Source organism: Peromyscus leucopus, chromosome 1 (assembly GCF_004664715.2).
Source record: "Peromyscus leucopus breed LL Stock chromosome 1, UCI_PerLeu_2.1, whole genome shotgun sequence".
NCBI classification, from domain to species: domain Eukaryota; kingdom Metazoa; phylum Chordata; class Mammalia; order Rodentia; family Cricetidae; genus Peromyscus; species Peromyscus leucopus.
The window spans coordinates 101,188,090-101,260,178 of record NC_051063.1 but is presented as its reverse complement, the minus strand read 5'-3'; the positions used below and the strand labels follow the sequence as shown (position 1 = coordinate 101,260,178).

The 72,089-nt window shown below is 35.9% G+C and overlaps 7 protein-coding genes and 1 pseudogene across 7 annotated transcripts; 5 read left to right on the top strand and 3 right to left on the bottom strand.

The window, feature by feature from the left end:
* The first annotated feature begins 8,843 nt into the window (after positions 1-8,843).
* LOC114706633 (olfactory receptor 52E1-like) lies at positions 8,844-9,782 on the top strand. Its single transcript, XM_028889124.1, has one exon. It carries the CDS (start codon positions 8,844-8,846, stop codon positions 9,780-9,782), a length of 939 nt encoding a protein of 312 aa, XP_028744957.1.
* A 9,535-nt stretch (positions 9,783-19,317) lies between these two features.
* On the top strand, positions 19,318-20,256 carry LOC114706622 (olfactory receptor 52E4-like). The gene has a single exon (XM_028889099.1). It carries the CDS (start codon positions 19,318-19,320, stop codon positions 20,254-20,256), a length of 939 nt encoding a protein of 312 aa, XP_028744932.1.
* An 8,637-nt stretch (positions 20,257-28,893) lies between these two features.
* LOC114706649 (olfactory receptor 52A1-like) lies at positions 28,894-29,856 on the top strand. The gene has a single exon (XM_028889141.1). It carries the CDS (start codon positions 28,894-28,896, stop codon positions 29,854-29,856), a length of 963 nt encoding a protein of 320 aa, XP_028744974.1.
* Positions 29,857-38,093: 8,237 nt separating this feature from the next.
* Positions 38,094-39,124, top strand: LOC114706682 (olfactory receptor 52A1-like). The gene has a single exon (XM_028889173.1). It carries the CDS (start codon positions 38,128-38,130, stop codon positions 39,073-39,075), a length of 948 nt encoding a protein of 315 aa, XP_028745006.1. The 5' UTR covers positions 38,094-38,127; the 3' UTR covers positions 39,076-39,124.
* A 3,570-nt stretch (positions 39,125-42,694) lies between these two features.
* On the bottom strand, positions 42,695-43,638 carry LOC114706600 (olfactory receptor 52K1-like). Its single transcript, XM_028889065.1, is given in 2 exon segments — positions 42,695-42,936; positions 42,939-43,638. Coding segments are annotated over 2 exon segments (942 nt in total).
* Positions 43,639-52,566: 8,928 nt separating this feature from the next.
* Positions 52,567-53,452, bottom strand: LOC114706578 (annotated as a pseudogene).
* A 7,886-nt stretch (positions 53,453-61,338) lies between these two features.
* On the top strand, positions 61,339-62,298 carry LOC114706592 (olfactory receptor 51G2-like). The gene has a single exon (XM_028889047.1). The coding sequence runs from the start codon at positions 61,339-61,341 to the stop codon at positions 62,296-62,298; it is 960 nt and encodes a 319-aa protein (XP_028744880.1).
* Positions 62,299-67,861: 5,563 nt separating this feature from the next.
* LOC114706647 (olfactory receptor 52Z1-like) lies at positions 67,862-71,028 on the bottom strand. Its single transcript, XM_028889140.1, has 2 exons — positions 71,016-71,028; positions 67,862-68,796 (listed from the first exon to the last, which is right to left on the bottom strand). Exons 1-2 carry the CDS (start codon positions 71,026-71,028, stop codon positions 67,862-67,864), a joined length of 948 nt encoding a protein of 315 aa, XP_028744973.1.
* Positions 71,029-72,089: the final 1,061 nt, after the last annotated feature.

Here is a 72,089-nt window from a genome sequence, read left to right as displayed (position 1 = left end):
CTCAACATAAAAATAGATACACTGAATCTGATAGAAGAGAAAGTGGGGAATAGCTTTGAACTCATTGGCACAGGAGAAAACATTAGGAACAGAACACTGTTAATGCAGGCACTAAGATCAACAATTAATGAATGGGACTTCGTAAAACTTAAAAGCTTCTATAAGGCAAAGGGCACTGTCTTTTGGACAAAGCAGCAGCCTACAGAATGGAAAAAGATTTTCACCAACTCCACATCTGCTAGATGGTTAATACCCAAAATATGTAATGGACTCAGGAATTTAGATATCAAGATAACAAAGAAACCAATTAAAAATGGGCACAGCTCAGTGATGATTTGAAAGAAAATTACCCTCAAAGGGAGTAGCACTATTAGGAAGTGTGGCTTTACTGGAGGAAGTGTGTTATGTTGGGGTGGGCTTTGATGTCTCTTTTTCTCAAGATTGCTTCAGTTTGACAATCAGTTGACTTTCTATTGCTTCTGAGTCAAGGTGTAAGAACTGTCAGCTCCAGCACCACATCTGCCTGCATGCTGTCATGTTCCACTTCATGATCATAATAGACTGAACTTCTGAAAATATAAGAGGGCCACCCTCAATTAAATGTTTTCTTTATCATAGTTGCTGTGGTCATGGTGTCTTTTCACAAAAATAGTAAACCTAACTTAGAAGCTGGTTCCATGTACTCAGGTATTGCTGTGATAGGCCAGACCATGTGTTTGGAGGAATTTAGATTTTGGTACTTTGGGTTATGAAAGCAGCAGAATACTTTAAGCATTGCTTAATGGGCCACACTAGTAGGATCATGAAAGACTAAGGTGCTAAAATTTATTTGAACTGCCAAGGGCTCACTCAAGAGGTTTCAGAAAAGAATTTTAGTATGTTGCTTAGAGATTATTCTTGTGATATGTTGGCAAAGAAAGTAGCTGCCTTTTACCCTTGTCCCAAGAGTCTGCTTGAGGCTAAAGTGAAGAATTTTGGATTAATTTCATTGGCAGAAGAAATCATAAAACAGACTAGCATAGTCTCTGTTGTGTGAATATTAGTGGTAACTCTAATGAAGATTTATAATGAAAAGTAGCAAGCTGAGCATGGTAAACTACAAAGTACATTTTGAGGAGAAAAAGAACACCAGGATGTGGAATGGAGCTAAATTATATGTTCAGGGAGATAAATGGATGAAGAAGTGGAATAAAGGAAGTAGTTACCTCAGGGAAAGATCCCACTCAGCTAAGTTTCTAACTTATGGAAAAGAATTAAAGAAAAGTCTAGAGCTGGTATGGTGGTGCACCCCTTTCATCCCAGCACTGGGAAGTCAGAGGCTTGTGGATCTCTGAGTTTGAGGCTAGCCTGGTCTAAAGATCAAGTTCAATTATAGCTAAGCTTAGGCAGTAAAAAAAATTAGAAAACTGGAAAAGATATAGTTAAACAAGGGGGCTATGTTCCAGCTCCACTAAGCAGCAGAACTTGGCAGCTTTGGCCATATAATTCTGGCTTTAGAGTTAAGGATAGAAGAAATGGGTTATAGAAGTTGCCTCCATGTCTATGGACAGCCACTGAGGCCAGACATGTGTCAGGGGTATTCCTGAATGGAGGACTATACAGAAGCTATTGTGTGAGGCTGTGGGGTTGTAACCTGGATTGCCTTGGAGAACTCAATATGTTAGAGATGCTAGAGTTGTGGGATACCTGCTGAGGAGAACTGCTAACAGGGAGTGGAAGCAGCCCAAGAGAAAGAAGTGTGTGGCAGTCAACAGAGCTGAACTGAATTGGAGATGTGGAGAATGTTTTGACATCAGACATGAAGATGCAGAGTTTGAAGTTTGCTGAGCTGGTTTTCAGTCTTGCTTTGGTCCAGTGTTTCCTCAATATGCTCCCTTCTCTGTGTTTTGGAATGGTAATGTATATCCTGTGCCACTATATGTTGGAAATATGTGATTTGCTTTTTGATTTTGATTTTTACAGGGGGATTATAGTTAAGAGATTGCCATGCAGCTCAGAAGAGACTTTGGACTTTTAAAAGTTGTTGAGACTGTGATAGACTATGGGGACTTTTGAAGTTGGACTGAATGCATTTTTTTTGCATTTTGCATTATTTTTGCATTATGATATTGCTATAAGCCTTAGAGTATTAGGAAATAGAATGTTGTGGTTTGAAAAAAAATGGCTCCCAAAGAGAGTGGCACTATTAGGGGGTGTGGCCTTGTTGGAGGAAGTATGTCACTATGGGGGTGGGCTTTGAGGTCTATTTTTTCAAACTTCCTTCAGTTTGGCAGTAAGTTGACTTCCTATTGCCTCAGAGCCAAGATGTAAGGATTGTCAGCTCCAGCACTACATCTGCCTGCATGCTGCCATGCTCCCCTTCATGATCATAATAGACTGAACCTCTGAAAATGTAAGTGAGCCACCCTCAATTAAATATTTTCTTTATAAGAGTTTCTATGGTCATGGTGTCTCTTCACAACAATAGTAGTAAACCCTAACTTAGAGAAGCTCTAAACAGAGAATTCTCAATAGAGGAAACTCAAATGGGTGAGAAACACTTAAAGAAGGTTCAACATCCTTAGCCATCAGGGAAATGCAAATCAAAACTACTCTGAGATTCTATCTTACCTGTCAGAATGGCTAAGATCAATAACAAAAGTGACAGCTCATGCTGGTGAAGATATGGAATTAGGGGAACATTCATACAGTGCAAACTTGTACAGCCACTATGGAAATCAGTGTAGTGGTTCCTCAGAATGATGGGAATTAATCTACCTTAAGATCCAGCTATCTGGGCTGGAGAGATGGCTCAGAGGTTAAGAGCACTGACTGCTCTTCCAGAGATCCTGAGTTCAATTCCCAGCAACCACATGGTGGCTCACAACCATCTGTAATGAGATCTGGTGCCCTCTTCTGGCCTGCAAACATATATGCAGGCAGAACATTGTATACATAATAAATAAATAAATCTTAAAAAAAAAAAAAAAGATAAAAAGATCCAGCTATCCTATTCTTGGGCATGTATCCAAAAGATGCTTCATCTTATATCAGAGACACTTGCTCAACCATGTTTGTTGCTGTTCTATTCACAATAGCCAGAAACTGAAAACAACCTATATGTCCTTCAATAAAAGAACGGATAAGGAAAATGTGGTACATTTACACAATGGAGTATTACTCAGATATTAAAAAAAAACACATAAAACAAACAAACAAAACAAAAACAAAAATGAAAAACATGGCATCATGAAATTTGCAAGCAAGTGGCTAAACTAGAAAAACACCATCCTCAATGAGGTATCTCAGACTCAGAAAGATGAAAATGGTGTGTATTTACTAATATGTGCATGGATTTTAGCTAGTAAGCCAATGACAATCAAGCTATAATCTACAGAATCACAGAGGGTAAGTATAGACTAAGGGACTAGAGATAATAAAATAGATAAATATATATGGAGGGGGATTGGAATGGGAGGATTTCACTGGAATGGGAATGGCAGAGTGTGTTGTGGGAGGGAATACAGGGAGAAATGGCTAAAATTAAGGGACATTTGAGGGGTAGTATGAAAACCTACTACAGTAGAAACTTCCTAAAATATACACAGTTTTTACATTGTGTTAAAACTGATATTACAGAAGCTGCTTATTTGATTCATGTGTCTCAATCACTACTCTCAATAAACGCATGGAAATAGCAGAATGTCATTAATATATAGCTACTGAGTTCTAAGAAACATGTCTATGGCAACTGAAATCTCTGTGAAATCCCATATCCTAGTTCAGATTATTATCAGCAAGCATTTACAAATTTAGAAATGTTTTGCTTATAGCATGAAATGCCTTGATGGAGAGTCACACATAATAATTAATTGAGATAAAGTTTAAATTTCTTGCCCCAATTCAGCTATGCATTAAGTAGGTAAGATGGGAATTAAACTTCTGTTCTCAATTTTTTACCTGTGCCTCATCATTCTTTCCCTAGGCATTTGTCCTTTCCAGAGTAAGTTTGCAAGCCCTGTATCACTGTTAATCAGAAACAGGAAAAAGTTGGGATTTGTGTGTGGAATACTTTGCCATTATTTTAATGTATAATCTTCTTCAACTTATTGAAAACTCCATGTGGGATTATAGCTAAGCCTCATTATTATCATGACTTTATCTAAAGTTGAATTTTGATTAGCACTGAGGTCAGAGAAAGATTAAAAATAAGCATTTTCAGAATTCAGCCAGACATTCCCTGTATTTGAGGCCAGGAGAGGGGATCTAGAAGTAGAAGCACCCTGCAGTGAGGGCATAGGAGGATGCATTTCTCATGGCCTGCCTTGCTTAGCGATAAGACAGTATGTCATTAGTTATCCTCTCCAAAAATCAGGACAGGCTCCTTTATTCCCAAGGATGTTATTTTCCATACAGATGAAACATCTCTCTCAATGCATCTGAGAGGTTTTGTCCTCAGGGAGTTCAGATGTTTGTATACTTCATTTTGAGGACAATATTTACAGTATAAAACTCCCACTTCATTTAGAGTTGGTGGAAATGGAACTATCCTGGGGCAGGTGAAGCAGCTCATCTTGAAAGTTTTGCTTACAGTCTGGCTTTGTCTTAGGGAGTTATTTTATTGTGCCTATTTACTGAGCTTTAGTTGGTTTGGGGGGATAAAATGCATGACAGGAAAGGAATGAAAAAGGAAAGGGAACTGACCATGGAAAGTATCTGTGAGACAGGAATGTAACAAGGTGAGCATTTATCCAGACTCAGATGTCTACTCTGATGAAGACTTTATTAAATCTTGTTATTAAATACTTGTGTAAGTGATGTGGGAGTATATGAAAATATCTTTACAACTGTCAGTGGTATTTCTGTGCATTTCACTCACTCACATTATCATTTTGCACATTGTAATATCTTTAGTAAATGTTTGAATATATATGTTAACACAGAGAATTATACATATTTCTGAGCTATAGTATATCAGTAAGTATAGACAATGTGTAATGATCAAATAGAAAAATTGATATATCACTTCACATGCTGATCGGTTTTTGTTGTTGAATATAATTAAAATCTTTGCTTATAACCATTGTGAAGTAATTAATTATTGTCAACCAAAGTTACCTCACTGTGGCATAAAATATTAAAATAGTTTCTGTAAGCATTATCACTCCCATATTCCCTTACCACCCGTGTATCAGCATCCTGAGCCACCTCCTTTCCAGCTGCCAGTGACTATTTGACTTAATTTCCAGTTCAGTTCTGCCATTGTCTATTAGACTCTGAGTCTTTAAATAAATAAGTAAAATGGAGCATAGCCATAAAAATGAGGGAAAAGGATGAGCAAAATGGCTACATTTGGTGTTGCATGGAAAATATTGTTTGCCTCTCCTTTTTGCAGCTTTGTGCTTCTAGTATTTCTAACTTCTCCTGTATTCTTTTACATTGATTTTTCTCTCTACAACTTAGCTTCAGCACACATTACACTAATGGTATTTTCATTGTGATTTCATAAATATCTCTTTGGATAAATTTGTACAATCTATAAGGAACAAAATGGCATATTAATGCAATCGTGGTCTTTGAACCCCTATTCTATTTTCTGATATTTCCTAAGTTAGAGAGAGTTGTGTGGTTCACGTGAGCCTCACCTTCCTTTTCACTAATTCCACAAATATCATCTTCATGATTATTGTGGAGATGAAATAGAACAAATATTATAAGCTTTCTGGTACAATCATTTAATTCATACTGGTGAAGATTTATAAAGCTGTTTAAACCTCAAAAGTATATCTGTTATGACTAAGAACAAGACCTAGAGTGTGTTTATCTTTATAGTTTACTATTTACATGTGTAATAAGTGCAGTTTACACATTTTGTATAAAGCAAAATCAATTAGTGACTTAAAATATTACATAAAAGATATTTATTTAATATATAATATAATTTTGCACATATTTGTCAGACTAATTTCCCAAATATAATGAGAACTCTCTATAAGTAAGGTCCCTACCATTTGATTTTCAAATACTTTAATAAATGTTTTTGTAAAGGAAATGAAATTGCGGCTAGAGGATGTGTTGCATAGTACTCAGCATCACTGACACTGGACAAAAACCAATCAAATTCAAAGTACTACTTCACTACCATTAAGAGGACTGTATAAAAAAAGAATAAGTATTAACATGAATGTAGATAAATTGGAACACTGGTACATATGTGAGGATGCAAAAATGGTGCAGGCAATTATGAAGGATCCTCAAAAATAAAACAGAACTAACGTATGACCAAGCATTCCTGAGCATTTACCCAAAAGAATTAAAAAAATGACCTGATAAAGAAAACACAATATAGAATTGTAATGAATAAACATTAACAAGCCTGTTAATACTGCAGTGATGTAGTAGCCAATAGCCAAGATGCTTAAGCATGGTGACTGCCCAAAAACAGGTACATATAAAAAGAAGTGTGATAGAATATTATTGTAAAATAGAATATTATTTCGATCTAAACAAGCAGAAATCCTAAATTGTCAAAACATGTGGCAAATATGGATGACTCAAATTTCATCATGTTAAGTGATATAAGCCACTCTAGGAGAGATGGATACTGCATGATTCATAGATATTGGGTTCTAAAACCACCAAGCATATATAAACAAACAATATAATGTCTTTGACCCAGGGCTAAAGAGGTAGAGAAAGGGAAAATTGCTGATCAAGATGCGTGCAACTTCAGTGATATAAACATAGTAAGTCTTAAAAATCTAATGTGCAACATTGTGTCTATAAATAATAATATCATGTTTTACACTTAAATTTCATTGCAGCAAATCTCTAGTAAGTGTTATTACACCCAAGAAAGTGACCATAGTATTTCTGGAATACTGAAAAGAAAAATGTTTAATAATTGTATATTATTTTAAGGGTACAAATAAAGTTATGGGAAATTATATTTAAGGTCTTTGGGAATGGGATGGGATGGATGCTGCTTGCCAAACAAATTCCTATTTCAAGTAGAAGCAGTTTATGTTGTTATAGCCCATTGTGTAAGTGGTGGGGAAGCAATACATTGAAATAATATGGACAAATTTTTTTAAGAATTTTGTTTTTGAATTAGAATAAGATTGGCCATAAAAAATGTTTGAGTGAGAAGGGGGCAGGGAGGGAGAGAGGAAGGCAAGGAGTGAGTGAGAGAGAATAAAGAGTGATATTTACATAATCAAAGGATTATGAGAAATATGTATAGTTTCAGGCTTAAATAGGAACCAAAATACAACTAAATAGAAGTGTGTAAAGGTCATTAATATTGCTTATTCTGTGTTGTAGAAAACAGAATGAAAAACTTAGGAAGGAAGTGTATAACTCAGGTATAACCCGAGAAACATGCAAATTTAGCCTGTCTACAAAGGAAGTCTAGAAAGAAACTACATGGTACAGGAATGACTCTCATAAAGTTTAGGTAGTTCCATAGAGAGACTTCAAGTGAGTTACATTGGTCACATTTCCTTAGAAATCAGAACATTTAGAAGAAGAGATGTTTGTGGAGTTTCTGAACCTGACAGAGAGGTAAGGGGATGTAGTCAATGACAAAAACAAAAACAAATAAACAAACAAAACAACAACAAAACAACCCAAAACTACAGTGATCAGATGAGGGATGAACCTATTTTAGAAAAAATGAAAGAGGTGGAGCTATTAGGAAATGCGTAGTTTTCTGAGAGCTGAGGATGCACACTGTGGAGTTTAACAGGACCTTATTATTCTAGAAGTGAAAGAAGAAAGCACTGAGTGGGCCAGGAAAATTTGGGGTGGGTTATGAGAGGCACCTAGAGTGTAAGAGTTCAAATGTGTGATGAGTGTATCAGCTAATAAAGAATAGGCAAAATTGAGCAAAACTGGTCAAGGTGAGGGGCTGAGCACAGAGGAGGTCCAAGACAGAACTTAATGTCAAATAATCTTGTCACAGAGCATCAAATAGACATGGTATTGATTGTATGTATATATGTATGTGTGTGTATACACACACACACACACACACACACACACACACACACACGAGTTCCCTTTCTTTGATTCAGCAAGGCACTCTCTTTACATCTTTACATAATTATTTCAAATCTTCTTGTGCATTAAAATATTCTGCTATACCTTCATAATGAAAACAGCACATAAAATGATTTAATTAATTTTTCACATATTCATCTGGAGTCAAGCTGGGACTATTCTACCTGTGATGAACCAAACTCCTAATTTCATTTTGATCTTTTTGGCTATTTTAAACATTCTATTACAAAATATAATGCTAACATCCCTTCAAACACATATCCAAAACAGGTGTGTATTTTCTAGTTGAAATATGAACTACCTTAATGCTGATTATAAAATGTTACATATTTATTACATAATATTACATATTAGTCAGGATGAAACTTTTTCCTAAGATTGAGGAAAAATAAAACATGTGTTAAATTCTCAGAGAGGTTGCACACTTGAACAAGTGTTACTTCTAAAGTTTCTTTGAAGTATAGAACTCCCCCCACGAAAAGTACAAATGCAAGACACATATTTGTGCATGAATATCTTACCTTTGTTTTCTTAGCCCTTTAGTCCTTGAACAAAGTTTTTAAATTTCTTTTATATGTAACTACTATCAGTATAATATATTTTTGAAGTAATATAAAAAGAGCATGGACTTAAGTATTTATGAGCCATACAGATATATTTTGATGGGCTTTGTTATTAGGAAAGATAAAACATTTTTATATAATTCTACAGGAAATCAGTGACCTTGGGTAAGAAGAGCTGCTGTGTGTTAGTGAGGGAGGCAGCTGGTGTATGGCATAAGCAGCTGTAAGAACACTAGAAGCATGGTCTCTCTCAATCACACACAATTCCATCCCTACTTTTTTCTTCTTCTGGGAATTCCAGGCCTGGAGGATGTACATATATGGATTGGATTTCCATTTTTTGTTGTGTATTTGACTGCTCTTCTGGGAAATATTACAATTCTTTCTGTGATTCAGACTGAACACAGTCTCCATCAGCCCATGTTCTACTTCCTGGCCATTCTGTCATCTATTGACCTGGGCCTGTCCACATCCACCATCCCCAAGATGCTTGGAATCTTTTGGCTTAACCTGAGAGAAATATTATTTGAGGGATGTCTCACCCAGATGTTCTTCATCCACCTGTGCACAGGCATGGAGTCAGCGGTGCTTGTGGCCATGGCCTATGATCGCTATGTGGCCATCTGTAACCCTCTTCGCTATACATTGGTGCTGACGAACAAGGTGGTGTTCATCATTGCTTGGACCATCCTCCTGAGACCGTTGGTTCTTGCCATACCCTTTGTCTTTCTCATCTTACGGTTACCATTTTGTGGGCACCAAATTATCCCGCATACATACTGTGAGCATATGGGCCTTGCTCGCCTGTCCTGTGCCAGCATCAAGGCCAACATCATCTATGGCTTGTGTGCCATCTCTAACCTGATATGTGACATTATAGCCATTGTCATTTCCTATGTCCAGATCCTTCGTGCTGTGTTTCGACTATCTACTCAGGATGCCAGGCTCAAGGCACTCAGTACCTGTGGTTCTCATGTTTGTGTTATGCTTTCGTTCTATACACCAGCATTTTTCTCTTTTATGACCCACCGATTTGGCAGAAATGTTCCCCGATACATCCATATTCTTCTTGCTAATTTTTATGTTGTTATCCCACCTGCTCTTAACCCTGTTATTTATGGTGTTAGAACTAAGCAAATCAAAGAGAGGGTAGTTATGGCCATCAGAAATAAGCTATAAACATTTAGATGTATGAGGTCAAGAGAGTTACATTTAAAAAACTAGACCTTACTTTTCACAATCTAATATAAGACTGTGATATCTGGAGGAAAAGATTATCAATGTGCAGATTTGGGAAACATTTTACTTCTAGTAATGAGAAAAGGCAAGCCCCAATTTTTAACATAGACAATAGCTCCAATCACATATCAAAGTTGTCAACCTTTGTATAATAAAGTATCATTTAAATGAAAAATCATATGAAGCTACTAGAAGTGACTAGCATAATAATAACAAGTATTTACAGAATACATGTGTGACATTGAGTTTTCAAATTTTGTGTTAATGTCCTTTCTTTTGCGTACACTATTTGTATATGTGTGGTTGTACATGTGTGTTCCTGTGGGTGTGTTCACATATGCATAGGTGCGTATTCACATTTGTTTGCACATAAATGTATAGAGGCCAAAAACTTGCCTGGTTTCCTTCTCCATCACCCTCAACCTTATTCTTCGAGACATGGTCTCTCTCTGAATCTGGTGTTCATTCATTTTGCTAGAGTGGCTGCCCAAGGAGCTCTGGGGATCTCACTGTCTCTGCCTGCTGCCCACCTACCAGTGTTGAGGTTGCAGCTATTCATCATCACAGCAAATTACATTCCTTTTTTTTTTTTTTGTTACATTCCTTTTTTTTGGTATTTTGAGACAGAGTTTCTCTGTGTAGCTCGCTTTGTAAACCAGACTGGCCTCAAACTCACAGAGATTTGCCTGCCTCTGCCTCCTGAGTGCTGGGATTAAAGGCATGCCCCACTACCGCCCAGCCGCAAGTTACATTCTTATTTCTGAAACATGGAGCAATCACTGCTTAGTAACACTTTATGAACCAAAGAAGTTCAGGTAGTGACCTGGTGTGGAATAGTGGAGAGGATGTAAGCTGTGGGAAGCAGAGAGATTAAGAGACACAGGAAAACTCTGCAATCCAAAGGGATATAGAAACTTTACATAAGGCCAGGAGGATAAAGAACACACAAAGTCCTTTTTTGAAGGGGTAAAGATATCTCTCTCTCTCTCTCTCTCTCTCTCTCTCTCTCTCTCTCTCTCCTCTCCCCCTCCCTCTCCCTCTCCCTCTCCCTCCCTCTCCCTCCTCCCTCACTCTCTCCCTCTCCTCCTCTCTCTCTCTCTGTGTATACCATGAACATTCAGATGCCTATATTAGCCAGAAAAGGGTGTTGGATCTCCTGGTTCTAAACTACACATGATATGGGTGCTAGAAACTGAATTCTGGGACTTTGAAAGCTCTCTTAAGCACTGAACCATCTCTCAGACCCATCAAGTATGTTTGTTTTTTCTAAAGATAGAAATACGATATTAATACAAGGTAACAGAAGTGGAGGTTAAGACCAAAGTATAAAGATAGGAGCTGTTTGTTTGTATTTTGTTCATGACAGCATCCTGTACCTGTGGGTTGACACGGTGTGAGTCACTGAGAGAGAGAATGGAAAGTGAATGAGAAGTCTAACAACCCCACAAAGTTAATCTCTATAGGAATGAAAGAGAAATAGGATGACATTGCTAAGTAAAATAAAACAAACCAAAACCACAAAAAACATCATGCAGATTTTTCTTCATTTTTTATGTATTTTTTATTTCTTCATGTATTTTTACCAAATTATTCACATATTTCTTCATGTATTTTTATCAGAATATCTAATTAATGTGTAAATGGTAAGTAAACATACTATGTAGCATGTCCATAAATTAATAGTATTGGTTTCTCAGTAAGTATTTTAATAATTATAATATAAAACACATGCCATTAATATTGCATATAATATCTATAATATATGAGATTAATTAGCATCTCATGACTGAATAGAAAACTATTCTTTATTTCAATGAGTTATTTAAAATATACAACTTGAACATATTAAAAATTTACAACAAAAATATGTGTGTCAACTTTATGTACAATAATAGACTCGAGTACTACTATTAAAAAATTGAGCTCCAAAGAGTAAGAAATAAAACAGCAATCCACAATACCATAAAATTAGGAAACACACAATACAAAACAAGCAATATTGTTAATGAGACAGCAAGTGATAGTTCCTGACCACTTATCTTTTCCAGAACTTTATGTGGTATTTTGGGTAGTTCACTTTTTTTTTTTTAGTCAAAATTGAGATTTTAAGCTATTACACACACACACACACACACACACACACACACACACACACACACACACAGCAGTAACAATTAAAGAAAAAGGCTATCAACATGGGAGAGGTGCCAGGGAGGGTAGCTGAATTTTGCTGGTGGACTGGGAGCCCGATGGGGATGGAAGCCAGAAGGATCAGGTATGGGAGCATAGAGGGAGAGAGTATAGGACAGACAACTGGAATTGGGGAGCACAGGGGGAGTGGTATGGAAACCCAGCGCAGTGGAAACTTACTAAAATCTATGAGGGTGACCCTAATGAGGACTCTCAGTAGTGGGGGATTCAGTCTGAGTTGGCCATCTTTTGTAGCCAGGCAAGATTTCCGACGGTGGAACTTAGTTGCATTTGGTTGAGTTGTTGGCCGAGGGGGCCCCATGGAGATAACTAAACAACCCTAGCAGAAGGTCACTCTCTGAAAACTGACAGTGGGGGCCCATTGCCAAGGACAACTTTTATAAAACTCATTCAAGGTAGAGAAATCGAGCTGGTGCCTGCTTGGAGCCTTCATTTCTACATTCTAGACTCTTTGGCATGAGAATGTACTCTGAAGACTACTGAATAAGAAACCTGGACACCAACCCAGCCACCCTTCCCCCAACACACACCTACAATCTGTTCTGGCTACACGTTGTGCTGGGGCAATTGAGGAACAGAACTTGTGGAAGTGCCCAATCAATGTTTGGTTTTACTTGAGGCCCAAGCCACCAGAGGGAGCCCGTGGCCCACACTGTCTGGATGGTCAGGAGCTAGAGACTGAACAGCCCAGAAACCTAGAGTAGAACCAAACAGGGCAATTGGCAAGATATGATATGTGTATATGTCTCATATGGGCTTACAGAGACTGAAGTGGCAATCACGGGGTCTGCATGGATCATCACTAGGTCCTCTGCTTATATGTGATGGCTGTTAGCTTGGTGATTTTGTGGGACTCCTAACAGTGGTAGTGGGTGAATTTCTAATTGTTTTGTCTGCTCTTCGCACTCTTTTCCTCCTATTGGGCCTTGTCCAGCCTCAACATGAGGGCTTTTGCCTTGTTTTGTATTGTATCTTGTTTTGTCTTGTTTGTCTCTTGGAGGCCTGCTTTTGTCTGAAGAGGAAACGGAGGAGTGGATCTGAGGAAGAGGGAAGGTTGGGGGCTGAGAGGAGTGGAGGAAGGGGAAACTCTGGTCAGGATTTATTGTATGAGAGAATAACCTATTTTCAATAAAAACAAAAATATTTTTAAATATTCTATAAATTAAAACAAAAATTGAAGATTTTGAAATGACTTAATTTCACCTGAATTTCCTTCATTCTCCAACATGACTTAATGTAGAAATAGAGCATACAATGAGCAATCAGGTGTTAAAAAAATTTTAGGAATGCACATGACATTATACAATTCAAAATGGAATTATAAAAGGCACTGTGCATTGCTTTGATGTAAGAAAAAAAAGGAATAAAAGTGACAAGGATGTAGCTAGAGTTTTCCTGCCTTGCCCATAGTCAGGACAAATCTTTGTCACCTGCCAGTCCCACAGACACTCAGACCCAACCAAGTAAACACAGAGACTTATTTTGCTTACAAACTGTATGGCTGTGGCAGGCTTCTTGCTAACTGTTCTTATATCTTAAATTAATCCATTTCCATAAATCTATACCTGCCACGTGGCTCGTGGCTTACAGGTACTTTACATCTTCCTTGTGCTGGTGGCTGCTGCAGGCAGTGACTCCTGCCTTCCTGTTCTTTTATTTCTCCTCTCTGTTAGTCCTGCCTATACTTCCTGCCTAGCCACGGCCAATCAGGTTTTATTTATTGACCAATCAGAGCAACTTGACATACAGACCATCCCCCAGCACAGCCAAGTGCAGACCATCTCAGACACCTGCACACAGGCCCATGGTCCTAATCATCCTCTATGCAGACCTGCTGTGTAAAGCCATGAGGAACCCAAGAATGGGCTCCCACAGGACATACAGAACATCCCACACAAGGATATATTTGAAAATATGATTTCAAATATAAGAGACTATGATTAAAATAATTACAGAAATTAAGAGGCATAAAAGCTAAAAATAAAAGTTAACTACATAGAAAATAGTGTTCCTTTGAAACAAAATTCAAAAGAGATTCCAGACTCCTCAGTTGGGTTTTGAACCCATAGGATTCTAATGGCGTGATCCAGCTCTCAGAGCCTCTCAGTCCCTGAACAGCCTGACCTCAGCTAGCTTCTCAGGGGAGCGCCCTTCTCTTCATAAAGTCTTCATCTGGAGAAGCCTGTAAATCAGAATGCTGCAGCAGCCTGCAGCTAGCTGTAGGACGAGGCAAAACTGTCCTTGATAAGGGAGCCCACGTCTTGTATATGCGTCATGCCTCTCACTAAAATGTTTCAAAATAAGTGAGTCAGTCTGGCACAGTGGACCCAGAGGAGTTACTGGAAGTTCTATCAGATGGTACTAGTTGCAGGTGCAGCACAGGTAAAAGTGTCACCTCACTTTATTGCAGCTGTCATTATGCATGGGAAGGCCCCAGACAAGGCAGGGTACAACCCTCTCTGATAAGGGTCTTGATAAGTGCTTGTTGTCTGGAACCATTGTCTGTACTTGACATGTCAATGTTGAGTCTTAGTCATCTCTTGGATACACTTGGCATGGCTTTAATGAAGACCCCTTAGATATGACCTTGTGTGTGGGCTCCAATATATGTGCTAATATATGTTAATAAGTCAGATTCTGAGTGGCTATTAGTGTTTTTCAATTTGAGGGTAGTTCAAGTGATAAAGTGTCAATTTGAGTCAGTCTTATTTTGTTCAAATAGAGCCAAGTCTTCCACACGTTACAGGTTTCACAGTGTAATTCAGGAGACTTATAAGTTTATCCTGAAAAGGTGTTTTTCCTAAAGAAGTGTCAGTAAAGGTTTCTTAATCGATTCTCCCATGTTACCTAAATAAATAGGTAATTTGTGCTTAGAATGATGATCTAACTGGCCATTTTTATTTTTAACTAAACTGAATGTTGCATACTCAGTTCATACTGTTCTTTCTAGAATAATTAATTTTTGTCTGTATGATTGGCATGATGTCTTTTATTTGCATTCTGATGTTAGAACCAGAACTGTCCCCATGCACAATAATAATGAAAATGTATTTCCTCCTAGTGTAAATAAAGCCTCACCATCAATGCATTTCACTCAGCCCTTCCTGTCAGCCACATTGATAATATTACTACAGTCACAACTTTTACAGATAAAAAAAGTAAAACTCATGAAACAGTTTTTCCAAAGCCATCACTGAGAGACAGAGTGAAGTTGTAAATGTGGGTTTTTCTAGAACCAGTATGGCCATCCATCACAAATGAATTGTTCTCTAATCATCAACAGTGGAGTGAAGAATTTATGTGATATAAGTCCGTAAGTGGATAAGACAGATTGGATCAGAAAGATCTAGTAAGAGGATACCTGAAAGCATGAGATCTTCAAGTAAGTGTATGTCTATACCACTGTTGATAAAGGTGTGTAATGGAGGAGTGTGGGGAGATGTTGCTTTAATTGTAGAGCCAACATCTATCACTGGGTAATGAATTCCAGTACTGGCAAGGCATTATGGTTCTTAAGCTATGGATGTTAAATTTTAAAAGTAATTAATGTACTATTGTTGTGTTTTAGAATTCAGATGTAGACTGTTATTAGATTTCATACGTAGTATATTATTGCTATAGATACCAAATATGTGCAATCCTATAATCAGAGTCAGTATAATGAATAGGTTGAAAGGGAAATTGTCCCTTAATGACAGCAGAGTAATAGATATTAAGAGCACTCAGTACAAATAATGACTGTATCAGAAATAATAGGCAGTTTACTCAAAACACAATGATGGCATAATATTTAATCTCCCAGGATATTTATTTTATACTCTAATAATGTGACTAAGAAATAAGGCAATCCAGTTTTAGGATATTTTTGTTTTATTATTTGAGTGAAAATAATTCCTTTTCAAGTAAATAATCTTATCTCTAAAATACACTGTGAAGTGTAAGAATTTGTGAAATCAAATCACAACCTACTGTATGCTATAAAGGGTGACACTTATTGTCATGAGATATAGACTTTATACCAATTTACTATGGAGAATTTGAAACAGATAATATTATATTGAGTTTTAATAATCATGTAAAAATAGATAATTGGTAGATAGATGATAGATTATGATAGATAGATGATAGGTAAATAGATAGATACCCTTCAAAAAGAAGGGAATGTTGTTTTCAACAATATGGGCAGATTTAGAGGGCATTATGTTAAGGCACAAAAAGATAATCACTTCATAATCTCATTTTCAGTTAGATTGTAAAAATTAAATCAGAGAAATAAAGAGTAAAATTGATTGAAAAAACTCATAAGCCTCCTACAATTTTCTCCTATTTGAATTTGACTTATTAAAATGATATTTACATATGTATAAGTATACACATACTCACATATTTTTGCCAGGTACATACACCTAAAGATTTTATGCTATTGTAAAGATACATTTTTTCATTAATGTAAATCTGGCACGTGTGCCCCTTCCTAGTCCACTCCTGACTCCTTCAAACCTTGACAGCTCAACTGATGTAAGCCAGTTTCAGTTTCCTGTTTAAAAAATTCATACATGTTGAGTAACATGTGGAATGTTAAGTAAGTTTTATAATAGTGATATGTTAATTAAATATGATTACTGAAGATTTATTTATTCATTTGCATTAGTAATTAATCCATACTAATTGTTGAATAGGTTCCCTTTATATCAAATGTTCCCTAATTGTTTGATATTTTGAGTTATTCCTACAGTGGAATAGCCATGAACAAAGCTGGCATGAGCATCCTTGTGCTACTCTTTAGATGGACATATCTCCTCTGTCTTGAGCAATGATTTTGGAGTTTAATTTCTTTGAGAAATAATGGATGTTGAACATTACTAAAATTAGAAGATGCCATATTTTCCAGCTCCAGATCTGCACTTCCCGTTTTACTGAATCTATCAGAGAGCCTATTGTTTCATCATTCCAAATCCTGCTGCTCTGATTTTCCACTTCAGGCATTATGTTCAGGCTTATTGTTCAATTACAGATGCCTAGTGATTTGGGTAATTTTAATGCATTTATATATCTCCTTTGCAAAATGTCAATGTAAGCCTCCTTACTTTCCCCCTTTACCTTTAAAATTATTTGAAGACATATTTATATGCTCTAAACAAAAATTGTCTTTTGTTGAGAAGTAGACATAGGGATTGTGACTATTTCTCCCCATTATACACCTTCTCCATTCACAGTTTTACTAGAAAACTTCTAAATTTGGTAAGATAAAGTAGATTACTTTTATAGTAGCTGTATCTTTGTCGTAAGAAAACATTATAGTACAGTGTATGGTAAAATATATTTTCCTATACTGAGTCTAAAAACAATAGTTTTTTTAAAGATTTATTTTAGTTATTTTAAAGACTATTTTTAACTTTAAAATATTGATATATTTCTTATATGAAAGTCATAAGTTTGGAAGAATTATATATTATACTTGAGGCTTTACTCTTTAAAATGTGATAAAAGTTGGTTTTGGAAGGTTATATGTTTATTGAATTAGTACATTAATATATTTATAAAAATTCCATTTGCATGTAACTGTGTTGCTCTTTTAAATATGATAAAATTGGTTTTGGAAGGTTATATGTTATTGAATTAGTATATTAATTTCTTTATAAAAATCCAGTTGTACATAACTCTATTTCTTTCTGACTTTTCTAGTCTCCTTGTTTGATCTTCATTGTGCAGGGGTCACTTTTTCCAGTCTTTATTCTTCTAGTAACCTAAAATATTTTAATGTATACCATTATATTCTGTGATTGTTTTAATGGTAAATTTAGAATATACCGATTAGTATTACAAAATAAATTTTGATTTTATTTGAAATTTTGGTTGTTACTGTTCTAAATTTATTAAAAATCTGGAATGCATTTGCAAGTTAACATAGTTTAGTCTACAAATTATGGCTACACACACACACACACACACACACACACACACACTTTTATGTTCTTTCTCATATTTCATAAATTTTAGTACTTACTGCTAAACAGTTTATGCTTTGGGTTTTATGAATGTTCAAATGTTAAGTAAAATTTTAATTATTGTTGTTTACTATGTAAAGTGCACATACTTATATCTTAATAATTTATGTTAAATTATGGCTAAAATTTTTCAATTAAAAGTTTATTACTTATCCTTCTTTTTCAGTACTGTTGATGGAGCCTAGAGTCTTGCAGATGCTTAGCGAACATTCTACCAATGAGTTCTATTCCTAGCTCAGATTTATTAACATTTTGTCTAATGTGCATGCATACATATAATCTATTTGGATCCAATCCAACCTGTATCTTCTCTCCAGTTCTTCCCCTATTCCACAATTTTCCTCCCATTTTCATGTTCTCACTCTCCCTTGCTCTTCTCTCTTTCAGTTTTAAATTTCATGCTCACTAAAATTCATTTAGTGTTGTCTCTGTGTAAAGATTATTTTTTTGTGACATATACACATCAAGTTGCTCAGCATGGCCTTGAACTCACTTAGGAGCCCAGCAAATCTTGAAAGTGAGACTCTTTTACCTCAGTGTCCTGCATAGCAGAGATGACATCCCTTTACCACTAAGATTGCTTTCTTTTTGCTGTGTGTGTTAAACATGAAGAAACTAAAAAAAGTATATTAACAGAATTGATGAAAGTTGATAGTCTTGATTGATTCTAAATCCTATAGGAACATTTTTCAGATTTTCTTTATTTCTAGGTTTAATCAAAAATTTTCAAAACTGTGAAAAATGGAAAATGACCTTCTTGGTGGTCCCAGAGCCAAATGTAAGCTAGGCAATCGATCCTGCATTGAGCTAACCTTGACAAAGATGCTAAATTCAACTGAATACTTTTCTACCTCTATTATAATCATTATAACCAAGTTTTAACTATCAGAATAGGAAAACATTAATAATTCATTCATCAAAGCATAATAATGAAACCATTGTTTCACTAAAAAACAGGTGTAAGCACAGTATTGTTTTGGCAAATAAAGAAAGAGGCCAAACCAAAAGATCAGGGACTCTGAATGACAGATTGTAATCTATCCCCATTCTAATTTCCCCTCTCCTTTTGTCTAGCATGTTGGGGTTTTCTCTTAAATATGCCTGAACTCCTGGTAACTTGAAAGTGTTAAAAAGTAATTAAGAGTTTACTTGGTATGTCATCATATGTACTAATCATCAACTTTCATGTATTTTCTTATTTCTTCCAAGAAATACTGAAGAAAGATTGTAGATAATCTCCCAAGAGTCCCAGAAGGATGTCCTCTATCAATGACACTGCTTCTCACCCCTCTGCCTTCCTTTTGTTGGGCATTCCTGGTCTGGAAACTTTCCACATCTGGATAGCCTTCCCTTTCTTCGTTGTTTATCTGATAGCACTTGTGGGGAATTTCACAATCCTCTCTGTGATCAAGAATGAGCAGAGTCTTCACCAGCCCATGTTCTACTTCCTTGCCCTCCTCTCTTTCATCGATCTTGGCCTCTCCACTTCAACCATCCCCAAGATGTTGGGTATCTTCTGGTTCAACCTTAGAGAGATAAGCTTTGAAGGCTGCCTCATCCAGATGTTCTTCATCCACACCTACACAGGCATGGAATCTGTTGTGCTCCTGGCCATGGCAATTGACCGTTTTGTTGCTATCTGTTATCCGCTTAGATATACCTCTATCCTCACCAACAAGGTGGTGGCTATCATGGCATCTGTTGTAGTAGGGAGGCCTGTCCTTCTTGTCATTCCTTTCTGTCCACTCCTTAAACGACTGCCCTTTTGTGGACACTACATTATTCCTCATACCTACTGTGAACACATGGGGATAGCTCGTCTAGCCTGTGCCAACATAAAGATAAACATCATCTATGGCTTATTTACCATTGCTGCTCTGATCTTTGATTTAATTCTCATTGCTCTCTCCTATGTTTGGATCCTACAGGCTGTGTTTCGCCTTCCTTCTAGGAATGCCAGACACAAAGCCCTTAGTACATGTGGTTCCCATGTCTGTGTCATCTTAGCCTTTTATACACCAGCATTTTTCTCTTTTATGACCCATAGATTTGGTAGAAATGTGCCTCGCTACATTCACATCCTCTTGGCCAATCTCTATGTGGTTGTGCCTCCTTGTTTAAATCCAGTTATTTATGGAGTGAGGACGAAACAAATTAGGGAGGGAGTCATGAAAATATTTGTAAACAAACAGTAACTCAAATATCAGAGGTTCATAAACGATGCCAGGCATTCATCTTTCTCAGTGTTCTCCAAATAGCAATTAGATCAGGGGCTATTCATACACTTCAGTCAATACCTTAGAATCCTCATTTGATATCTCTCTTACAAAATGTTTGCTGACTTTAAAAGTTTCTTGCCTTTGTTTTTGCTTTTATAAATGAGAGTTAGAAAACATGGAGAATAAAGTCCACGTAAAAGGTGTAGAATGATTCTCTAATATGTGGAAAATGGTTTTACTATGTCAGTAGCAGAAACTACATACAGGTTCTATAAAAAGAATTTTGATGGCACACATGTCTTAAGAATTAACTCATGAATCAATATTTTTGAGCTAAATGCTTTAAGTTCCCACTTCTCTTCCACTATTACTTTATTCATACGATTCTCCTTGATTTCATATAATTATTGCAACCTTCATGATACTTAACCCTCATATCTATCTGAGTCATGTTCATTTTTGCTACAGATGCTGCTATAGTAACAAAATTAGAAAAACAGTTTATATGAAAATGAAATGAGACAATAAAGCTCTTCACAAACTTACCTTTAAAAACATCTAAAAAATTTATAAAATTTGAAGTTACTATGACTTTATGCTCTAAGTAGCATTTACCTTACAAATGCAAGGGAATGTCTTTGAATTTTAAATCCATCCAGTGTATCTTGCTATGGGACCAAAAAGATCTTGGAGAGACCGTTTTAGTAAATGTTGGAAAATCATTAGCTCAATCTGATTACAAATTCCTCATAAGCATTTTAGAGCACATGGAAGAAATGAGACAATTACCTCAACTGGATGTAGGGTGCATCAAAATCAGAAAGCTTTCTTATCATTTCCTATGGGTACAGATTGTGGAGTTAGCATCCTAATTTAATTTCAGAATATTCTTATGGCATTATGAAATATTTCTTGATTTTCTTCCCTTCCTATTCAACTCTTGACTTCACTGCAATGCTGACTAAGAATTCATTGCAGAAGAAGTATGTTGTTTATATCCTGTCTTCTAAATCCAACCTAATTTTTTCAATGAAGATTTCACTCTTTTATAGTATTTCTTAGTCAGGGTAAATTAGGATGTCTGTTGTGGGGGCACAGATATCTGAGTGCTAGAAGCATATGCTTGTGGTCCTACATATTCAGGAGGTTGAGCCAGAGGGAACACAAATTTAAATTTTCCCTGCATTCCAGAGTGAGTTCAAGTCAGCTTGAGCTTTTAAGACCATGACTCACATCTACATATGATGTGCAATATGCATTATATATAAATATAAATATAAATATATATATGTGTTGCTTAAGATGTAGCTGAGTGGTAGAGTAAATGTGCAATATTTCATTTTTTAAGACACAATTTATTTATTTTACTTTCTTTATATGGATGTTTTGCTTGCATGAATGTATGTGCATGACTATAGGATATCCTAGAACTGGGGTTATGGATGGTTGTGGGCTACCTTATGGGTACTAAGAATTGAATCCAGGTACTCTGCAAGAACAACTAATAATCTTATCCACTGAGCCATCTCTCCAGCTCCTACATCTTAAAACCCACATGTCAAACACCTTTCTGATTGCCTTTCCCACAATTAATAGCAAATTATGACAGTGTAGAACCTTTGTTAATGGCCCAAATCTTTAATAGTTGGTTTTATTTATTGTGTATAGAAAATGAATAATGTTTCAACTTTGAGTGTGCATTGATGAATAATTCCCATTCTCACTCCAATCTGCTTCTAATGCATCTATAGTGACACTACAAATTATATACAATTATATTACCATTCAAATGAGCACATTATCTATGTAATCCTGCCTAAATTCCTTGGTAAATGCAATCTTTCCACCTGAAATTCTACATGATATTTTTTACTCATTTAACACCAAATTTTGTTTTTAGGACCCAAATGAAATCTAAGACAAATGTATCACTGGCAAAGCTCACTGACATATAAGGATTCACAGAATGGTGGGAGCAAGAGAATGAGCTAGAACTGGCAGAAAGGACTTTCTGGGTGCTGGGAACTTTCAGCATCATATTTTGGGTGGTGTTTCGTAGGGGTTCTTAGTAGTATACATATTCATCATTGCATCAAGATTGTTATATTAAGTTGAACACTTAGATGGTTAGGTTTACTCTAGTGCTATTATATAACAACTGCTATAAAAGTTAATGCACTTATCTTACTCTTGTTTGTCTTGACTAAATACCAAATAATGGAATTATTGGAAGACAATGTAGATATATATTTTTTATTGGAAACTTTTAGTAGAGAAAAAAATTAAAGCATTAATATGACATTTGAAAAATAGAATATAAACATGATGTTTATGTCAAGAACGTGGCTATCAAGGACAAGAGGAAATATTTTTAGAATATTTTTGTGGAAATGATAAAATTATATTATCATCATTTATATTTATGTTTGAGAAATGAAAGAGATTAGACACAAAAAATATAGAAGATTGATGAGACCTGATTTCAAACAACTAAATGGGTAGACAAATGAAAACAGAAGCTAAACCTGAATTAATAATAATTCTTAGGCAAACGTTAAAGAAAGGAAGAGAAAAAAGTGGAACAAAGTTGACAACTGTCAGTTTGTTTACTTCTCTAAGACCAGAATTAATCTTGAGCCTTCACAAATGATTGTGGAGCTGGATAGACTTCAGAATGTTGGAATGTTGAACACAGACCCATCAGTGATGATCCCACGCAAGGGTAGAGAGTGTCAGAAACTGAGTCACATTCTGAGGGGAGTAAAGCTTCTGAGAAGATACTGTCTGATCTTTGTTCCAATGGTATAGTTTCATCATCATTGTATTAGGTGCTATTATCTGAAACCTGACAGAGAAAGGCAGGTTGACTTTTTTCTTTACATTTTTATAATTAGTGTGTTATTGGTGTCAATTGACAAATGACTGACTTGCTAAACTCAGCATTTTAAATGCCTGCCAATTATTGACATTAAAATGTATAATGGTTAATGATATATGGAACTTTCTACCTTGGGATTTGGGAAAATCCCCAATGAAACCATCATACATGTATATAAATACTGTCACTTAGTGGCAAGCAAACAATATCAAGGAAAGAAGAACTGTGTGTGCATAATTCAAATAAAGTTATTTCAGGACTATGAGAGCTTTGAAGAAAGATGCATTAGATTCAGGCATGGGTGCTGACACTGACCACCGCAACACTTGAGAGGGAGGAAGCAGAAGGACCATGAATTCGAGGTCTTCCTCAGTTACATAGCAAATTAGAGGCTACCCTGAATAGCTTGAGATTGTGTCGCAGGAAATCAAATAGCTCAAGAACCAACTCAACAGGAAAGAAGATGCACTGGTAGTAGTATGCTCCATTTGATTTTGACCTAACTGTTTAAATAATTAGCTCATTTGCATCTAAGTGCACATTTATAAGTGGAAGTTGATTAAAGGCAATTTAGACTCTTTTTTGGATAACATGGAGAACTTGTCTTCTGAGCTCTTGTATATTATGCTGTGTGTGGTTAACAGGACTAAAAAATACCTATAGTAAGAGTGGTGCCACACTAAAAAATCAGCTGTCCTTAAAAAATTAGATAATGACAAATTTTCTAATGTATCAATAGTGGGAACTTAGAAAAACTTATGTGTGCAAAAGTAGATTTTAATTGCATTCAAAAGTAAAATAATGGGCTATGGTCTAGTCTAGTAGTTGAATTCTTTCTTCGCATTTACAGAATTTGATTACCAGTGCATAGGACACAAATTCACATAGGCACATATATACCTGTGGAAATCACTACAAAATGTTGCTCAAGAGAACTGACATTCATTAAATAGTTGGTAGAAGTTGATAGTAGGCATCAGTGGTACATTTATAAGAATAGTTCTTAGTCAGCTACTTTAGCTTCAGTTTCTTGACAGATGGATGGAAAAGAAATCACTGTTGTTTATATTTTCTTTACCTTGCAGTTCTCAGAATCACTATGCTATGAAATGATGCATTATAAGATAGATTCTAATTCTTTTGCTAAGGAGACTACTTTTCATTTTAAAATATCAGTGAACTTTCAATGTTTGTGTTCTAGTCCTAATGGTAGTTTGCTTTGGCAAATAAAGGCAGGAATCAGGAGAATAACTTGTGGAGTTAGAAGGACAAGGATGTTCTTGGCTTATGCTGTAGTGGAAAGTACTGTGGTTCCTCTGTCAACATCTAACTGTGCTGGAAGTTTGCATTGATATAACCAGTCAATACTTCAGCCCTTCAGCCTTCATATCTCCCAGGTATGTCTTTCTCTCTACAGACTTTAAACTGGGAATAATGAAAATTTATTTTAGTAAAAATATATTTAAAAAAGTTAAGAATAATTCATTCAGTTTTTTCCCATGGTTTTTTTCCTTTTATTATTTTTCATGAAGTAGGTGTTACTTAGATTAATGCATCTTTTAATTTTTTTATTTTATTTTTTGAGATTATAATATAATAACATCATTTCTCCCTACCCTTTCCTCCCTCTAAACCCACCCATATATTTCTCCATACATTTCCTTTTAAATTCATACAAGTAGCATTATGCAGACTAAAGAGATTGTGTTTACATATTTAGGAATAATGCACCGTTTAGTTGTTTCCAAAGATAATTACATAATACATTATTGTACTTACGGTCCCAAAGTAGTTAACGACAACTTCCTTGTCTATAGTCAATAGGATTCAAATTAACTCTACAACTTTGTAATATTTTGAAAATGAAAAAGGAATGTTTCAGAATAACCTCTTAATTGTCTCTGAAAAAGCTCAACCAATGTTTGAATTATGAAATTATGAAGCAAAGATGATAAAGATGAAGCAAGAATGTACCATAAAGGTCCAGTATTTGATCCATTTGCCAAGCAAAATTTTTTCTCAGGGCAAAGAAATTCCCAGATTCCATTAACTTTCTTACTTCTTTTAATATCATTTAATATTAATTATCATTGTTTACTTTCAGTAGACATTGATTACATGTTTGTAATTGTGTTACTTCAGAATTCTAAGGTTCATCAAGTGGGACCCTATTATCTCTTATAGGAACTGGGTTTTATGGAAGTGAGGTACATAAATAACCTCCATTAAGTTTCTATATGATTTAAAACCCAGAAAGGATAAAAATTACTTGATTTAATCAAGAAATTGGCACTTTTAAAATATAGTGCTTGGAATTCTAAAAATAAATGAATAAATAAAAGCATAAAAATGCAAAATAATTAGCATACTGGTTAGGATGTTTCTTTTGTATTCCAACCATAATCATATGATGACTGTTAGTGAGAAGTATCTGTGATGTACATCTCTTTGTCTCTAGCACTTTCCTCTTTTGGGGGACTTTTCTTCTCATCTATTACAAAGAATCTTTCATTTCCCTCTGCTTCTGTTTCTTTTACTCTTCAGCATTCCAATGACCATTCTAGTTTTGAAAGCAATACCAGACTTTTAATAAACTTTCATATATTTAGTTTAAGTATTGTTCCAAATACTGATCTGTTGGAGAGAATATTTCACTAAATGTATGAGAAGAAAGAGAAGTATTCTCAAGGTATAGATTATGAAACTGGAAAACAGGTTTAAGCAAATTTTGTAAGTGGAAAGTGGGAATCAAGTACTAAATCTAGATCCTATTGCTGATTTTTTTTTTTTCTTTTTTTTATAGATTTATTTATTTAGTATGTTTACAATGTTCTGTTTGCATGTATTCCTGCAAGCCAGAAGAGGACACCAGATAGATCTCATTAGAGATGGTTGTGAGCCACCATGTGGTTGCTGGGAATTGAACTCAGGACCTCTGGAAGAACAGTCAGTGCCCTTAAGCTCTGAGCCATCTCTCCAGCCCCTGATTATGTTTTTCAAGCCTTTGTTTTAAAAATTCATTGAAAAGGCCATAATCTGATAAAAGTGCTATCTAACAATGGGGGAAGCATAATACACTTTTTGCCTTTAAACTGTTGGGCAATTATTGAATGAAAAAAAGAAGCTTCTCTAATTTCTAGCACATCAAGTCCTAAGTGTCATAAACAGCATGTGGCACTTTCAGCAGTTCTTCTACCCTGTTTTCCTCATACTCAAACAACAAAGTAAAATGCTTTTCACATTGTTTACAAAACTGATACTTAGGGATGTTTTGACCATAGTCCAATCACTGGTGTGTTGAGTAGTATTAAACAGGAGCTTAGTGTTCCTCCATGCTCTGTTTATGACAGAATTTGTGTCCCAGATTATTTTTGTTCTCCCATAAACGCACATAATATAAAAAGAAGCCCATGCTTAACTGATAGAGTCCAGAGAACTGGCATCCACGGAGGAAGAGAAAAAGTTCTCCACTAATATTCAAACATGTTCCTTTATGAGGGTCCTGATGTGAACAGATGAAAATAAATCCTTCATGGAAGATATTGGAATCAGTGTCTATATACAGAAAGACTGGAGAAAAATTCTAAATATATTTTTTTAATTCTAAATATTTTTCAAATAGACTGATTAATAAAACTGTAGTTAAAGGTATGGAAAAGGTTTAAAATAATTAGATCCCCCCAAAATAAGTGTGCATTATATTAAAAATCTTCAAGAAACTTTGCTTTTTATTTTAAATTACCTGTTTTGAACCCATAATTTATTCTTTTTCCAATTCATTCAAACAAGTATAATTCTCAAATTATCATAAAATTTCCCATAAAAGTTAAAAATGTGCAAAATATTTTCCTCATTTCATGTGCATTTTCATACAGTTCTATTATTTAGCTACTGTGTTCTAATAAACATTCGAAAGTCTCTCAAAACAGTGGCAAAAATAATCTGTTTGTACAGCTTACCATACAATAAAAAAAAATTGAAGTCAAAATTCCTAATGCTTTTATAGCAGCCAGGCACATGTTTGGTAAACAACAAGAATCCAAAGCCAGCTAGGTGCCTTCTGAAGCTCTGATGGAAACAGCAATGCCTTTGACTCACACATGCCTCAGAGTTATCCCAAGGGATGAATGTAAATTGGGAGGAAGGAACACATTATTCCTCAACCATCCAAGAAAAGCAGAGCTCCAGGCATTCACAGTAGATCTGAGTTACTGCTTTCAGCTCCTACAGCAGAAAATTCATGTAGGAAACAATGCCTTATCTCCTCCTAGAGTGAGAATCATAAAGCAGAATGAAAATATCAATGGTCTTGTGAGTAGTGTACACACTGACCTGAGTCTTGTGCTTCCTTCTTTCTTGCACAGAGCCATGGGCTTCAGTACCTCCACTGGGACCTGAGACTAGATCACAGAACCAAAGCCCACACTAACCCCCAGCCACTCTCCAGCAGTGAACCACCTAAAGTCTGTGTTGATGTGTGACTCGCATTGGACAGCTGGGAAAGTTCCAATAATATCCATTTACTCTTGAAAGTCTGAAATATAAGGTACTTAGGACAGTTTAAGTTTCCTATATCAAGAGTCTGATGGCAAGAGATTCAAACTTGGGTTCTCAAAGTAAGGCTTTTCACAGTAGAGAATTGGATGTAGAGCACTAATTGGAAGAATTACCCAAGATATCTTCCTGGGTTTAACAGACACTTCTGGTCTAAAAATATAAACATCATGATAAGACACAGTGTTCATATCCTATATGCTTTGTCCTACAAGAATCTCAAGTAGACTGCCTCTTGTCTACAACAAGCAGGCTAACCTCAACGGGGTTAAAAACGAAACTATTCACTTCCAAGTCACCAATCACAACTGAGAGAGCCAACAGTTACTCAAAGACTTCACACAGACACTGTGAAGTTGCCTTGGTACCAGAAACATGAAGATTGTTCATTAATTCTCCATGAGGTCTAACTTATTTTTGCACTTTTTGAAACTGGAATGTAAAATATCCTCTTAATAACACATATTTTATCCACTTTCCAACATTCTACTAAGGAGCAATCAAATTCTGATTCATTGAAGGAACACTGTATTTTACCAGTCTCTTTTATAATCACAGCTATCACCCTGAGAAGCAACAGATTGTTCAATATCTTGATGAAAGAAAGACTGATTCTAAGAAGATTAAAAAAAATCTGTCCAAAATTGTCCTTGGGAACAGATACCAGATGATCAGAATAATACTTTCCTAGGGGCAGAATGGCTCATAAATAATGCCCTCATGGGATCACTGATTAGGTAAAAAGATGTCTGTTCTAAGACCACAACTCACAGAAGAAATTTTCAGTTTGATGATTAGTGGTTGTCTTCCAGAAGTAAAGAAACAACAGATAGTTAAAACTCCCAAGTAAATGAGTGTGGAGGTCCCGAAGAGGCAGAATAGAGCTTTCACTGGTGTATTTGCACGTGTAAAAGACATCAGCAGTCCGGAAATTTCACTTTTACCTCTTTCATGGAAGTATTGAAAGCTTCATGTGAGTGTTTGCTTCTACCATGACAAGCATCATAGACCTTTCATCACCAACCGAACAAAGAACCAAAGGAAGGCTATGATCTTTCCTCAAAATTTACTGTAGTTGAATGCTAGTAATTGCTTGACAAAGAATAAGCTTAATTATATATTTTCACCTTCCTCCCAAATTCTCTTTTTTCAGGTATCATGGTCAGTGGTGAGAAGACAGAATGATGAGCTTAGTGAAACCCAACAACATGTCATACCTGAACCCTAGAACTGTAATTTTGATCGGAATCCCTGGACTAGAGCATCTGCAGTTTTGGATTGGATTTCCATTTTTTGCAGTGTGTCTAGTGGCTCTTTTGGGAAATATTATTTTATTGATCATCATCCCAGCTGAGCGTAGCTTGCACCAGCCCATGTATATCTTCCTGGCTGTGTTGGCAGCCACAGACGTAGGACTCTGTGCAGCAATTGCCCCCAAAATGTTAGCTATCTTTTGGTTTAGAGCTTATTCCATGGCCTTTGATGCCTGCCTAGCCCAGCTGTTCTTCATCCACACTTTGCAGTGCATGGAGTCTGGCATTCTATTGGCAATGGCTTTTGATCGTTACATTGCCATCTGTGATCCTCTGAGGCACACATCTATCCTTACACCTTCAATTCTGGGTCGTATGATAGCGGTGGTGGTAATTCGAGCAATAGTGCTAGTAGGTCTGTTACCAATTCTAATAAAAAGACTGCATCTTTTTCATTCCATTCAAATTGACCATTCTTATTGTGAACACATGGCTGTGGTGAAGCTTGCAGCAGATGATGCACAAGTCAATAAAATATGTGGTCTTTTTGTGGGGTTCAGCATTCTGGGATTTGATATGATTTTTATTCTCATATCTTATACACTGATATTCCAGGCTGTTTTTCATCTTCAACAGAAGGAGGCACGGATCAAAGCCTTCAACACCTGCACAGCTCATATTTTTGTTTTTCTAGAGTTTTATATTCTAGCCTTTTTCTCCTTTTTCAGCCACCGTTTTGGCCATGTTGTTCCTTCAACTCACATTCTTCTGTCTACCATCTACCTCCTCCTGCCTCCTGCTCTCAACCCTATTGTCTATGGTGTAAAAAACATGGTCATTCGTAAGAGGGTGGCACAGATCTTTCTTCTGAATCGTGGATGTCAGCAGTGATCTGCCAGACACTGTCTTGCAGGAAAGGCTGTTGCTTTCTAGAGGTGAGAAAGTTTTCTGCTCTGTGCTCATTGTACAGGTTCCACATCCTCATGATGGAACATGAAGAGATTCATTTCCACAATTAGAAATGGATTGAAATAGAAAGTCCTCAGAATAAGACTACTATTATGTCCCCATCTCTGATATGTTTGATTTCAAATACATATATCTCATATTTCTTTTTTTAAATTAGGTTTAATCTGTGGTACATGTACTTTTTGATTAAAAATGAAAGTGTTAGTTATTGCTAATTACTCAAGGTAATATTTTTAATATATCATCTCATACATAGGTTCATTTTTGTTATTGATTCATTGTATTGTTCATGTTTTTTATTTTCATCCTATTAAATTAAAAATAACAAAAGTAAGTTAAAATTTAATAGGATTTATACTCAGTATGATTATTTTGCTAATAATTACTTATTGAGATTTTTATTTATTTCTAAATAAATTCTTATATACTTGTAATTTAATCATTGCCATTAGAAAGTATTAATATTTGCATTTTGTCCCAGTATAACCATTATACTATGTGGCTTTGTAATTAATATGTTTATTATTTATTAGATTGTGTGTGTATGTGTGTGTGTGTGTGTGTGTGTATAAATGATATGTTTACAACTTAATTTAAGGGATTAAGGAAATGGTTCAATGTTTATGAGTGAGCCCTTGTTAATCTCTCAAAAGACCTGGGTTTGGTTCCTATCATACACATCTTGGTTCACAACCACCTGGTTCACAACCACCAGGGAATCTGACACATTTTACAGAACTCTGTGGGCAGGTAGTATCGCACTTGTTGCAAATTCATATAAGAAGAAAACACACTCAAACACATAAAATAAAATAAATATTAATAGATAACTAAAAGTAGATGAATTGAAATTTGAGCAAGTAATTAATAATTAAAAAATTCAAAGAAGCAGAGACATGTCTCCAGCACAAAATAAATCACTGACATAAAGAAATGAAATTATAAACTGAATTCTACATATGTTAAAATATAAAGCATATTTTGAATAAATATGTAGTGATAAAAATCAATAATATAGGGGGCTGGAGAGATGGCTCAGCGGTTAAGAGCACTAGCTGTTCTTCCAGAGGTCCTGAGTTCAATTCCCAGCAACCACATGTTGGCTCAGAACCATCCGTAATGAGATCTGGTTCCCTCTTCTGGCCTGCAGTCACACATGTAGGCAGAACACTTTATACATAATAAATAATAAAAAAACCAAAAAAAACAATAATATAAGTATACTTCCTGGAGGATATGTTTTGAAATTGTTTTCTAAGTGAATTCGATTCCTGTTCTACAGTTGGCAACATATGCCTAGTACTGTAAACCCATGGTTAGCATCATAGGCATGGAGAGGGAACTCATTGCAGGTGTCTAGCTAAATCAGCACAGCACCCAATTGATTTCTAAATGTTTAAATATATATAGACATTTGCTACTTTCAGCCTCAATAAGAGAATCTTCTCTTTGCAGTGAAAGATAGTGAGTGAAGAGAAACATGGATGGTCAAAGCCCAGAATGACTGTATCTTGAGGACTCATCCCTACTAAGATGTAAGAGATGTTGAAGAAGAGGGGGTGCAAGAACATAAGACAAGAAGTTAGGGAGAAGGGCTGCAAAATGCCAGCTTTGGGAATGATGTAGCCTTTGCAATTATGAACTCATAGCAGCTGTGGCTACCTACACTGGTCTGACATGTCAGTTGTCAATGGGGGAGAAACACACGGGGCACTATCCTTTCCTGTTGTCTACTTACATATTCTGGGAGAGGGAACGTCATCGTTATCACCTATGTGCTCTCCAGTCAGCCCACCAGATTCCAATGGTTAATTACAATCCTATGGTCAAACTAATGACCTTTGCTAAACTCAGTACATCACAAATAAACCAAAAAGATATGAATGTTAGAAAGGTATTTGGAGGGAAATGGAGATGAGAGAAGATGGTGGATGAGAATAACCACAATGTATTATGTATATGTATGCCATTTTCAAAGAATGCATTTAGTGAATAACAATTCTAAATCACTCTCTCATTAAAACATCTAAATATTTTATGGTAATACTTTCCATTCTCCCCATAGCTATTCAATATAGTACTTGAAGTTCTAGATAAAGCAATAAGACAACTGAAAGAAATTAAGGGGATATAAATTGGAAAGAAGTCAAAATATTTTTATTTGCAGATGATATGATAGTATATACAAGCAATTCAAAATATTCTACCAGAGTAATTCTACAGCTGATAAGCACTTTCAGCAATGTGGCTGGTTACAAGATTAAAAAAACAAAATGAAACAAAACGGTATTCCTCCTATATACAAATGACAAATGGACTGAGAAAGAAATCAGAGAAACAACACAATTCACATAATAACCACAAACAGTATAAAATATCTTGGGCTAACCCTAACCAAGTAAATGAAATACTTGCAGGACAAAAACTTTCAGTCTTTGAAGAAAGAACTGAAGAAGATATGAGAAGATGGAAAGATCACTCATAGTCATGGATTAGTAGATTTAACATAATAAAAAGACCATCCTACCAAAAGCAGTCTACATATTCAACACAATCCTCATCAAAATTCCAACACAAGTCTTTACAGAACTTTAAAAGAACAATATTCTATTTCACATGGAAAAACAAAACTCAGGATACCTAAAACAATCCTGAACATAAAGAACTTTCAGAGGTATCAGTATCCCTGTTTTGAAGCTGTACCACAGAGCTATTATAATAAAAAAAATCCATATTGGCATAAAAACAGATACATTGCTCAATGGAATGAAACTGAAGACCCAGATATAAAACATAAATTCACATACCTATGGAACATGATTTTAGATTAAAAAAAAAAACAATCAAACAAACAAAAAAGACCAGAAATACACACTGGTAAAGAGAAACCATCTTCAAAAAATGGTGCTGGTCTAACTGAATGTGGGCATGTAGAAGAATGCAAATAAATATTTATCACCCTGTACAGACTCAAGTCCAAGTAAAGCAAAGACTTCAACATGAAACCATACACACTGAACCTGATAGAAGAGAAAGAATAGAATAGCCTTAAATGCATTGGCAAAGGAAAAGACTTTTTTGAACAGAACATTGTTAGCACAGACACTAAGATCCACAAATAATAAATGTGACTTCACAAAACAAAATTTTCTGTAAGGCAAAGGACACCATCAATAGAACAAATCAGCACGCTATAGGATGGGAAAATATCTTCACCAACCTCACATCCAATATAGGACTAAAATCTAAAATATATAAAGAATTCAAGAAACTGGCCTGAGCCACCATGTCTATCCTAAGTTGCTTCAAATGCATTTCATGAGGCATTAGAATGATGAGATGAGTTACATGAACAATTATACATAACTATATTCAAAAAATACTTAGAGGGGGGAGATGTAGGGAGCTGCCATTCAAAGATGGCACTGGCCTCCTGGTAGCCTAGTTGTAAACAACTCCATATTTGGCTATGCTCTCGGGACTACATGTTCTGTGACCTGTGCATGCGCAGGTATGGTAATTGGCCTTATGTCCTCAGCCTATCCCGTGGCTCCCCGTGCTTGCATTCTGGTGGGACCCAATCACAGTTCGGCACGTTTGCCTGATTCCCTATATAAGCAGCTGCATTTTAGTTCTCGGGGCCCCTCACCTCCCACTCTCCCTTAACCAAGAGGCACTCCAATAAAGTGTGATCTGAGAAGAAAAAAAAAAGAAAGAAAGAAACTGGGCATCAATAAACCAAATAATCCAATTAAACAGGAGATACAGATTTAAACAGAATTCTCAATAGAGGAATCTCAAATTGTTGAGAATCACTTAAAGGAATGTTTAACATCTTTAGCTATCAGGAAAGTGCAAATCAAAACTACTTTGAGATTCCATCTTATATCTGTCATAATGACTAAGATAAAAACTACAAATGACAGCTCATGTTGGCAAAGATGTGGAACAAGGGGAACACTCCTCCATTGCTGGTTCAAGTGCAAACTTGTACAACCACTATGTAAATCAATATAGACTTTCCTCAGAAAATTAGGAATCAATCTGCCTCCAGACCTATCTGTACCATTCTTGGGGATGTACTCTGCATACATGCTGTGGTTGTTTAGCTTGGGTTTTTTGTGTGACTTCTAAAAGTAGAAGTGGGATGTCTCTGACTCTTTTGCCTGCTCTTTGGACACTTTTCCTCCTATTGGGTTGTCTTGTCTGGCCTTGATATGAGGGTTTGTGTCTGGTTTTATTTCATCTTATTTTGCTGTGTTTGGTTGATAGCTGCTTGGACTGCTATTTTCTGAAGCGAAACAGGAGCAGTGGATTTGAGGGAGTGGGTACTGGGAGTAGAATTCAGAGGGGTAGGGGAAGGGATACTGAAATAGGGATATATTGCATGAGAAAAATAAATATAAAGAAAAAAGCTTTCATATAATCTAACTTATCATCTTCCCTGGACAATTCTATCAAATGGTTTATCAAAAAAGGCTGTCTGGGCTGGAGAGGTGGCTCAGAGGTTAAGAGCACTGCTTGCTCTTCCAGAGGTCCTGAGTTTAATTCCCAGCAACAACATGGTGGATCACAACCATCCATAATGAGATCTGGTGCCCTCTTCTGGCCTGCAAGGATATGTGCAGACAGAACACTGTATACATAATAAATAAATAAATAAATCCTTAAAAAAAAAAAAGGCTTTCAATCTCAAAACAGTTTCAGAAAATGAAATATCATTACATTGAAAGACTGCAAAATGAAGTTGAAAGAATTTGAACAATTTAAGGGAGATTCTGTGAAAAATCTTTGGCTGACATCAATGTTGGTGGAGAGTATCAGAAATTCTCCCTAATGGTGGGAATAATGAAAAGGCATTTGGTTTCCACCATTTCCACTACAAAGTGTGTTTACAAACTTGGTATAATAAGATAAATAGGCAAGGATGTAAAAAGGAAAGAAGAAATAAAACTGTTTTAATTTACGAGTAGCCTTGTTCACAACTACAATGAGGAGGTAGAAAGTGACATGAAAACAGGTAAGATGAGACCGGGGGGTGGGGGGGCGGAGGGGCACATTCTCAAGTGGAGTTTGGCAGTAGGTGAAATCTGCAGTGTCTTAGTGCTGAGACAAAGAATACTTCCCTTTATTCTTGAAACTGCAAAGTACTACAATACTTTCAAAGAAATTTAGTAATATAGTAGTAGTTGCCAGGGATACATGACAGCTCTAGTGACATCGTATTTTCCAAGATAAATAGTAATTTTTTTCATTTTGATATAAAAGTGGTCATAGGCCAGAAGGTTGGGCTAATACAATGACTATCTTCTGTCCTTCCTTCTTTCCTTTTTCCTTCCTTCCTTCCTCTCTGCCTCCCTCCCTCCCTCTTTCTTTCTTTCTTTCTTTCTTTCTTTCTTTCTTTCTTTCTTTCTTTCTTTTCTTTCTTTCTTTCTTTCTTTCTTTCTTTCTTTCTTTCTTTCTTTCTTTCTTTCTTTCTTTCTTTCCTTCTTCCTCCCTTTTAGGCAAATAGAGGTCAAGCTGCAGTTCTGGTTTCTCAGTCCTCAGTCATGCTGAGGGGGGAATTAAAGTATTCAAATCCAAGATTAATCCATCAATTTCTGGTTGTTGTTAAATTGCTCTCACACTCCATATTTTAATTTTTGACACTTTGAATTCTATGAATGCTACACATTAAGGTATGCTGACGTTCTAAAGATGTCTTGACAAAACTACTTGACAAAATACACAGATAGATACTTGTGTTCAGGCTGTGCAACTTCATGTCAAATAATGAGAATTTTTCCTATACAAACTAAAGATGGATTTCAGAAATGTAGCAGTCCTCCTCCAGGGACTAGGTTAAAACACAGAACTGGGAACAGCTCAGTTCTAAAAAAATCCATGCAAAGTAGTGGCTGGAAGCAAATGATGCAAGGTGGTAAGCTATTAATTCCTTTCCAAATTTAAACTGCATCAGAGAAGAGCTGTTCCATTTAGCTGTTTTTCTGCCTGGGTGAGATTCTTCTCCATGTATTAAGACCTCTATATAGCTAAGTATTTCTGATGATAGCAAATTTTAAAAGGAAGCAAACCAATAAATAGAGAATCAGATGACCTCATTGCAAATGTTTCGATAATGGTTATTCCTCTGGCATGAGCCAGTTTTCTTTCTTGGACCCAGAATTTTTGTTTTCTTGATAGTATGTGATATGGATTAGGCTCACATCTAGATATAGAACAACCTTTAGAGATGGAAGAGGTAGGTAGAAGGTAATTTTTGTATCATCATTTTATTTGAGTGTGAGGAAGGCATACTAGATATGCTAATAACTAGTATCAATAACAAGGTGAGAATAAGATTATCAAGGTATCTTTTCAATCAAATTTTGCCTAACATTAGCTTAGTAAAAATTTAAAATAGAAAGAGCTGGTGTGTGTGTGTGTGTGTGTGTTGTGTGTGTGTGTGTGTATACAAACAAGCATATAGTTTGAGCAGAACAGCTGGAAGTATATGAAGAGGGAGTCAAAAATAGGAGCATTCTACTTTTCTTAGCTTATTATTTAATCCTGTTTCCTAAGCAGTGACAGGTCACATCTCATTCCTGAAATCCAGATTGTCAGAGAAACATATGTTGCTCAAAACTTATGCTTTTTCTGATACATAAAAGCAAATTATAAACTCCTATTAAAAAATATTATGTATTTACATACCACAATTTTATATATTATACTATATAGAAGAAATCAGATGTGATACTTGAGTTTTTAACTGTGAAATGTGATCCCTGAATTATTTTCTAGTATAGTGAGACCAGAGCTAATTTTGCCTTGGTCTTCAACCAGCTTAGATCATCAATCAGCTTTTAAATAATGATCTTATATGGAATTTCTTTTTGCAGCCTCTTTACATTTTGCCTCAACAACTTTTGCCCTCCTCACAAAGCATTTGCAGTTTTGTTTGTAATCACCTTTAAGTAATTTCCACTTCTACTGCCAATCTCATTGCAAACAAGCATCTGAATGACTTTGTCATCCAACATTTCCCAATATTTTAATCAAAATCTCTTTATTTTCTTTGTCATACTTTCACGGTTTCTCTTGCTGGAGAAGCTCATATAGAAATATTTATCCCTTTTCATTAACTACTGAAATATTTTATATTATGTGACACTGAAGAAATTCAGCTTATCCTTGCATATGTATTAATGTGCTAATTACTATGAACAAAATATTATTTTCTTAACACATTAGCTTCTCATTTCCTTCCAAGAAGAAGTATTTTTTAAGATTCCATCAGAATTATTCAGTGATTATATTTATCTTTGATTAATCATAGAGAAAGTGGAATGAAAATTATATGTAATTTTATGTTCATAAAGTGATTGGTAAAAAAAAAAAAAAAAAAAAAATTTGGTGGGTTTTAATTTTTACCAAGGAGAGAGAATTAGCAAAGTTTGAAGAGAAACTTGAACAATATTTGAAGTGGAAAAGCTCAATGTGTAAGAAATTATTTTAACTGCCAGCTGGTAGCAATTAAATGAGCAAAATAAAATAAATTACATTGAATTCTACTACAAAATTCAGAGCCCTGCTGCTTTGCTGCGTATGATGCACATTAGTAGAGTAGTGTGTAAAAACCATATGTAAGCAGAGGGCATATAGTATTCTAGGTTTGGGACATTCCTTTCTTAGTTTATGGTTCCATTTTTGCTTCATTGACCTTTTCTCTGTGTTCTAAACTCCCTCTGTCCTCAAAGATATGTGAGTACTTACATCATTGTTATCATTTGATTATAAGATGGATGATCTATAATATGACTTTGTCATAGTGACCTTTAACATTGTCTGGAATGTATGCTAAGTTTGGAGATGGATATGGAAAGAGTCCTATTTGCTTTCTTTGAGACCGGCTGGGATGACTCCAAAAACTCACAGAATCAGTGCAATTAGACCATTTTTCACTTTTACAATGCCTAGAAGATGAAGATAAGGTCATGTTCATAATCTAAAAATCAGCACTGGGTTTACAAAAGAATACTGAAGAACAACATTCTTATGAAACTAAGTCAATGCCCAAAGATTTAAAGCCATATGGTCATACTTTTACATTTATAAGATTATGAGAGGAAATGTGAGTATACTTCTCCACATTCATCAGTTTTCTCTGAGTAGGTGTCAAGATAAGTGGTGAGTAGAGCATTTATCAACCTCATGGGATACGACAACTTGTCATATCTGAACCCAAGGACAGTGATTTTGATTGGCATCCCTGGACTGGAGCATGTGCAGTTTTGGATTGGATTTCCTTTCTTTGTTGTATGCCTTGTGGCTTTGCTGGGGAACCTCTTCCTGCTAGTCATTATCCCCACAGAACGCAGTCTACACCAACCCATGTATATTTTCTTGGCAGTACTGGCAGCTACTGACCTTGGTCTCTGCTTAGCCATTGCTCCTAAGATGTTGGCCATCTTCTGGTTTAGTTCGTGCTCCATGGCTTTTGATGCTTGCCTCACCCAGCTCTTTTTCATCCATGCCTTGCAAGGAATGGAGTCTGGCATCCTGTTGGCCATGGCCTTTGACCGATATGTTGCCATCTGTCATCCTCTGAGACACACATCCATCCTTACACCTTTATTTCTACTTCGAGTGGTTCTGATGGTTGCAGTTAGGGCAACTGTCCTTGTTGGGATTTTACCTATCCTCCTTAAGCGACTGCAATGGTTCCACTCTGTTGTAATTGTCCATTCTTACTGTGAGCACATGGCTGTAGTCAAGCTGGCAGCAGAAGATGTCCATATTAATAAATCATATGGGCTCTTTGTGGCTTTTGCAATTCTAGGTTTTGACATGATATTTGTTTTCATCTCCTACATTTTGATTTTCCAAGCTGTTTTTCGTCTTCCACAGAAAGAGGCACGAAGCAAAGCATTCAACACTTGTACAGCTCATATTGTTGTCTTCTTGGAGTTTTATATCCTTGCCTTTTTTTCCTTTTTCAGTCACCGTTTTGGTCATGTATCACCATATGTCCACATCTTATTGTCTACCATCTATCTGCTTCTGCCCCCTGCCCTTAACCCCATTGTCTATGGTGTGAAGACCAAGGAGATTCGCAGATGGGTTGTACAAATTTTTTTTCTGAATTCTAATACTCAGTAAAAACCCTTAAAGTATTGTGTTAGAGGGAAACTAGAGTTGCCTGTCAAAGCTTCTTATACTATATGTACCTATTTTTATTAATTTTTTCCAATACAGTGATCTTCTATGATGAGTGTATATTCCCAAGGTAAAAATCAGTCTGAACATGGAATAAACACATGTGAAAAATACAAATATATCTAATACATTCCTATGATCCCTTATCTATGTTTTTCTTCTCCATTTTGTTTCCTTTCTTTCTTGAATTCTTATACCCATGTTTTCTTTCTCCCAACCGAGACACCTATTGTATTTTATGTAATACAAAGATAGTTTTTTTTCCCTGACAGTGGACAGTGACACGGATGTGTTCTATGATTCTACAGTGATGATAACAGCATTGACCAAATTTAATGTAATGTTAGTTAAGGTGAGAGAAGTTTCAAACAACGTATTTGGCTTCACATGGAGAAGCAACTAGTCTAGATTGTAAAACAAGACTTCATGGAGGACATCATGTTAAATGTGAGATTTAAATGTTGAACTTTACTTTGGATGATAAAGTTTTTTTTAACCCATAATATTAATTCAGTTTTAAAATTAGTGTCATTAGAACTCGTATTGTGCAGATGTGTGTGACTCTGACTTCCATGAGAAATCAGATCATGAAAAACAGCCTCATCTTCAGCAGCCTCATCTCTGTATTCAACAATGTCCGCATAAACAAACCATTCTGTTGCAGGGGATCAGCTACTAACATCCCTACCATCTGATACACAGTTTTATATAAATGCAAAATATGAACTACATATATTTATTTACTTGCATAAAATATACATTATAAAAATTCAGGTGCCTTTACCCACTGAGACATTTCAACAGCCTAAAGACTAGTGTGGTTTTCAATGGCTACTGTCTGTGTCATTTTGAAACTCATAATAACTTACTTTTCATTAAAAGTTAATTAGGAGGTGTTATGAAGAGTTTGAAACCTGTACTACTAAACTGAACAAGTATCATGATGAATATACCATTATATCTCCTCCTATTCTTATCTCTATGAACTGAAAGATCTTAGAAACAAATGAAGAAAATAGAGACTGGCATTTCCCTTTGTCTCTCTGGCCTTGCTGTCAGCCCTCATCCTCCAGAGACTATGGATTGAGAGCATATGTACTTTCTTGGCTTGTACCTCATAAGTACAAAAAAAAAAAACATTAATTCACTAAGCTCTCCATTTACTATATTGATTTTCTTTTCCTTTTGATGATTAAGTTACTGACATACTATATTTACAGAGGGGAAGACAGACAAAATTTACCTGGAAATATTTTCAGCCTAAAAATATACCACTGGCATAAAGATATGCTACCAAAAGCAAACCATAGGAGAAATTTTAGTGTCAGTGTATATTTTCAACTTATTCCAAGAAAAAAAATTTTAAGAGGGGCATGGATCTTCACAGCTTTCTTTTGTTGAGGCCATTTTGGAATAGTATAAGAAATAGAACTCCTGATTGTCACAGGGGGACATAGAACTATGAGGCATTTATCTAGTCACTCCACACCTCTTTGTCAATAGGTGGATAGTAACACCTTAAAATGCATTTACAGTACTCCCTGCACATTGTACTCATGGGTAAATTGTACTTCCCAAACCATAAAAAGGTCTTATAGAAGAAGTCATAAAATGCTATTGACATGAACATGGACTCTCTTCAGGCAACTTCTGAAGCAGCCTGAGAGCATGAGTAGTTTTTAATACTGTACCTAAAATGTTTCTGGTGGGAGGAACAAACTATATAAGGAGGATAAATGTTATTGTTCCAAGTTCCTTCATGTCATATAGAAGATGATAAGGTAAAGAAAACTGATGAGTACATCATATATTCATGTACTGAAAAATCTACAAATTTGTGGGAAGAAAACTAAAACTTTAGATATTTAGAAAAGCAATAAAAGTGCCTCCTTTCAACATATAAAGATTTTGCATTACCTTGTTCAGTAGAAATTTGCATTTAATTCCAGTGTTTACTTCTCTTATTCATTATTTTTTCTTATTTTACTGGAACATAAGGGATAGTATTAGTTTCCTATAGAGACAATGTTGTAATGAAATGCATAATCTTTAATAATTAATATTTTAGTAATTAAGATGTGTTGCTTTGAATGTGTTAAATTTATACAAATATGTGAAACCAGATATATGGCAAGGACAATTTAAAGCAAAAAAAAAAAAAAGCAGTTCTTTAAAGCCATGGTTTCTTTCCATTTAATTCCATGTTTATTTTTGACAGTTTCATACATTTATATAATATAGTAGTAATTTTAACCATCTTCCTCTCCCAATCTACCTTGATTACCCTCTGAAACCCTTCTTCCCATGCAGTCCTCCAACTCCGATGTCTTCTTTTGATGTCACTCACCAAGCTTATTAGAGTTTCTCACCTGAGCATGTTTTGTATGTTATTCACTGAAGCAAGGGCAACTTATTAGTGGCTACACCACTGAAGAAAATGGCACCCTCATCAAACATCCCTTTTGCAACTATGGCAGCTAGCCTGTAGGGAGAAAACTAGTTTTGTTTTTTTCCATGTCCTTTGACCAAAGGCTGTGATGCCTTAATAAAGAGTGCCTTATCATCACATTCTGATGGGCAAGCAGATCAATGACATATACCCAGGTGTCTTCGTGACCAACAACTCATAGGGAAATATCCATAGTTGAGACTATAATTATTGTTTAATAACCCTTGGTGTCTGGAAGGAGCACTATCCACATGTGTATGGTATCTCCAACTCTTCCAGAAGGCAATGATTATATTTTAATTCCTCTTTATCACTGAGTAAAATCTCATTGTATATAGGTAACACATTTTCATTATCTATTCATCTGTCAGTAGACATCTAAACCAGTTCCATTTCCTAGCTCTTGTGAACATAGAGGCAGAAAACATGGATGTATGGGTGTCTCTGTTATAGAATATATATAATGTTTTAGTTATACACCCAAGAATATATATCTTAGTTTTGCTGCCATATAATTTTTGCTTTCTGAGTAATTGATTTCCATAATTAAAGCCCATTTTCTTATTTGGAAATGCCTATCTCTCAAGTCATCTTATTATGTACCTCATATGATCATGTTATTTACACTATAAAACTGTTTAAGCAGAGAAAGAAAGCTCATTACTTATTTATAAGTTCAAAGATGTGTTTATACGTCTACTTTCATTACAATTGCCTTTTATAATATATGATTGTATGTTGGGGATAGAGAAAAAACACGGCCATGAAAGGACAGAATTAACCAGCACTGTGTTGATGACACACATTTCAATTGTACTCTTACATTTTTTGGACAATTTTTTCAGTTCATGTGACCCCATTTGATTAAATACAAAATAAAAATAGTAACAAAGTACTCTTCTTTTATTACATAGAAGCAAGCACTTGAGAGTTACTGGATTTTCATGCACCCATATGAAAAGAATATGCTCTAATTATAGTCTTACACTGACAGAGTTCTTCTCTTCAATCAGGAGTAGATTTCCCCTCTCAAGAAAATCTTGAACTAACTTCTGGCTGTATATAGCACCCAACTCCATTCCACCATGTCTTCTTTTCATGAAAGGTATCAGTTCAGTCTCTGTGGCAGTTGAGTACCCGAAGCACCCACTCCCGCATCTGTTTGGTTCGTGCTGCATATATTAAAGGGTTGACCATGGGAGGCACCAGGAAATACAAATTGTCTATTATAATCTGCAAATAGGGAGCCATATGGTACCCTACAATCTGAGATAAGACGGAAAAGACAACTGGAGAATAAAACAGACCTATGACACAAAGATGAGAACCACATGTGCTAAGAGCTTTGCTCCGGCTTGCCAAGATGGAATATGAAAGACAGCATGAAGGATTAGTGCATAGGACAGAACGATAAAAACTAGATCAACCCCTACAGATGCTGCCATAACCAGGAGGCCATAAACAATATGATTGGAGATGTCTCCACACGCAATCATCACCACAGCCATGTAGGCACAGTAAGAGTAAGCAATGACCTGGGTTTGGAATCGTTCCAGTCTCTTTGTCAGGATGGGTGCAGGGGTCAGCACTGCTACTGCCCTCGCCAGTATAGCTAGTGCCATCTTCACAAGCATGTTGCTGTCAAGGATGGTTGTATACCTCAGAGGGTACCAGATAGCCACAAATCTATCAAAAGCCATGGCCAAGAGGATTCCTGATTCCATGACATAAAAGGAAGGGATGAAAAACATCTGTGTGAGGCAGGCATCAAAGCTGATTTCTTTGGCATTCATCCAGAAGATTCCTAGCATTCGGGGCACAGTGACTATAACCAGGCACAGGTCCACAACGGATAGTGTAGCCAAGAGAAGGAACATCGGCTCATGAAGACTCTTCTCTATCCAAATGATATTTATGATGGTGACATTTCCTATGATGGTTATTACAAATATTAAGAAAAAGGGCACAGAGAACCAGCTGTGAGAAGATTCCAAGCCTGGGATTCCAGCCAGGATGAATATCAAGGGCTGAGGAATGGAGTTATTACATGAGGGCATGGTCATAGGAGCTCTTCAAGGTCTGATTCCTAGGGAGAACATGGATAATATAATATGAAATTTCTGTATTCGCACTTAGAAATAGTGGTTAGTATAGTAGTTTTTATGGTAAATGACTCATAAATTAATGATCAAATCAACACTAGCTACTTGGACTGAGAATGAGGAAAATTCTGAACAATTTTCTCTCTAAGAGGAAGAAGCTTTCTCAAAAACTAAGTTCTCATTAAACATCTACTAATTCCATGGTTTAGACTTTCCCATTGCTCTGACTATACAATACTCAACATTTAGCATTTTATCATATGACCCCATCTGGGTGATAGGATATAACAGGCATGTCTTACACATTACAGGCAGAGTGTATGTATATTATCAAGCTAGTCATTGAAGTGCTTGCTTCAGGCAAGGAAGTTGAATATAATTATGCATTGATCTTGTTTGGGGGATTGGACTTGGTGCTTTAGGATTTTTCTCTGGAAACCTTTAGATGTAAATAGTTCATTCTGATAAAAGATCCAGGAATTCTGGGAAATTTATACAGGAAGCAAGATGATCACTTTGGTAGAATAATGAATGTGTTAGATGACAAAACTGAGATCTTCAAAGGCCTCGGCAGATAATAATTTAGTATTTTTCAGATTATTCAGAAAGCACAATTGGGATATAGGTAAAGGTCAAAGGAAATTAGTGATTTTCTGTGGAAATGTTTGGTTGTGTTTGTATTGGGAGTAGTATTGGGGGTTAAATATAATAAACATTTCTACCAAAATACCACTTTATTTTAGTTATTAAATATTTGTAACTGTGTAAATATTTTTATAGAAGAACAAATGTTTCTGTCATTAAATGGAGGTCCTGAATGTATATTAATATGCCAAAATGGAAATTATATATGCATAATAAATATTAATGTAAGGACATGATAGTAAGCTTTAAAAATTATACAAGTGTAATTACATTTCACTTTTAGGGCTTAGACTCTGTAATTTTATTAAACATTTCCACTATATAATAATAAATATCACATAAAAGAATAAAAGCATAAGATCATGAACCAAAGCATGCATTCCAAAGTTGCTTTACAAACAAACATGGTGATATGAATATTAGGCCATAATTCCTTCTTGAGTTGACAGTTTTCTTATAATACTAGGGTTTTATAGTTATATTCATATCAAATACATCCCATGCCCTATTTAGCATGTTCCAAATTATTTGCAAGGCTAATGAGTTGACTTTTATTGCTGTTATTGTTGTTTTCATTTGGGATTTGACTATGAAACAGGGACTTTCTATGAAGTTCAGTTTGACTTCAAACTCACTAGGCAGTCATGTCCTTCTCATACTCATGATCCTCCTGCCTCAGTCTGATGTGGGCTGGCATTACAGGCACAACAGGGATAGTCACTACACCTGACCCTTGGGGAGTTACTGTTCAGTTTCTGACATAAGCATATTCTTGACTTTGTAAAGACAAATAAAACACACATACACATGTTTAGGCTTAGGTTATATAATACAGCAAGAGGGGTTTTATATAGTTAAATCACTATAAATATGTAAGAGCACAATGTGTTGTTGGCCTAGGTGCTAAAATTCTACTGTAGCAATTTTTACAAACTATGTTGACTGACTCAGACATGAATATTTCATATTATGACTTGCATTTTGTCAAAGGCACACTGGAGCTCAACAATAGATATGTCTCCTGAGAGGTAACTTGGCATAGCAAAAAATATGAAAGCCTTTGGAATCTCAGATCTAAAACTTACTCTATGTGACTTGATCTTATCTTCCTTTTTCTTTTTGATATTATACTATGATTACATTGTTTATCCCTTCCATTTCCTTCCTAACCATCCCATATGGTCCTCCTTATCTATTTAAAATTAGATATTAAATTAAACTTCCTCATGTCAAAAATTAGATAATCCATACAAGTTAAAATTGATAGGTTTAAATCCAACATTTAATCCCTATATGGATAATACATGCATGTTCCTAGCATAATTCCTGAAAAGTTTTTTGTTCTAAAATGCAAAATCTATTTGACATAAAATATGAAAGTATTGTAAATTTGTTAGTTACAAGACTGGGATGAAGATAAGGAAAGTTTTGAATTGATACCCTAAGCGGAAATAATTGAAAATCTTGATACTTTTGTACTCTAATGTTTCTAGTTTATTTATATGTTTAAGGAGAAAACACTTGGTATCACTATAACCAGATATCTGGGCAAATAACGGGGACTAAAACATTAAAATACAATTAATCCATCAGAAGAGAGGATCCTATCATAAATAGCTGTTTCACAACAAATGAGATACCCCCACAAACCCAGAAACTCAATACACATTGGAGTTTCCAGGGGAAACTGTATAATCATCTATCAGGAATATTATGGATGACGTCCCCCACATGGCAGTATCTTTAGGATAGTATTAGGATTTAAAACAAAAATGACAAAATTTTAATCTGTGCTATCATAATACATTGACAATAGTCATATGAATATTAATAGAAATAAAGACACATTTGATTCAAAAATAAACACTTGGAAGGTTTCTTTTGTTTTTGTTTTTCAAACAAGTGTCTCTGGTCATTCAAAAAATTGCAGATTTCTACAATTGGTTTAGGTATTTTGTGTTATTTTGTTGAAGTAACTGAGAATATATTCTTCCTATATAACTCTCTGAGTCCCAGGACATTTTCACCCTTTTCTCCCCCTTCTTTGTCTCTTTTCCTGGAATCATACCTGCAGACAGTTACAGATCTGGTCACAGAGAGTATGGAGGTCCAAGGAGGAGCTGTTTCACTCAAAAACACGATGGAGTGTTTGAGCTTGAGGCCCATTTAAGTTGGTTTGGTTTTCCTCCCTGGGTCCCAAGTGACCTTATCTTATATCCAATATGCTGCTCTTAGTTTGAATGTGGTAGGGAACAAATCTTGAGGGAAATCACTAAAGACAGACAGTGACATGAGCTCCACAGTATTTGCTGTGGATTGGAAACTCCAGAGAGACAAACAAGAGCAGGTGAATCAGAATTGGTATCTAAGAAAGCTGGAGCTATATGGTGTGGGTGGGGAGTCAAATTTAAAACAGTGTGTACAAGGTTGTAATTACATCTAAATTGATCTGTTTTCAAGTTATTTTTACTTATAATAACCTTTAGGCTTCTATAAATAAATCCAAAATGGATATTAGAGCTCTTAATTTCTTAATTGGTATTGAAGCCCACACCTATACCTAGAAAAAGTATAGACCAGGTAAAACTAACTTTTTAGGAGCATGTATAATATAGAAGAGAAAGGGAAGAAATGATGGAAATTTGAGCAGCGAAGGAGTGCTAGATGATAAATACCATAGAAGTCAAGGCTCAGGAGGAAATGAGTTAGAAAGACTCTTTGCAAATTGTAGATATAACTAAAAGAGAAAGAAATTGTTAACTATTTTGCTCAGAAATTATTGGTAGAGTATAGCTATCTTGAGGAGAATGATTTGGGCCCTACTTACTCATTCTTTATTCAACCAAATTACTATTTTATTTTAAATTACTTATCTTTTTTGAGATTATATTATAAGTAATTCTATTTTCCCTTCTTTTTCTCCCTCCAAAGCTCCCATATACCTCTCTTTGTGTTCTTTCAAATTTATGGCCTCTTATTTATTAATTATTGTTATATACATCTATGCATGTTTAGTCATACATATGTCTAAATACATGCATGCAACCTTCTTGGTTTGTATAATGTTACTAGCACATTTGTTTTCAAAGGCAGACATATGGTACTGGATAACTAATTTGTTTGCTCTTTCTAGAAAAGTCTATTTCTCCAACTCTCAATATTCCTTAGTTGCTTGGTAAGGTTAAGACCTCCTAGGATTTCTCTTCTGTATGTGTATTGTTGATAGCATTGTTCAGCTCATTTTTAGGCAGTTATGTTATATGGGTATAGTTTATTCCTAGAAGATACAATCTCACAGCAAATTACATTATTAATATTTGTCCTTATACTCACAGAGAACTTTACTTCTTCCCCCCATCAAGGAAACTTCTCTTTGAAGCTGATAGAGACCATTACAGAAAAAAATTAATGAATCAAAATGCAAAATTGTGAAGCCAAGCCCCGATGGATTCACCTGCAATACAACTGCCATACCTAAGGCTCAGGAATCATTGCAGAAAAGGGAGGAGGGAGATTGTAAAAGCCAGAGGAACAGGGAGTTTGCTGTGAGCTTATGTCTATTTATTCAAACATTCTTATTGCCCAGTCAAAGGCAGGCCTTCAAATAATAAAATAATATCTATGAGCATTCCTACAAACACACACACACACACACACACACACACACACACACACACACACACTTACAATGTTTTTTCACACTCACAATGTTTTTTCATCAATTGTTGACTCTGAACTCTTAGATACAGAATATTATTGACAAAGGTGAATGACAGTCATGTAACCTCAGAGTTTAGCAGAATTTTTATCAATCTATGCAACACAGGGTAATGTATATTCATTATAGTCAATGAGTAAAATTCTTTCTTTGGTCATTATGAAAAATTATTGTCTTTATGGACAGTGAAAGTTCTCCTATGAGGTCCACTTCATTCATTCTTCCATTTTTGTCATTGCAACCAATTTACATTATTGCAATTACAAAAATTTATATATATATATATGTGTGTGTGTGTGTGTGTGTGTGTGTGTGTGTGTGTGTGTTGTGTAATGTGATGCTCTCCTCTGTGAAGTATTTAACGATGTTGAGCAGATTAACATATCTATCATAGAAGAGTAACTTAAAGCATATAAAACTCATGGTTTACAATACCTGATTAGTATATATAGTCTTTCTTTACATCAGGTCCCTTAATCTATCCTTGATAGCCATGACTGTTCACCCTTTATGTCTCTCCATCACACTATGCTACCATTAGGAACTATATTTTTTTCTTTTCTCTAACATTCTTTTTAAAATATATTTCTTCTATTTTTGAGATTTTAACATGATTATATCATTCTCCCCTGCTTTCCCCCCTCCAAAACCTCCCATAAATCCTTGCTTTCTTTCAAATTCCTGACCTCTTTTCTCATTAATTGTTATTACATGTATACATGCTTATGTATATATGTATAAATTTCTAATCATAACCTGCTCTGTCAGTATGTAACATTACTCTTATGTATGTTTCCATGGCTAACCATTTGGTACTGAACAATCAATTAGTGTGCTCTTCTTCCATTGGTAATACTGTTTCTTCCACTCTTGGCATTCATTAGTTGTCTTTAGTTCTTTTTGTAGGATTGTCTTACTTGTTTAATTATTGTTTACTTAGGTTCCACAAATACAATGCATGTATTTTCTTTGTGGATTAGAGTTATTTCATTTACTACACTGTACTCTATATTCCTCCATATTGCAAAAATAGGCAGGTTCTCCTTTGTTTTAAGGCCCAACAATGTCTTTTAAAATGGCAAAGTTGGGTATATTTCTCATTTACACATTACCAACCTTGCCCTCTTAGCTCAGCTACTAGCTCAGCATGTAATTGAGCACAGTTCACAGACCTTCTCACTCCTGCCTGCTACTATACCAATCTTAGTTAAGATTCTCTTACTCTGTTCAGTAGCAACAGTGTTCCTCCATTTCTTCCAAAGCTTCACACCTTATCCTATCTGAAGACCCATATCAATTCATGCATTCTATTTTCTCTCTTTGTGACATTAATAGCCCTATTCCCATGACCAGCCTTTCCTTGGCTGTTGGCTCCCATATACACACACACACACATATAGACATGCATCCACACATATCTGTGCTCTCACCCACCAGTGTACATGCCTATACACAAAAGCCCCCTCATACACATATCTTATTCAAAAGAAATAAAATATAAATAGTACTTTTATAAAATATAAGTTACTATAGAGACCATATCAAATTCACAAATATTTATTGAGTTCCCCTTGTGCAAATCATTCTTGTGTAAGGCAAGAAAGTAGGAGAGGAGTTAAATTTTTTTTTTTTTGTTTTTGTTTTTCAAGACAGGGTTTCTCTGTGTAGCTTTGCACCTTTCCTGGAACTCACTCTGTAAACCAGGCTGGGCTCGAACTCACAGAGATCCACCTGGCTCTGCCTCCCGAGTGATGGGATTAAAGGCATGCACCACCACAGCCAGGAGAGAAGAGTTAACCAGGCATAAATCTTCAATTGCCCCAATTTTTCCAGAAAAAGTATATTTTTTAAGAATTTCATTTTCAATATTGTGTGTATATAATGGTTCAAAACTTTAGACTGATATATTTTTTTTAAAAAAATTTACACAAGGAATTACCTTTTCTTTTCTGAATACAAAAAGAATAAAATCAAGATCAATGTCTCTAAGCAGACTGGACTCATTCATAAGAATGTGGAGACAGTCATGAACAGAATGTGAGTAAACTAAAACAAATGGCTTAAAGAGGCTATATGATTAGTTAGCTCATGTTAAAACCAGTAGAAGAAAAATAGTCTATAATTACAAGGTGATTTAAATATTTGTAGAATGAGCTGCAGAGATATCCCAGTGGCTACAATATGTATTGAATGTGCAGAAGACTGAACATCCCATCCCAGCACCCACATTGGATAGCTCAAAACCATTTGTAATTCCAACATTTATGATTTCTGATTACACCTTTACTCATGTGCACATACTCCCCCACACACATACTTAAAATAATCTTAAGTATTTGTTGATTGGATCATTATAAATGATAGTCTGTATTTACTGTAGGAAGTCTTATGTGACAAATTTTATAAATATATGGGACATTTTTAATGTATTCAGGGGCTAAAAAATCAAATATATAATTTTTATGTCAATTATTGACAGTGGATGTAGCAGGGTCCTTGCTGCTGTTCCATTTGTGGGCAGGAGTCAAGTAGGCACAGAGTCAAACCACACAGACGCCTCTGGGAGAATATCAAAACAACAAGCTCAGTTTATTCAGGAAGAGGCAAGCCTTATATACCCTCCATCCCACCCTGGGGGGAGGTCTAATGAATATGCATCAGCTGGTGTGACATGGCTGTCTCTCATTGATCCAGGTCATATCCAGATCATGTTTCAGCTGCTGTTGCTAAGACCTTTAGGCAGACCAAGTCTGGCTCTCAGAAAGTATCTTTTTTACTTGTTTGGGCCATCTGGCCCTCAAGCCTGTTAGGGATGAGTCATCCCACATATCCACCCCTTTTTATTATTTTATAGGACATGCTCAGTGGGAGCTAGGGTGCATTGCCCTAACCTTGTTGACCCCACCTCAGGAGAGCTCAGCTCAGCATAATCAGGAGAGCTCAGCATAATGAACTGTGCCTGTCTTAGATTAGCTTGTCAAACAAGCTCGATTCCATCATTGACTACCAGCCCTGGAAGAGCATCAATCCTGGAGAGCTGTCTGGGTGATGGGCTTTAGGCAGTAGCCTTCTGTATCTCAGTGAGCCATATGTGTATTACCTCTCTAGGAGGACTTTGATCTAGGTATCTGAAAACCAATAAAACCTATAGGGTCACCTTTGTGGCCGCTTTCTGTTGGTGAACCTGTTGCAGAAGATATTTGAACAAGAGAAGGATTAGTCAAAAATTTCAATCTCAAAGATATGGATGGGACCCCAGTCATTTTTATCTCACCAATCGAAGTCCTTCTGGTGGTATATAATCAACCTTGTAGGGAGTGAGGCAATTGCTTAATATCTAGGGTCACATGCCAGCAATGACATGACCTTTACTAATACCACAGTAGCAGGAAAAACATACATTACCCTTCTGAAGCTTCTTCTTTGTCCAAAGTCTCTTAGTCTGTTGCCAGTCGCATATCTCTGGAAGATACCCATATTGGTGTGGTGATATTCTGGGGGAAAATGCAAGCATATCCTCGCTCCCAGGTTAATAGGGAACAGAGTATTGCCACTGAAGGATAATGGGATCGCTTCAATGCACCAAGGGCAATGGTGTCTCCCAAGGCAAGTAAATAAGTGTGGGATATGGGATGACTCATCCCTAACAGGCTTGAGGGCCAGATGGCCCAAACAAGTAAAAAAGATACTTTCTGAGAGCCAGACTTGGTCTGCCTAAGGGTCTTAGCAACAGCAGCTGAAACATGATCTGGAGATGACCTGGATCAATGAGAGACAACCATGTCACACCAGCTGATGCATATTCATTAGACCTCCCCCCAGGGTGGGATGGAGGGTATATAAGGCTTGCCTCTTCCTGAATAAACTGAGCTTGTTGTTTTGACATTCTCCCAGAGGCGTCTGTGTGGTTTGACTCTGTGCCTACTTGGCCCCAGCCCCCAAATGGAACAACAGCAAGGACCCTGCTACAAGTGATCATTAATTTTTCAGTAGCAGATTTTCCTTAGGGAACATTTCAGAATGGTTGTGTGTTTCTTTCCTTTTGAATCACTTCTTCTTCTTCTTTTGTTTTTTGAGAGATAGTTTCTCTGTGTAGTTTTGGTGCCTGTCCTGGATCTAGCTCTTAGACTAGGCTGGCCTCGAACTCACAGAGATCCACCTGGCTCTGCCTCCCGAATACTGGGATTAATGGAGTGTGCCACTGCCCCCTAGCCTTGAATCACTTCTTATTCTAAGGTAAGCTGTTATCTCCAGGTAAAGCATAGGTTATAAGGACTGACAAGGAAAAGACTGCATTTTCTTTTTTATCATCAAGTTCTAAAGAAGGTTACTATAAGCAAAGTACACAACAATATCACAGTTAATTTCATCAGAATTTGGGGCCTTTCTATATGTAGTAATTCCTTCACAATAAAAACTAATGTTTGAATTCCCCAAAAAAGTCCTTGATGGGAAAATGACTAATTATTTGCATTTTCTTTAGTTTCTATTACTGTGTTTTCAAACAATTTTTATCATGATCAGCTACCTTTTACTCTTAAAGTACTAAGAACATAGTCTCTAATTTTTTGGGTCCTAGCACCATAAACAATGGGGTTAAGAAATGGTGGGACCAATAGGTACATATTGGCTATTAGGATATGTATTTGGGAGACCACATGATGGCCATAAGCGTGGATCAGAAAGGTAAACCCAGCTGTCGAATAGAAAACAACAATGACACAGACGTGAGAGCCACAGGTGCCTAAGGCTTTAAGACTTGCTTCTTGAGATGGGAAATGAAAGACCGCATGGAGAATCAGAACATAGAAGAGGGCAATGAAGAAGCCATCACAGGAGCCAATACCAAAAGCGACAGTGAGACTGCAACCCTTGGTGACTCCTGTGTCCACACACGCCGGCTTTACCACAGCCGTGAACTCACAGTAGGTGTGTGCAATGATTCTAGTTCTGCTTGAGCAGGATGGGGTGTGGGGAGAAGAAGCCTACTCCCTTAGCACCACAGCTACTCCCATTTTGGCGATAGTGAGAATTGTGACATGGTGCAGTGGGTCACAGATGGCCACATAGCGGTCAATAGCCATGGCCAAGAAAAAGCCAGATTCCAAGGCAAGCATCAAAGGCAATGTCATGAGCTCCCATCCAGAAGAGACAGAACATGCGTGGCAGTGTAGATGTGGAGAGGACCAGGTCAGTGACTGACAGCATGCAGAGGAAGAAGAACATGGGTTCGTGGAGACTGCGCTCTGCTCTCACCACAGCCAGGATTGTCATGTTCCCCATCACAGCCACTATGAACATGGAGCAGAAGGGAATCCCAATCCAGACGTGGAGGTGCTCCAGACCTGAGATGCCCATCAGCCAGAAGGTGCTTGGAGAGAGTTGGGACTTATTAGCTGGCCCCATGGTGCCACTGTCCACTGTGTGTGGATGAAGTCCTCCTTGTACAGTGTGCATGTTTTGCTAAGGTTATTACAAACAACTCTGAAAATGAATGAGAAGTAAAGCTAGTGTATCCTAAAAACTCACAGCACAGTACTACACAAACGGTAACAAAACAGTGGGTTCTCAACCTGTGGGTCATGACCCCTTGGGATGAACTACTCTTTTATAGGGGTTGCTTAAGACCATCAGAAAACACAGATATTTACATTATAATTCATAACAGTGGTAAAATTACAGTTATGAACTAGCAACAAAAATAGTTATATGGTTGGGGCTCACCACAGCATGAAGATTGATATTAAAGGGTTGCCGAGCTAGAAAGTTGACAACCACTGAGCTAGAGTATAAAATATATCCTTAGTGACATTGGGCAAAACTATGCACCCAGATAGACACCCGGAATTTATTGTAAATCAAGTGAAGAATCTCATATTTTTAAGAAACACTAAACTTATTTGACAATATATGATACAACAGACTCCAATCCTATTTTATATTCAGAATTTGTTTTAATTCTCAGAAACATCTGATTTATAAATAAGTTTGAAATTTTAGATGTATGCATTTCCTTCTTAAATCATACCTAAATCTTTCTCTATCCTCTCTCCCTCTCTCCCCCTCTCCCCATCTCCCCCTCTCCCCCTCTCCCCCTCCCCCCTCTCTGTCTCTCATGTGTGTGCTTTTTTAAACTTAGGATTCATGTTCCACAGACTGTCAGTTGAATCCTTCTTTGCCAATACTTGCATAGAATTTATTCCCAAGAGACATTTTCTATTGCTGTATAAATGTGAAGGATTTCTAGAATTTGAAAATTAAAATTAAATTGAAATTTGAAAATTGAAATTTGAAAATGTCTAGAAAGCATGCTAGGTATTTTAAAATTTGAAAATTAATAATAGTTCTCTAACACATTCTCTGTTTTCTTAAGTATAATTTCTCAATTCATATGCCCCATTATTTTAAGCTTTAATTTCAGGAAATGTAATTTCTGTTTCAACTTATTCCCTTTACTTCCATTATGTTTAACATAGTTGGCACAAAATAGTAACTCTTAGACTTCTCTTAATGTTTGCACATATGTATGATATTTGTCCTCATTTTCATACAAATTGAAGCAAGAGTAATGTCTAGATTCTCCTAAAACGTAAAATAAAACAGCATCTTAGAATGCTCACAGATGTTAATGCTTAGCTGGAAATGCTATGCAAAGTCAATACTGATTTTCAGCATGCAGGTATGAAACAGGAACTCAGATCGATCCTATAGATAATGCAAGAGCTGCACCTTTTGGGACTACACGGTCCATTTGTTTTCATTGTGTTAAACTTAATTTTTCCTGTCACATATTATATTCAAAATCACATATTATATTCAAAATTATGTAAAACAAAATGCTGTGATATGTGTTAAAACATACTCCTGTGTTTTCTCTTCCATATTTCATAAGAGAAGTCAGGTTGATGTCGGTGAAGTGCTACAAAGGGAGATATGAACGAACACTCTGCTTTTTAAACTTCAGTTCAGGATAATTCCTTATGACCCAGTGGTTTTAGTCTGGAATCCATTCCTTGCTTTTTATTCTTTCTTATCTCTACAGACTTGGTAATTTGAAGAATAACTGACTGAACAGTCTTTTTTTAGAGACAGAGTCTTATATAACTGAGACGCCCTCAAATTCTCTGCAGAAATTTAGGACAGCTTTGAACTCTTGATCCTCCTGCTTCTACATCCCAAGTGCTTAGGTTACAGAAGTGTGCTCCCAGGCCTAATACTAAAACGTAATTTAAAATATATATTTTTTGACTAATTTAACATTTCCAAGCTGATATAAGTGTATAAATTTATTATGTATATGAATACCCATGATATTTGGTATACATATGAAGTGGGAATTTAAATCAAAACAAGCATACTGGTACTCACAAACATCCAAAATGTCTTTATGATGAAGACATTAAAAGTCTTTGATTTACTCTTTTAAAAGGCAATTAAGATAACAAAGAGAATGTAGCAGTTTGGGTTGTTTTGAAACATTGTTTCCTGTTTGTTCTTGCTCAAGTGATCATCTCAATAAAGGATGCTTTTCTAACTATAGGCCTTGATATGACAGATCATTTTTTAGTGTTGAAGATGCCAAAACTAGTTTTTCTCTGCATGGGACTGTCTCTTCCACCATGATCTGTCCTGGTGAAGCTGCTAAAATGCTACTATAACTCTTACATGGATTGTTGATCATTCTATATAGCATAGTTAGCTAGCAAGTAACTATATTTGCTGCATTTACAAAGGCTAATCTTTTTAGAATGTATTTATGATATTTATCCTTATTTTTAACATGGTTCTTCAAAGAATAAACATTACCATTTTGAGGATTGCTTCATTCTGTTCATGCAAATGCAGGTGTAGCTCTTTTCCCCTTCTCTGCCCTTATTTAACCATGTTAAGAGCTGAGAGTTTTCCAGAGGACCACATTCTATGAGAAACAGATTCAAAGCTCATTCAGCTTACATCAGCTGGACTTACAGTTCATTCTGGGTTTCATCTGATTAAGAGGGTTACTTAAAGAGCAATTAGTGGTCCACTGGGATAAGGGTAATTGTCTGAAACAACCAGAACTAAATGAATTTTAGGAAGAGTAATTATTATGAATATTCTTAAAGATAATTAATGAAGACATTTCCCAGATGTCTTCTGGTTATTTTGATGCTTGAAATATTTGTTGAATGTATTAAAAAAAACCAACCAGTACCCAAAAAAATGTTATATTTATCTTTTGAGAGCTTATCCTCGGATAGACTGTAGGGTTAATGCTTAAAAGTCCCTCTTCTCTCTTAATCTTTTTTCTCTTTTAATCTTTTAAGTAATCCTCTGTAATAAAAAAAATTACAGGGGCTATGTCTTGCCTGACAGGTTGTTAGTGTAGTGTTTGAGGTCCACAGCAGGATAAAACCATTTATGATTTTTCCTCCTATCTGCCTAATTAGCAATCTCCTCCACTATGAAAGTTAGTTGTTTCCCAGTTTAATCTCCCCAAGTCCCTGTGACCACCACACACACTAGATTTTAGACTTTGTAGAACCGTGGGCTTGGATTGACTATCTGTTGTTATTGAACTACCTGACAACTCTCAGATGTAATTTTTAATTTTATCATCCTTCCCCACCACCAAGCCTAGACACGGAGGTGTTTCTTACTTTTTTCTTCATAACCTTTTTGTTTTCCCAAGCTTTTCAGTTGTTCTATCACATGGTCTTATATTTTCTCCCCCTTTTCACTCTGAATATTCTCATGCACAGTCATAGAGAGGATGCTCTAATACAGCATCTTACAATGGAAGTAAAACCAACACCTGATGTGCTAGAAGCTATGGAAAGATGGCCAGGAAAGCCCCTGGGATGAGAAAAATGTTTCAGTTTAGAATTTAATTATTAGCTGTTAACACACTGAGACAGAACATTGTAGGGAACATGATTACAAACTAAATGAACAGTGCCTATGGGAAGAAATCCTTAACTATTGAGAAAGAAGAAAAGGGTAGGACACATTTTAAAAAAAGGGAAAAAATAACATAGACAACTAAGGAGAACAATTCATGTCATTTATGATCATACTACCTATTTAAAAAGCCCAAAATTTAATCCAAGTACAGTGGGAAACCATTTCCTTCATAATTTGTAATAAAATATGCACAAGAGAGAATTCATGTTAATGTCAAAAGTTGGATCAAAGCTAATTCTAGAATTATTTTTCAAAGCCAGGTTCAGATTACTTCTGGTATCCTAGGGCAACCAAAACATTCTTATAGTGAGAAGCAGAACCCCCAAAGCAAAAAATATAAGAAATATGTTTTCTGTATTTAGTTGGTCAGATGTGGTGGCCATTGTGATGGTATGCTGTGGTGGTCATTGTGATAATAAGCTGTGGAGGTCATTGTGATGGTAAGCTGTGGAGGTCATTGTGATGGTCAACCATAGTGGTTACTATGGTGGTCAGTTGTAGTGCCCATTGTGTTGTTGAGGGATAGTGGCCACTGTGGTGGTCAGTTGTAGTGTTCACTGTGGTGGTTAGTCAGAGTGAGTGTGTCAATGAGTGGGTCTCAGTTTCTTGTGCCTTTCTCTTGGGCTCTTTTCCTTCTGTTTGCCTTGTTAAACTTTGGTGTGTTAGTTTTTATTTTATCTTATCTTATTATATTATCCCATAGAGGCCTGAATATTTTCTAATGACAGACAGAAAGGGGTGGATTCAGATGAGAGGAGAAGTGGGGAAGAACTGGGAGGAGTAGAGGGAGGGGAATCTGTAATCTGGGTATATTACATAAGGGAAAAAAGCTACTTTTATCAAAGGGGAGGGAGGAAAGAAAAAAGAAAAGAGAACACCAAACCTGGTGAGTGTTTTTATCAGTCAGCAGTGTACCCATCCAGGCTGTCAGTCAGTAGTGTACCTGTCAAGGCTGTCAGTCAATAGTGTACCCTTCAAGGCTGTCAGTTAATAGTGTACCTGTCAAGGCTGTCAGTTAGTAGTATACCTGTCAAGGCTGGTACATACATAATTAACCATCAGGTATTAAGAAATCAATATTATTGACGATATATAGGGAACTTGCTCTATGTGCTGGCTAGGTTTGTATCAACTTAGCACAAGCTAAAGTCATCTGAGGGGAAGGAAGCTCAATTTTAAAAAATGCCTCCAAAAGATCTGGCTACAGGAAAGCCTGTAGGGCATTTTTTAAATTATAGATTGATGTGGGAGGGGTGAGACTATTGGGGATGGTGCCATCCCTGGGCTGGTGGTCCTGGGTTCTATATGAAAATAAACTGAACAACCTAGGAAGGGCAATACAGTAAGAAGCAGTCCTCCATGGCCTCTGCATTAGCTCCTGTCTCCAGGTTCCTGCTCTTTTTGAGTTCCTGTTCTGACTTCCTGCAGTGACTAACAGAGGTGAGGAAGCATAAATCCTTTCCAAGTTGCTTTGACGATGGTGTTCCATCGTCCAACTCTAACTGAGATACTCTATATCTAAAAATTATTTAGTATCCTTACATATTCTGGATGCAGTTCAATATTTGATTTCATGTAGTATTATTCAATTTCTTCCAGATACCAAGACCCTAAAGAGAGACCCTAAAGCTTTGAGAGAAATCCCAAAGCTCACTCCTAAGTAACAGCATAGTGCTTCAGTCTGGAAGTAGAGGACAAAGGCCTTTGGGAAGTGGCATGAAAGGGAATGTTGGCACTGAGGTAGCTACAGCCACTCCCTTACATTTATCTTGGGGCCTCCTGTCTCTTGGGATTGTAGGAAGATTTATAAATTAATCCTATTTGTTTGTTGAGTTGAATGGCCACTCACAATAAGGGAAATTATTCTACCCAGTGTGAGAGATCAGGGAAATATTTAGGTGAGTGAAAATGGAAATATACAGTTGAGAACTTGAGAAGCAAAGTAGTTTAGGTATTTATCAAAAGTAGAAGGTAAAAGTCTAAGAAGCTGTTTTAGGGTAAGTTATTATTATTATTATTCAGTTAAGGACATACTATGAACAAAATATATTAGATATTCATGTATGCTAAAAGTCTCCATTTAGCCTCAAGCTTTTCAGACTTACAAGGCTTTGATAAGATGCCCAAGACTGAAGTGGCTCATGGCCTTTGTCAATGGATTTGCTGCTTACAGGAGGCAAAGAGATGCTTTCAAACTTGACAGATAAAGAATTTCAGTTTAAAAACTAATCCTGGTGGCAGATGTCAAGTCTGTGAGGACTGATTTGAAATCATAGGTCATAAGCAGCAGAAAGTAGACAGTCCAAAGTGAGCCTTGCTATACAGCTTGACAGGAGGACTAGTTGCTAGAAAGTAGACAAGCTACATCACATATGTCTATATTTGGGTAGCCACAGACTCTAACATAGATTTTTGGATTCACAGCTTAGTAAGTCTCAAGGATTTTCATCTTTTGTCTAAATGAAACTTGGTGTTCCACTCTGGGCTCAATTTTCTATCTGCACTGGATAGAATGAAATTTGCCCAAATAGGAATATCATAATTATCAGTTGAAATTGACAATAGTGAAAACATTTAAAATGTGATTAATATATCAATGTTTAGCAGTCACTGGATGCCACTGAGAGGAAATTGATAATTCTCATAATACAGCTGCCCTTATCATTTTGAGAAATGCCCATTTATGAGTCTTTTATATTAAGATGCTGTATGTCTTCTCTGTTTTTAGTTTCTGCAGTAATAAAAATCATTGTTTTTCTCATTGTCGCTGTTGTCCTCAGCTACAGCAGAAGCATCATTTTGTGATTACTATCTATAGTATTCATTTTATATATTTAATTTACATCCTTTCTTGTTTTTTATTTTTAGTTACAGCTGTGAATGTTTGTTCAATGAGAAACAATAGATGTATGGTCTGATATGAAACTGATTTTACTGGTTTGCATGCAGTATCTCCTTGGTTTACAGCACAACACTGCTGATAAAGGATGCAACTTTGGTATATATAGAAAAGTAATATATATATACATATATATATATAATTAAAAAGTGAATCTATATTTCAACAATATAATTCAAACTAATGTGATGTAGAACCAGAGAAAGAATGTTAACCAGGAAGTGGCATCTCAATAAAGAAAAAAGTCAAGTCTATTTTTCTTAAATTTAGTATTTTTCTCTTTGTTGTAAAGTTTTCTTTGAAAACTATACTTTATTTCAATTAAGTGTATTTTACTATGTAATTAGCTTTCAGAGTAACAATCCAAATTTAGAGACTATGACACTCTTATAAGACCTGTACAGGCTCACATCAGACAAAATACCAGCAGGGATAAGGAGTGGGGGGTGTACACAAAGTTCCACCCTAACCCAAAAGCTATTTGCACTGATACCTACTGGATAGGGATAACCAGTTTCCTCCATTGTAGTGTCATTGATTATATCAACTATAAGGCAGACCATGTGCCTATGTGTTGTTGATCAACAAAAAACAGACTCTGTTTTTTATCTATTTTATTTTATTTTGTGTGTGTGTGTGTGTGTGTGCATTTTATTTTGTTTATGTTCTTGTTTCTTACTTGTTTTGCTGTTGGTTTTTTTTTAAAAAAAAAAAAAGAAAGAAAAAGAAAAAAGAGGAAATGAGGTGGGAAGGCTCTGGGAAGAGCTGGAGGAGAGAAAAAATAAGCAAAATAGATTGTATGACAAAGTTTAAAAAGAAAAAACCAGAGTTACAGTTTGAAATCAAATCATGTTTGGAGTCTATTGTCTGAAGAGAGCAAGATTATCCATTATACAAGTATCAATTATATAGCTGAGAATAGTTGGGGAAGAATGAGACCAGTGCTGGTCCAAACTTGCTTGATTTTTCTAAAGATACCATGGTGCTCTAATGCTATGAAGGAAAACATCAAATTTAACAGGATAACAAACCAATTTCAATCTCTGCAGAAGTTATATAAAGAAATGATGGTGTATGACCTCTACCTGTCAATAACATGTCTTTGGATATTATAAAGTTAAAACTGTGATCTTTAATTTGTGTGTATGTGCTCTATCAGGCTGATGTCTCTGGAAGCTCATTCATGTTTAAAGGGATGTTGAGTGATTCTACAGAAATGAAGGATTTGGTGGATAGAGAGTAGATATTTTAATTAACTGACTATAATCATCAGTGACACCAAGAAAAGGGAAATAGGATTGGGATGGCTTAAGGAGATAAGCATCAAAATGTCTTTTGTTTACTTTGTCTTTTTCTCCTTTTTTTCTTAAAATACAGATCCTGGCCCTGTCAATGCCTTTCCCGTTAGAGAGTAACTGTAGAACTGAATTGTGGTCTAACAGTCACCCCAATGGCAACCTCAAATTCCAGCAGCATCATTTCCTCCACATTCTACCTCACAGGCATCCCTGGCTATGAGGAATTTCACCACTGGATTTCCATCCCTTTCTGCCTCCTCTACATTGTTGGAATAACAGGCAACTGTTCCATCTTGCATATTGTGAGGACAGACCCGAAGCTCCATGAGCCCATGTACTACTTCCTGGCCATGCTTTCACTCACTGACATGGCCATGTCCCTGCCTGCCATGGTATCACTTTTTAGGGTATTGTGGTCCATTTCCCGAGAGATCCAGTTCAATATCTGTGTGGTCCAAATGTTTCTGATTCATACCTTTTCCTTCACTGAATCATCTGTACTCCTGGCCATGGCCCTTGACCGGTATGTGGCCATCTGCCACCCCCTGAGATATGCTACCATTCTCACCCCAAAACTTATTGCCAAGATTGGAATTGCAGCCTTGCTTCGGAGTGCTATTCCACTCATCCCTCTCCTGGTTCGTCTAGCATTCTTTCCCTTCTGCCGCTCCCATGTCCTTTCTCATTCTTATTGTCTACACCAGGACATAATCCGCCTTGCCTGTGCTGATGTCAGGTTTAATGTTATATATGGAATGGTTGTGATTACTATGCTGTGGGGCATGGATTCTTTGGGTATTTTAATAACTTATGTTTTTATCCTTCACTCAGTGTTAAGAATTGCATCCCGTGAGGGTAGGCTTAAGGCACTCAACACATGTGCATCCCACATCTGTGCTGTGCTCATTCTATATGTGCCTATGATAGGGGTGTCTATTGTCCATCGTTTTGCCAAGCATTCCTCACCCTTTCTCCACATCTTCATGGCTCATATTTACTTAATGGTGCCACCAGTGCTCAACCCAATCATCTATAGTGTGAAGACCAAGCAGATTCGACAAGGAATCTTACATTTCATCTGTCCCCACAAAATTAATTCTTCTGCAATGTAATCATGTCAACAAGGTGTTAGACAATTGGTGTGATGTCATGGTGAATTATCTATTCTAAGTATGTTGTACTCAGAATTGACAAAAAATATGCAAACCAGAATTAGAGGCTCTGAAAGTGCTCACAGTTGCTCAAAGAACTAGATAGTCATTTTCTTAAATGTACTTTTAAAATCATCTTCAGTCATTAATGCATTAGAGATGATGATGATGATGCATATTAGAGAGAGATATGATGCAAATCACTGTCTTCTGTCCTTGCCTGTTACTAACCTTAAACTTCATATAAGGGACTTATCTACAAAATTTTCCTTGAATTGGCAAAACCCAGCTTCTTTTTGCTTTTTGACATTTAATGATGTTTGGTATAGAACCTTACATAACTTTTAATGTTTATCATATTGTGCTTGAAATATGCTTATTTGATCATATTTATAGATGGTAATGACTTGACTTGATACTAAATTTATACTGTAGATCAAAGCAGAAGTTGCTAGCTAGCATATTGCTTAAGAATCACCTTCTTTAAAAAAAATGTATGCATATTGTTCTTTCTTATCTGGGGAGGTGTGGTCACTTTAGAAGGGAGCAACATCAATGTCAATTTTCTTTATTTGGTTTATGGAAAAGATTTTAACTTTACAGAATTTTAAGAGTAATTTTACCATGTCCCAGAGATTATTATGTGACACAAATAACTACAATCCATTAGTTTAACATGTGCTTTAATAAGAATACAGGAAGAAAACATTTAAATATTTGCAAATGCAGGTGAATATGGTTTAATTATTTCGAAGTTTTGGAAGAAGACAACATGAAATTCCAGATCACTTCTGTAGGCGGCTCTTACTGTTTTTGCATGTATTTTGTTTTAACTCTTTTTGTTTAAGTTTTTTCATACACTATATTTTGATCATGTTTTCCTCTCCCCAATTCCTCCCAGATCCTCTCATGAGTCTGATCACTAGTTAAAATTAAACCTTCTCTCATTGAAATAATCCAGTTCATAATCATACATAAATGGTGGGAAAATAGTGGAAATTTAGTTCAGTCTGAATGAAAAAAGACAGAAGGAAATGTGAAGGTCTGCCTTGCTAACAGATAATGTCTTTTCATATACTATATTCTGGCTGCTGTCACATAATTTGACTTCCTTTGGTGTAAGAGCAGCCCTAAACAATTACTGAGTACATAAACCCAAAGAAGCAATCAGGTCATTGAGTAAAAGAATGAGTAATTTGGGTGTTATCTTTTTAATACAGGTGCTGTAATGAGGTCACACTTAATACAAAAGAAGGGATCCTAGTAACTTGAAATAAAGACTTCAGATTCCAGGCAGTTTGTCCACTCCTTAAGAACCCATGATTCCTCTTTGTTCCTTGGTTGCTTTTTATTTTTGTTTTTGTTTTGTTTTTATCTGCCTATGTCTCTTTCCCCCAGTTTTGATCCTTTACTTGAATGTACTTCTTGTACTCTTCTACTTCATCACATTCAATTTGACCAAAGAATCATTAATTAAAAACAATCCTAGAACTGTTAACCTCAAAAAAAAAATATTTTCCTTTTAAATTTACAATGAAAGTTGCTTCAAAAACACTATTTTGGCCAGGCAGTGATGGCACATGCCTTTGATCCCAGCACTGGAGAGGCAGGGGCAGGTGGATCTCAGGGAGTTCGAGGCCAGCCTGGGCTACAAAGTGAGTTCCAGGACAGCTAGGACTGTTATACAGAGAAACCCTATCTTGGAGAAGAAGAAGAAGAAGAAGAAGAAGAAGAAGAAAAAAAAAAGAAAAAAGAAGAAGAAGAAGAAGAAGAAGAAGAAGAAGAAGAAGAAGAAGAAGAAGAAGAAGAAGAAGAAGAAGAAGAAAGGAGAAGGAGAAGGAGAAGGAGAAGAAACCCACTATTTTGAAAAATAACATTACTTGTAATTGGACATTGCATAAGTTGAATTTAGTTAAATTTAAAACACTTTAAAATCACACTTTCAAATACAGACTATATTTGATTTCATTAAAGCATTTTCTTTATTTTTGATAATTTCATCTGGGTACATGAAGAAGTATTTGTCTCATTTCTCCCTCTTACTCCTCCAATATTCCCCCAAACATGTACCTCCAAATATGTTTTTTTGATAGCTCAGTAAATTCAGTTAGTTCTGCCCATATGCACATAATCATGGGACTCCCAGCTCTTGCATGGGAAAATTACCAGTGGCCACATCCTCAAGGGAATTATTCTAACAGCCCTACCATCTATCCATTGCCAATAACTCTTCAAAAAGGGGTGAGCCATGCAGATTATCTGCCCCAGTTATGCTGGATTTTTACTGCCTTGCTCTTGTTCAGGTCTTGTGTGGGTAATCACAGTTTCTTAGCATTCATAAGTATGACCAATGTTATAAAAATAGAAATGTTGAACATACATTTTATGACTTTGTTTCAGAAATATTTTTATTAATTTCCTTATTAACAAAATAATGCAATTGACCAGTTCAACCTTGTTTTTTTTTATTCTTTTTTTAAAAAAAATTCATGTAATTTATTTTATAATATCCCACACATATAAATATATGTGCTAGAGAAACTATTTTAAGTACAGATGACACACACAAATGTGCACATACATATACACACATGCACACACAGGAAGAGAGAGAGAGAGAAAGAGAAACAGATAGATGACATACATAATTTGGGAATGAAAAATTTTATCCATTATGTTACCAATGTAGCTCATTGTTAGAACAACATTATATTTGCAAGTCTCAAGAAAAAAATCATAAAAATATACATTCTTAAAATTAAGGGAGATATCCCTAGAAAAGAACTTTTGGTCAGCATAATTGGTTGTGCACATCAGCAAATAAATGAATAGATGGCTTCCTGGAATTTCCCTCATTGTATGGGAATGTCATCTGGTGGTGTCATTATGCTGGCCGTGTTTAAGCAATCATGTTGTTGGAAGATCATGGGTAGGTTTTTCCCTGTCATGTGTATGGGATACTATTTAGAAGTCACCATCTTATCCTTGTAGTTCTTTGAGTGTTTTCATCCTCCAGAACTTAGGTATAGGGGTTGCACTGCAGAAGTGTCAGTTGGGGTAGGGCACCCCTCTGGCACTTAGTCTATGCATTCTTACCAGTTGTAGATCTCTGTACTAGTCTCCATCTATTGTAAAAAAAAGAGAAGCTTCTTTGACATACAGGGAAATTCCTCAGTGTCCTGCCCATAGGTAAAGGGATATAAGTATTTAATGGCTGCTGAGAGGGTAAGCATCCATTTACTCAAAATACAAACTCCAACAAAAATTGTCCAACTATATAGCACTGAATACAACATGTATGAGTGATGCTAAATGGATCAATAGGCTGTATACTCATTTATATGTGCATATATATAGATACATATATAATTGAATAATTTGTGAATTTAAGAGGGAGTGAAGACAGGAAGAGACTGAGTGGGAGAGAGAGGAGAAAGAGTGATATAGATGTAATATCTATATAAGAAGTTCTCAAAATAAAGATGGCTCTTGTTTATCCTTTTTATCATTCAAGTATTATTTGACATTTTTCAATTGTTGCAAATCACTTTGTTAGCTCACTTAAAAGCCAGTTTTTAATCTACTGGCTTAGACAATAAAACATATTTTAACAACAGTGTGAAATAGCCACTTTAATATACATGCAAATAGAGACAACTTTATACATTTATAAAAAATGTCTTGTTAGAAAGTTTTTAAGACATTCAATACATTAATAAAACTACCAGGTCATATAAATGCATTACTTTATTATATTCACAACATAATTTTTTTGCTTAAAATCAGGGAAATAGTTTGTCTTATTCAGAAGTGAATATTTTGCAGTAAGGAAATAATTTAAATTTCCTGGTTATCTCAGTCTTCTAGATGAAAAGCATAGGCTGACACCATAGAATGTGAACATTCAAATAGCTCATCATGGAGAATTAAACTAGGAAAATGATATATGTTTATATAAAAGAAAGAAAAGAAAACCAGCCATCATGGTATACAAATGGGTCCTAGTATTCAGGAGGCTAAGGAGGAGGACTATGAGTCTAAGGCCAGCCTTCACTACAGAAGAAAGCCAGATAAAAAGAATCATAAACAACAACAAAAAATATAAAAAATTTTAAAATATAAAGAAAAAGCTAAATAGCCAAATGAGCCTACTGAATGTTACTCTTAAGTTTCTATGATTCTTCTTATTAAGAACATCCCAGACAGACTTTTTCATTTTCAAATCAGAATATTATATTAAGGATATTATGGATTGACCTAAACTATCAATCAGATTCAATGAGAGGCAATTAAGTATTTTGTCCCGAGTCTCTACACCTTAAACTGAAGTCACCTACTCCAGCAATGTGCCCTAAAAGTGGAGTCCATAGCAGCCTGGCTTCTGTCCTTCCTAAGTCTTAGATAAATATTAATTTTATCTTTGGATATCATTATATAACTCAATGTTTGACAAAACATCATGTTTATGATTTAATTAATCCAAACAAAGTAAAATTCTAGAATGTAAAACTAAAGCACCTTTATTATATGAATATCTTAAAATCTGTAAGAGATAGATATTTTCTGGAAATTTAAGGGAAAAGCATTTGAATGATAGGCAAATTGTCTGTTGACTTCAGGGAAGCAAGTTAGTCTCCCAGAGATGAGCTTTCTTTATGCACTTCCCAATGATGAATGGTCAGCAAAAAACCACAAACACAAAAATGAAATTAGCAGGTTCCTGCATAAATATACATGTATAAATGGGTATGTAACATAAAAAAGTCAAAGAGGCTATCAATTGAAGACCATGGGGAATGGGAGGGCTTTGAGGGAGAGTAGCTTGGGCATGGGAAGGGGCAAGTGATAAAATTCTACTTCAATAAAAAAAAATTAAAAGTTAAAATAAAATAAAACAATTTATTTCATGAATATGCTCTATACATAAGGTGAATAATGAAGCTTATTTTATATGGTCATTAGTATTTATTATTTGATTAATTAAATAATCTGGTAAGCATCTATGAATTTGTTCATTTCTGCTGTTCTTGAGACTAGGATAATTAGTAATTCCAGAATTCACAGAAGTATTATTTTATTCTGACTATGGAAACTGACATAGAAAGATACTTATAATATAAAATATTTAACTTATTCTAGTACACTGATTTCCCCTTGATTACAGTAGTATGTTGATACACTTGTCAAACATACTTATATTTCCTGTAAATTTTCTAATTATGTCACAACAATAACCTTTGGGAATAATATGTTCTGTAGTTTTACTTACTTTAAAATGTTTTGTCAATTCTTTTTACTTAAATTTTCATACAGAGTACTTAGAATTTCCCATCTCCCAACTCCTCCAAAATCTTCTGCACCTCTCCACATACCAAACATTATGCTCTTTCTCTTTTGAATTATATTATTTTATTGCACATTTAATGCTCTAGGGCTAGAACTGAACAGACTGTTTTTGGATTTTTATTTGAGCCTCGTCGTTTATCTTGGATTCCCTGTCCTTTGCTGTTTCATTAGACTTGAATCATTTTGGTCGGAAACAGGGCCCTACTACTCGCACCCTTATCTCTTTGGTCTTTATTCCATAAACAATGGGGTTCATGGTTGGGGGTATCAGTAGATAGAGATTTGCCAGAAGGATGAGGGTGTGCCTGGCCACATGGTGCCCAAAGCGATGAGTAAAGAAAGAGAAAAACGCCAGGGTGTAGAATATCAAAATAACACAAATGTGAGCTCCACAGGTGCCAAAGGCTTTTGTCCGGGCTTCCCTGGATGGCAGTTGTAGGACTGTTTTCAAGATGAGCCAGTAGGACAAGGAAATGAAGACAAAGTCAAGCCCTGTGGTGAGGAGAGCTGCAGAGAGCCCATAAATGCTATTTAAGGTAATGCTGTTGCAGGCCAACTTGGCGATGCCCATATTCTCACAGTATGTGTGGTGGATAATGTTGCTATGACAGAAGTCTAGGCGGAGAATAAGAAGGACACCAGGAGTGACAACAGCCACACTCCGAGCTATCAGGGCCAGACCAACCTTGACAATGAGAGAGCCTGTAAGCAAGGTTGTATAATGCAGTGGTGTGCAGATAGCCACATAGCGGTCAAAAGCCATGGCCAGTAAGACAGCAGATTCAGAGAGGAACAGAGCATGGACAAAGAACATTTGTGTGAGGCAGGCAGGGAAGGTGGCAGCCAAGGGACCCTGCCAGAAAATGAGTAGCATTTGGGGTACAGTGACAGTACAGAGGAGAACATCATTGAATGCCAACATGGCCAGGAAGAGATACATGGGTTCATGGAGGCTCCGGTCCCAGACTATCACTGCCATAACCAGCACATTGCCAAACACAGCTAAGAGGTACATGAAGATGAAAGGGATTGAGATCCAAATCTGGATATCTTCTAATCCTGGTACACCAGTGAGCAAGAAGAAAGTGATCTGAGTATGTGTAGTGTTGAGTTCTATAAAAGAGAATTTTGGAAGAGTTTATTACATAGAAGCAAATGAGCTAGAAAATATATATATATGCACACTTTGAAGCTAGTGAAATCACAATTACTTTTGGTTTAATGAAGAGGAAAGGGCAAGACCATAAATAAGATTGTCTTAAGTGAGCTAGCATATGGAATGCTTTTCTAAAAATTCTTTTTCACAGCACAGTTTACTTTAAAGATACGTGGATCAGAAAGAGCAGAACTCCTCATTTTTTTGTGATTGATGTTGTTTGTTACCACCAAATAGTTTATTATATGGTTTTTAAATTTTTATTCTAAATGTCTATATCTGCTAAATAATAACCAAAAATAAACATGTTTTTCTTTCTTTCTCCATCTGAGAAAAGGCTGGAGAGAACAGTCCATTTGTTAAACCATCACCTGGTATACCATAAGCAGCAACAGCTTGCAAATTATTTGAGATTCTAATTTAAAAAATAAATTATATTATTCCCCTCTCTGTGCATGTGTATGTATCTCTATGAGTGTGTGGGAGTGTGGGATGGATGTGTATATGAGTGTGTACATGCATGTTTGTAGTTAGGAGGACATGCACAGTCTAGAGTGCATGCAAAGATCAGAAGACAGCACACAGGGCCCCAAGCTGGGCTTGCGGACAGAACTCACATTCTGTCTTAGCATTAAATGATTTTGTTTGCTAACCTTCACATGTTCCCCAAGAGGGAAATTCTTAATTCTATTGAAGGATGTGAAACTTTCCTTAATGACCTAATTTTTTTCTAGTACCAAAATGAGTAATCTGATTCACTTGTCTCATTCAAATTCTTGAAGACAATAGCTGCACAAACATGAAAATAAAAGAGCAGTGCAAAGTTAAATCATTCATACTTAAGTTAATACTGCTTCTCAAGGATCAGGGCATAGAATCAGATAAAAATCCACATCATTGTTGATTTTCATTCAGAGAAACAAAATACAGCAAAGTGTCAAGGCTCATCAGTACCCAACACCTAACACTGGCAGGGCTTTCCAAGGAACAGAAAATTTTCTATTTTCAAATCTATCAAGAGAACCAGGTGAAAATTTACACCCATATTTTTATAGCCATGGGTCTTGTTTTTATATTTTGAAAATTATAATTATATCATTGTGCCCCTTCCCTTCCCTCTCTCCAAAGCCTCGCATTCAAATCCTTTGCAGTCTCTTAGAATCAGGGCCTTAATCTTTAATTATTTAGAGCACTAAACAATATTTTTAAATTAAGATGTAATTTATATAAAAATGACTCAGCTATAGAAATATACATTTTCTGATCTCACAAAACATTCACTTAAGTAGCAAATTTTTTAATACAAATCATCAATTTCAACAAAGTCACAGAATATATTTATCAACAGGTTTTGACTCAACTATCAGGAAGCCTAAATTGAGGATAATGGATAGTTTTCTATCTGAAAAGAAATCTACTGAAATTTCCAATATGCACAGGCTCCATTTTCCATGATGGAACCTCACATAAAGTCTCCAGAAAATCTGTGTTGAAAGGTAGCAATCACTCTCCACATTAACAGGAATCCTCCTCTCCAGATAACACTAGTATTAGCAAGGAAGTACAGCATGCTAGCACACCAACACACTCTGCATTTATCCCATTTTCCTGTGCACATTTCCCTTTCTCTCTCTTTAGCTCTCTTGTTCTCTTCCCCTCTCTCCTCTCCACTTCCACTTATCTTTTCTCTCTTCCTCAGTTTCAGTAAGGAAGAAAATACATTTTCAGGTTCAGGACACAAATATAGCACATATAAATGTTTTTAAAATAAAATTAGTATAGCTATTGCTTATAATTAGGTCCACAGTTTCATCACATACCTGAGATTGAAAATTTGCATTCTCTAGTATTGCTTTATAACAACAGAGAAAACATCAGACCTTTTAATAGAAGACAAATCACATATCAGCATAGGAATTGGCAATGTAATATAAATATTAAATGATAATAATTGGATATAATTATGAATGCTTCCTGTCTAAAAAGCTTTTTCCTAAAACTTACAAATACTCCATTCAATGAAATATAAATGTACCAACTACTTCAATAGCATTTCTTATGCCACTTTCATGTGGGCAGAAACCTGGACATCTAATAATATACCAAGTTTGTTTACAAATCCATAGAAGTTAGTTTAATAATTTATAACTGAATCCATTGAAAGATTCTAACTCACCTTGTGGATTCATAGCTTTTTTGGGTCAATAAGAATGTTAAAGGGAAGGTTTTAAACCTTCTCTTAACAGCTTTTATTGTGATATCCATAAAGCTTGTGTGATATAGCCATACCCTACTGGTATGAACAGAGGGGAAAAGTATACATATACTTCTATGCATTTCACACAGATATTTTTAACATTAACCCAGGGAATAGCTTCTCCCTGGGTTGAGAGATCTTTTGAGAATTATTTTCATTGAGTAACTTTTTTCACAGCTGAGTACATAATTGGAATTTGACTACCTTACTTGGTCATGCCTTTAGCAAATCTGAAATGATATTTTCTTATCTTGAACTGTACTTAGTTATTTTAACCCATATCAAGTCTCTTTTTAACCTGTGTTTACACTTTTATAAGTTCAATGTTCAATCCTCTTGTAATTCTATAAATATATGAAAGTTTCCTATTCCATGTCTCCCATAAAACAGGAACACTTAATGCAAAAAAAACCAAACTCCTCAGGGTATTTATATTTATTTCAATAAAATGCAAAATGATTCTTAGTATGAATTTTATGTGTGGTGCCGAAGAAGATATACAATGTTGTATTTGGAGAACTCTCACGTTAATGTGCTTTAAAATTAGTAGAAGGCTTGGTATACTGTCACATGACTTTTATCCCAGTGCTGGAGAGGCTGAGCCAGGTAGATCTCTATGAGGATCTCTATCCTGTTCTTCATAGTGTGTTTCAGGCCATCCAGCACAACATAGTGATATTCTGTCTCAGAAAAACAATAAATAAATAAATAAAACCAGATTATACTCTATTGTCATAGGTTTGTGTGAAAAGTAAAGAGAATTTACATATAGGAATGGGCAACTGAAGGTGGGAAGCTATAATGAATCTGTCAAATGAAATTCAGGTCTGTCAATGGTCTGTATATGATTCTGTTCTTTCAGGAACATGAGCTCACTCATGTCATGAACCATCTTTACATCTAAACACTTTAAACTTTTGCTCATATGAGCATACCTACATTAACTAAATAATCTGGCACTTAGGGAATTATGTCTATGAATAATTAAGAATT

Bases quoted from the DNA above. Each gene is read 5' to 3' on its own strand.
- LOC114706633 (XM_028889124.1), top strand. From the start codon at position 8,844: ATGGTCTCTCTCAATCACACACAATTCCATCCCTACTTTTTTCTTCTT.
- LOC114706622 (XM_028889099.1), top strand. From the start codon at position 19,318: ATGTCCTCTATCAATGACACTGCTTCTCACCCCTCTGCCTTCCTTTTG.
- LOC114706649 (XM_028889141.1), top strand. From the start codon at position 28,894: ATGATGAGCTTAGTGAAACCCAACAACATGTCATACCTGAACCCTAGA.
- LOC114706682 (XM_028889173.1), top strand. From the start codon at position 38,128: ATGGGATACGACAACTTGTCATATCTGAACCCAAGGACAGTGATTTTG.
- LOC114706592 (XM_028889047.1), top strand. From the start codon at position 61,339: ATGGCAACCTCAAATTCCAGCAGCATCATTTCCTCCACATTCTACCTC.